This window comes from Jaculus jaculus, chromosome 5 (assembly GCF_020740685.1).
Source record: "Jaculus jaculus isolate mJacJac1 chromosome 5, mJacJac1.mat.Y.cur, whole genome shotgun sequence".
NCBI lineage: Eukaryota > Metazoa > Chordata > Mammalia > Rodentia > Dipodidae > Jaculus > Jaculus jaculus.
In genome coordinates this window covers 26,852,833-26,924,921 of record NC_059106.1, presented here as the reverse complement: position 1 = coordinate 26,924,921, position 72,089 = coordinate 26,852,833, and positions in this window count along the sequence as shown.

The following is a 72,089-nucleotide window of genomic DNA, read 5'->3' as shown; positions in this document are numbered from 1 at the left end:
CAGAGAATATACAAACATGGAAAGAAAGAAGAAAGGGAGCCTGAGATGTAGAGAGAATATCTATAAAATTGAACATTATGGAAAAGAAGCCTTCTCAACACTTTACAACCTGAAATACATAAGAACACAATGTTGGTCTGGCTACTCTTAATGCATTAGTGTGTGTGTGTGTATGTGTGCCTATATGTGTCTGTGTATATGTATGCATGCAGTTGTACATACATATGCCTGATGTGGAGGCCAGAGAACAACTTCCAGGGCCATTCTCTCCACTATCCACCTTTTTGGAGACGTGGTTGTGTGCTCTCCTGGAGCTTACCAGGCTAGACTGGTTTGTTAGCGAACCCCAAGGTGCTGTGTGTGCCCCTTATAGGTGTGCACTGCTACATCCAGACCTTTTCCACATGAGTTCTGGGGAGTAAACTCAGGTCCTCATGATTGTAAGGTAGAGGAATTAACTTGACTGCATGGTATTTTTATGCTTGGATTGTTGGTATTTTAACTCAGAACCAAGAGTTTAACTTTAAGCTTGTGAAAACTCCCCCCTTTGTGTTTTCATCTAAAAAATCTTATGATTTTAGCTCTTAACTTTAATTCCTTGGTCCACTTTGAGTTACTTTTCAATGTGATATGGGTGGGTTTTATTTAATTTATCTCCATGTTAATATTACATGTGTTGTACTACATTTGGTCAGTATTACAGGTGTTTTACTGATCCTTACATCACCTAGATAGTGTTTTTATTTTCTATGAAAGAGTTTGATTGAATTGTATTCTTGTCTTTTAAAAGATTTTTATTATTATTAATTTTTATTTGAGACACAGAGAGAGGGATAGACAGAAAATAAGAGAAAAAAAGAGAGGGAGAATGGGTATGCCAGGGACTCTAGCCAAACAAACTGCAGATGCATGCACCAACTTGTGCATCTGGATATTGTGGATACTAGGGAATCAAACCCGAGTTGTCAGGCTTCATGAGGAAGTGCTCTAACTGCTAAGCCATCTCTCTAGCCCTTGCTTGTCTCTTTATCATGCCATATACTCTGGCAAGAAGAAAGGACAGAATTCTTCATCTTTTAAAGATCCATGTGTTCATCTACATGTTGTTAAAATACATCATAAATAATAAATGTTGAATGAAGGAACAAATGGTCTCATTCATATACCTAGCGACATCATGTTTGACAACTTGATTTTCGTGAATCAAATTATTTTACAGGAAGTCTCCATTGGCCTTATATCATCTGGCATATGTCAGCCTCATCAGGTAAATGTGATTTCAGGTGAACGTATCTGAATTGCAATGATCATTCACTAGAGGATGCAATGTCACGCAAATATTTGGACATTTTAAGCCTTTATTTATTGTCCTGCATAACTCTGACATGACACTTGGGGTGTGAACACCTTCGACCCACACAATGCCTATGTCTGTATTTATTTATTGTACTGTGCATTGTGAGCATGTGTGCTTATGTGTATGTTTGTGTGTGTGTAGCTACATGTGTTGGGGGGATGTGGAGGCTAGAAGACAGCAACAGATTCTATTTTTCATGTACCTAATACCATTAAAAAGCAAAACAAACAAACAAAGAAAAAATAACTAAAGGCTCTCATTACTCAAGGATGTACAAAGTAGCCTTGATTGGCTGTCAAGTAAGATCCAGGGATCCCCTTGTCTTCTCCACCTGAGGACTGAAGCTACAGTACTGCGCCTCCACGTCTGGCTTTGTGCATGTGCTGTGGAGACAAGGCGAACACTTTAACACAAGAGCTATTGCCCTAATGGAGATCCCACGTCTCTAAACGATGCTTTTGATGGACTATTGTTCCTCCTGTTCATGGTGAAAGTACACATATGTATCTCCTAAACATTGTTGATAAGTAAAAATCTTGTGAAATAAGTTTCATGTTCACTGTTATGACAGACATTAAAAACAATTCTATTTTCAAGCTGTTCTTTGTGGAAATGAAAACATTATTTTTAAATTCATGCCTTTTGTAAAACAATTCAGCTACTTTCAAATACTCTGTGATTTTTCTGATGCCCATTATCATAAAAGGAAAGGATAATTTAAAAAAATAAGGACTTCATTGACCCAAGGTAAGCATTTAGTTAATTTAATTATATGCTACTATATTATTGTTTTTTATATATAAAATGAGAACCAACACCCAAATCAATGATAAGAAAACCCTCTAGCATTGTCAGATTTCAATGATAGCCTGACATTTCATGAAATATCTCAACTCATTTAGTATGTTAACAATATTTCAAGTAAATGAGAATGATAATTCTTGAGCTGATTAAAATTCAATTACTCAGAATATTCTTGCTTAAAGCTTTACTTCTGTTTTGTTGTTGAGGTCATGAGGAATAATGAATTACATGTATTTAGTGTCATATAGAATTTCCAAATAACTGAAGGCAATACAACACCAAATGTAATGCATGAAGGTTGTTGAATGATGTGCCTAGATATGGTTAGTATATTTTTATACTTAAGAAATGTTTCCTGCTTAGAAAAGGGGTCCACTGAGATTTCTATACAGTAGTGTTTCTATGATCCTGCCATAAGAAATAAACACTCAAAAGTGAGGCAGAGACTTCATTCTGCACACAGTGTCCCGAGGGGTAAGGGTAACACTGGGAGTGTGCCATACTGTCATCTTACAGGGAAAAGATGGCTGAGATGCTGAGAACCAGACACCAATGTGTTTATTGTTCCCAGTGAAAGATAACAATAAGAGAAACAGGAGCCTCCATGACACAAACCTACCATGCCTGGAAACAGTAAATAAGTGTACAGACTTTCTCTTTACTCCATTCCACTGCTGCTATATGTTCCAATATCTGAACACGTTTTCCAGGTTATCATTAGCGGGGCATCGGATTTTCAAGGTCCCATGAGAATAATGCTACCACCTTTTCTGCTGCAGGCACTATATCATCTATGACAACAGCAGGCTTTAAAAATAGATTAATAAGATGGTGATGGAGGGGAACATCAAGCTGACAGGGAACACCTGCCCACACACTCTGTATCTGGCATCATTCTGAAACTTAGAGTCTACTCAGTTTTCCAAGTTTACATCGATTTCATTAGGCTTAAAACATGATAGTGAATGTCAAATCTAATGCATTATATATGTGCTCAATAAATTTGATATAGTGTCCACTTCTCTATTTTATGTCTTCAAAATAATCTATAAATATGAAATTATTTCTTACATGACAAAAATTATTTAATACATGTCTTTTCTTTTTAATAGAAATCCTGGGGTTGGGACAGTGGATCAGTCAGTAAAGTGCTTGCTATAAGAACATGAAGATCTGAGTTCTAATCCCCGCTGCCACCTAAGTGCTAGCCAGACGACAAGAATGCTTGAAATTCCAACATGGAGTTAGGGACCTTGGGCAAGCTGGCTTGCTATACTATCCAAATCAGTGAGCTCTCATTCCAATCAAGAGATCCTATTCCACAAGCGGCTACATGGGAGATGTCACAGTGGAGTCAATGCCCTTTCTTTTTGTGTGGGCTCCTGTCAGCCTGGACAAGATAGTCTGGTTTCCAGCTGTACTAAGTGAATTGTCTAGACCTCCCAGGAATCACTTAGTTGTGTGTGAAATCATTTATTTCTATTAAATCCATTTTCCCCTAATATAGGCATGTTCCTTTTCTCCTACTCTGCAATTCTACTGAAACTTTGCAGTAAATTTTTAAATAAAAAAAGAGATCCTGTCTTAGTAAATAAGATAGAAAGTGATTGAGAAAAAAAAAATGACTTCAAACTCTTGCCTCAATGTGAAAGTGGGCGAACATTCAAGCACTCAACACATGAAAACTCATGTGCACATCCATATGCCCATCACATGCACAGGCAATAAATAAAATAATCCTTCATTTTAAATTTCATTGCTTCAACTAAGAAAGCTTTTTTAGATGATAGGTAGATAAACAGACATATAATAGGTAGATTATATGTAGAATGATGAGAGATGGCTGAGAAAGAGATCAATGGTTTAAAAAATGGACATGTATTTCACAGAAGCAGAATAATTTATCACATGGTCTATATACATGCCAAATGACTCATGAAATTCCTTTCAATATACCAATGATTTTCTTATAACCTTTTGCTTCTTTTTTAACCATCCCCAAACCCGGACATCAGACAGTCACTGCTTTGGGAAGAAGGGTTTCCTTGCAGTATTATTTAATTAATGAGGCATATTTCAGCATAACATCTCCACCATGCCCAACCAGCTGCCCCAGGCAATACATGTCCCAGAATAGCTATCATTGGAACTAACACATTTGTAGAGGTCAACATCATGTCAGAGTGCCAGAAATATGAGAGCACAACTGTAGAGAGAATTTTTGTTATTATTATTCTCTGACTCACTACAAGAGTAGTAGAACATGGGATGCTCTACAAACTGAGGCTTCTGGGGACATATGTGAATGTTCTGCCCCTGGCAGTGCCCTGGCATTGCACACAACTGAGTCAGAACCCAGTTTTCCACCTGGTGCTGTGTATTGAGGACACAGAAGACTGGCAGCCTGTCTATTAACTAAAGGCTCTGCCTGGGGAAATGGGTCTCCTGTGTCCCCTAACACATATCCCAAAGGAATAATGCCATACTTAATAGTTGAAGATACTTTAAACTTACTAGAGCAGAAAGTTAGCATGAACTTCTGGAAGCTTGAGCAGGAAGCCAGGAAAGACCTGTGCTCCTTCTATCCATGCAGGTCTGGGCCACCTGCTGGCCACAGGTCAAGTAGACTCATCAAGGCCACCATATTTCTTACTGAGTAAATATCAAAAGGCAACACAGGTCAGCTCTTCAGGTATTTTTAAATAGTCAGATTATCTAGACTTACAATTTGCTTACTTCCTAGACTATGAAAAAGAGGCAAAACTTAGTAATTTAAGGCACACGGTCCTCTGTAGCTGTTTGGAGCCACTGCCTTCAAAATGGATTGTCATTAACAAACCTTTCTTAACCTTGTTCATTGGAATTCACAAGTGTTCACAATATTACTAGAACATCAGATGTATTTTTATGAGTGCCATTAGAATTTCCGTCATGAGAGATGCCAGGACACTTCTCATCGGATGTGTGTCAGGACACAGAGAAGGACAAGAGGGTGGAGACTGGAGAAATGTCTTCCTCCCACACCTTTAGTTGTGTCTGAATACTTGGATCTCAACAACCTACTGATCTTCCAAATAAGCTCTATATGAAAGCATTTCATGTATAATAAACTCAGAATAAGATATAACGTATGAAATGACTTTAAAAATTAGGGACTACTGCATATATATATATATGTCTGTCCATATTTCTCTATAAAATGAGAATGATAAAAGTCCCTCAAATTTTTATATGGGAGTTTGATGGATGAAATTAAATAATATGCTTAAAATTGTTTGGAAAATATAAAAAGCCTTCATATAAATTTAAAGGCTATGTACTTGCGTCTGGCTGCTGACTGAGTCGCTAAGTGCTACAACTTGTTGACTTGGGGTTACTTAAATGCTCTCTAATATTTCCTTACTGGAAAAGGTTGGATAAGATCTTTCTACTTCTAAATCTTATGCTTCTTCATTTAGTTGAAGTCACATAGCTAAAACTCTACATATTGATACTCAACTAATGTTATGTGTGTATTTCTAGTGATATTTATATGCAAATGTATAGCCATGTATAGTTTTGTATGTGTACATGTAGGATTTTAATATCACAAAATATTCATTTGTCAGGACATATGAATGAACACTTTTAACTTTATAGAAAAGCTTGTGAAAATTAAAAGTGTTGTAATTAATCCACTAAAAGAGTTAACTTTGGTCACATTATTTGGTCTCATTAATTTTCTTATCAGGCTATATCAAGTATTTCTTACATAATAGAATTGTTCTCAGGGATGGGGAGATAGCTCATTCTGTAGAGCCCTTGCAATGTACATTTAAGGACCTGAGTTTGACTGTTGCACCCATGGAAAGTGGGATGCAGTAATGCATGTTGGTGATAGAGCATTTCTATAGTGAAACAGAAAATGGAGGCTGTGATATCCTGGGAAGCTCATGGGTCTTCTAGCCTGACCTGCAGCTCAGTGAACAAGAGACTCTGTCTCAAACAAGATGGAAGGTGAAGACCAATGCCTGAGGTTGTCCTCTGTATCATGTAATTTCTCACTGCTGTGCAAATACTTGACAAGAAGCCACCTAAGGAAGGAAGGGGTTATATTCTCTTACAGTTCATCATTACAGTCCATCATTTTAGAGAAGGAATTATAGCTGATCACACTACATTCACAATGAAGAATCAGAAAGAGATAGAGATGAATGCTGTTACTCAGCTCTCCACCATTTTCTTTTGTTCAATCCAGAACCCCAGTCCAGGGAATGGTGCTTTTCACAATTAAAGCAAGCCCTACCACTTTGGTTATTCAAGTTGAGAATGGCTCAAAATGATTCCCAGAGATTTTTTTTCCCCATGGTGATTCTAAATCTTGTCAAGTTAACAATTGAAATTGTTCATGACATCCTTTTACTTCCATACAGATTCCATAGAATGCATGTACCCATACTCACACATATACAAAAATTACACATACATTATACAGATACACAGATTCAGAAGAAAAAAAAAGCAAGTGTGTCTTCTTTGAAGAAAAATCCAATGGTGGTGGAACCTAGAACAAAGTAAACAGCCAGACAGTACTCATTAGTGAACCAGAACTCAATGTCAGAAGAGATTACAGCACCTCAGGTTAAATCCATTTACTTGGTAAACATCTTCTAAAAACTTAACACACACTGAGCCATGATACACAGTGACATTGCCTCCTACTCATAAGTGATCGCTAACCCCACAATGCACGATCCATATTCCCCAACAAGGAGGGTCCCTGTGGAGAGGGGAGGTCAGGGAAGAGGCTGATGATGGTACCAACTTGACTGTATTCACTGAGTCCAAAACTGATAAATAAATAAATAGTAGCTATCACCTTGAATAGTATGCACAACTCTGTTTCAATGAATATGTCTTCAGGGAATAAAAAACAATGTCACTATTTAAAAAAATTAACACTGAGTGTTTCTATAACACCATCATATATAATAAGCAAAGCATAAAACTTTAAACACTAGTCTTGCTTTCAAAAAAGGAATGGAGCTACTTTACTCTGCTAACAATCACTTTAATGATTAAATAATATAATGAATACAAAGAAAATTTGAATTATACACTAGACAAATGCAAAGTGCTCATATTAAATTATTCCTAATGTAGTGGCTCATGATGTAGCGTCAGCATTTTCTACTACAATTTTTAGTATTATAAGGCCAGAATTGAAATGATTAATTAAATTATAAAATGCATTTATAATGAAATATATATTTGAATATTTCATTATAGGCATACTTACAAACATCTCAAATAGTATAACTAGAGTGCTGACTAAGGAACTTTTTCAGGGAATGGGTTTCATTCATTAATATCAGAATTTATCTACAGGTGTACTAGTGTACACTATGTTTGAGTTATTCTTTGGGTTTCCATATAATCCTCATTTCTAGTGAGGTTTCATTGAGATAGTTATGGTCACGCTATTAATAAATAACTCCAGCCCAGCAGACATAAAGAGGAACTTGCTCTGATCAAGCCATGCCCTCTGATTTACTTGCTCATAAACAGAAGTTGCTGGAACCCACTTCTGTGTTCCTCCCAAGACTCTAGCTTGCTTCTTAGTCAATGACCTGGTTCACCAACTAGTATTCCTGTGCCTGGCATAGGTAGCATGGAAGTTAGTAACTGGCCTTGAGAATACAGAAATAAATGCTGGAACTAGTGGTAGACAGACAATAGGCAGTATTCAATGTGGAGAGCCAGCTACCTACATGTTCACTGAGTCTAGACTACACTGAATTGCTGTGTGAGTATGAGGAGGTAGAGAACAAATCACTTCAACTGCAGAATCTTGAAATTACACTGTTTCTTCTGCAGGCATCGAAGATAAAACGCACCCAGTGCATCTCTGGGTGTAAGACACGTGTTTTGTGGGAGGTGTATAACCACAGTTTCTCAAGCAAACTTCAGACTGCTCTGGCCACCACAGGCAAGTGCACCCCAGAGCAAGTGAGTACATCAGGTGCGGCATGAGAACATACGACTACATACACCACAAACACCATACAGCTATCACAACACTACGCGCCATGTTATATGTACACATAAGAAAAAAAGTGCAGCTGACAATTGTTGTATCTATAATGGTAGAACAGTTGCTCACTTGTAATTTAAGCTTTAATTAAAAGTATATATTATAGCCGGGCGTGGTGGTGCATGTTTTTAATCCCAGCTTTCGGGAGGCAGAGGTACGAAGATCACTGTGAGTTCAAGGTCACCCTGAAACTACATAAAAAATTCCAGATCAGCCTGAGCTAAAGTGAGACCCTACCACAAAAAAAAGGTATATATTATAAAGAAAGTGGAAATATTTGTAAAATTATTTTAAAATTGTCTTGAAAGTGAATGTTATTGGAACTTTGAAAAATCAAAAGCTTGTTATACTACTAAGACACTTGGCATCAACGGTGCCACTCAGAAATATTTTAGGTATAATGCTCCCAGGTGAAAACTTCTTTACATAATAAGCATGCCTTTCTGCACACGATTAAAATACTTGCAAATAAATGGTTTATTCCCAAATAGATGGTAAATAAAAGATATTTTCCCATATTTTACGGAAAACTTTATTCAAAATAATGAGTGACATAATAGTATATCAGATATTATTGAAAGAACAAAAACCTAAAGTCATTTGAAAAATCAAATCACAACGTATGTAAAGCAATTTATTGCTTAAAATATTATAGCAAATAAATATGGTCCAAACTGCTCTGACTTTTACAGAAACCATAGGAAACAGTTCAGAAATCTATACACGGACACCCAGAAGCAGGTTTCATAAGTGATTTGCAAGGCAAGGAAATTTTATCATACTTGTTCTCTTTGGCCATAAAAAAAAAGCATTAGAGTAAAACAAATCATAAGACTATATTAAAGAAAAGTGTTTTCTTACTAATATTTTTAAGAAGCATAGAAGAAATCAATCTTTTAATGAACTTAAGGTAAATCAATTATAACTATAGGAGGAATGAGTGGGGCATTGTTAGTTTGCTTAGATCTATGCCTTAATTTCCTGAGCAAATTAGCTTAGCTTCATGTGCATGTGTGTTCATAGGTGTGCATGTATTTATGCTTGTGAGACAGTATTCACTATCCTATAATTACAGATAGGCATCACCATGTCCTACTGTACTTTTATTTTTTAAAATTTTTTGTATTTGTTTATTTGAGAGAGACAGAGAGAGAAAGAGGGAGAGAGAGAGAGAGGGGGGGGGGGGCTGTGACTCTGAGAAACTTGGAAACATGAAATGGTTCTTTTCCTTCTTTCTCCTTCCTTACTTTTTGTTTTCCCCTTCCCCTTGCATACTTCTCTCTTACCTTCTTTCCTTCACTAGTTCCTTCCTATGTTCAGAGTCTTGGAATAGTTTGTAAGTGCCAACATGTGATGAGGACTAGAGACTGACAGAGCTCTGGAGTCATGGATAGCTAGTGTAGCTGAATTGGTGAGCTCCAGGACAGCACTTAACATAGACTTCTGTTCAGACACATGCACACACACTAGCACATGCACCTCCACACATGTGTGATTATATATACACACACACACACACACACACACACACACACACACACACACACACACATAAACTAAATGCATCCTACACACATCCATGCAAAATTAGGTGTATTTAAAATATCATAAATGTCATTTCACATGCCCATGTAATATGCAAAAGAAAAGAACAACAGAACTTTATTCTGATTGACACTGAGGGTAGAAATCAATGATACTTTCCCAAGTAGTATTAAATCCATGTTGTCTTTTGAAGGATTACCAAGACATCCACTGGTACTATGGGATGGACCAGGTGGAGATATTTTTCCTAAACAGAAGAACAAAAGGAATAAAGCTTCATAGATTAGACTGTATGGAATGTTCTCCTCATGGCATAGAAAATGAATGCTATTCTGGAAATGAGCCTGTAAGGGCTTTGTACACTATGGTGAAGGCTTCACACAACCACTTACTTTAAACATGATTCAATGCCATAGAAATATTTCTCCTGGATAGCAAACAAAAAGATATAATAATTAATAAGAATGAGGGGGTAATTATCCAGGGAGTAGGGTCCAGGAGGGGGTGGAGGAAGCCTAATCTTAAAATCAGTGCCAGTACTGGTTCCCCAAAATAATTCAGGCAACTACCAAAACACTTGGTTACCTTGCAGAGATAAATAGTAAAAGTCTGAGGGGAACTCGTCAGGTAGGGAAAAGGCTCACAAGAGGGAAATCTTTCCCATGTTGCACCTTTGCCCCATCTACCTCAGCTGCAGGACTAGAATCAAACACCTTCAAGTCTCATCCAATCAGATCTCTCTCTCAAGCATTCACTATACCCAGGTGTGGGTGGGACCCTCCTCTGAGCCTAAACCAACTGGCTTTCACACCTGACACAGGTGTGCCAATCTCTTCTGGAGCCCTGCTCCAAATACCTTAAGGAATAGCTTTCATGTTCTGTTTTTTTGGCTGTTCACATCTTCATTCATAAGTCTCCAGCAGGTAAGACTATGTCCTTCCTATTCTTGCAAGCTGGCTTTGTTACTATTTTTATGACCTTTTGTGTCCAGGACTCATATCTGTTCTCCCACATGGGCTTTCTGACCTTGTGGGTCTATCCATTCATCTTTCTTAAACTCTATTCTCCCTCTACACAGACTTTGTGGATATATCCACTTTCCCTTCCTCAGTTATCCAACCATCCCACTCTGTCATATCCTGATAATTCTGAACAAAATATAATGGTTTATAAATTATCCTTCTCAGTCGTATTTGTCTAAGTCATACACAAAGTCAGGGCTCGGGGTTCAAATATTTTCCCTGAACTCCCATAAATTCAGTTACAACCTTATTGTTGAAGACACTACAGGCCATGGACAGAGGACCTTCAGAGATTATGCTGGACCTTAGGAGGAAGCCGGCCTCTGGCTGGATGGTGCTCACAGTACTTGAAAGTGCTGTGTGAACTCCTGGGAGATAATGGTCACCAACAGTGTAAACAACCAGGGGATCCTGGGAGCTAATTATTAGTTTTTCATACATTTTCCAGGAAATTAGCTTCAGAAAATGTTTTGATTACATGGCACATTCTTTTGGGAATAACATGCTCCTGGTGAATATGGTTCTAGAGTATCATTATTTAATAAAAATACTTACTCAACTCTTACTGCAACAATATGCCAATGATGATGATAGCAGTGAAAATGTCTCTGACTCATTGGTTTTAAACACATCTTAAACACTGCATCTCCTAGTAACTGCTTATTACTGGTGTCTGCATCACATAGACTCTTGGAAGACAATAAGACAGGTGATGAATGGAGCTGATCCATTGCAAGTGATAACTGGCCAGATTTCTTGGTAAAAGCCAAAGCAAAATAAGCTATTCTTTCTTGAAAGGCATAGATGATGTAACAAGACAAAATCAAATACGATGGGAAAGCCATGAACAGGTATATAAATTAGAATACAAAGGTCTTACTGATTGATGTCATGTCCAGAATTGGATTAAAATAATACATTTTAAAACTTCTTAGGGATGGAGAAACGTCTTAGTAATTCAGGTGATTCCTGAAAAGCCTGAGGACCCTGGTTGGTTTGACTCCCTAGAATCTACATAAGCCAGATGCATATAGTGGTGCATACTTGAGGAGTTCATTTGCAGTGGCTAGAGGCCCTCTCCCTCAAATAAATAAAAATAAAATACAAAGAAATCTTAATAGTAAAAGAAAATATAAACTAACCTCTTGCATACAAACATAAATGCATATAAAAATTACTTTAGGCAATAAGTTCAGATGGAAAAAGAAGTGATTTATCTTGTGAAAGTAGACATGTTTTTTTTTTTTTCATTTCAAGTCATCAAAGCAGAAATTCAGAGGATGCTGAGAATTTATCACCAAAGAAGACTTGTAACATGTTTTTGAAGCCTCCGAGAAAATTCCACCTCCAGCGACTTGCAGGTGCAATTATGTCCCTATAGTGAATACCAAATGATGAGGGACCTCAGGGGAATGGGAGCAGGGGAGAGGGAACATAAGAGGATATCCCAATGGAAACATGACCAATATGTACTTCATTAAATTTCCCAAGTTAAAAAAAAAAGTGCATTATTTTTAACAAATAAACCAATACCATTTTTTTTAGAAGTCAAGTGGACAATATAACCTCAATCATGTTTGCTATCAGAACTCTTCCTTCTCTAGGCAAAAAGACCACCAAACCTAAAAGATGAGCTAAAAAGATGGAAAGACATCCCACCGCTGCAGTGCCACTTGGCACATAGCAACAAAAGCCAAAATGGACCAGACATTATTTTCAATGGACTGTGTTGCCTGAGTTCTCTTTTCAACTATCTGTCCCAGGAACCTTGAAATATTTTAACCTGTAAATCTTCATTCTTAGGTCATATCTTCAAACACAAGAGGCAGAGAACACTAGAGCAAGCCAATAAAGCAATTAAAAGAGAGAGAGAGAGAATGACAGTAATGCCTTAGAGAAGAAGCTACTAATTATAAACCCCTAGACAGTCTCAATTTTATAAAGGCTAGTGTTCCAAGAACACTTAGCTCCAAATGTGCTGGTCTAGATGAATGTAAAAGCATTATAAACTTCCTTGTACAGTAATTTCAAAAATACTTTGTGCCTCATAATATTTTATCAGTAAACAATACAGAAAATTGTTAAGAATTTTCTTGAAATATGGAAGTGCTCTGCTAGATTTAAGTAGATTAGCAACAAAAGGCAAGAAAACTTAACAGTGGAATAAAAAAAATTGCTATATTCTGAAGTAAGGTGCTTTATGGAAAGCTAGATACTGTGCAATTCAATTTATGCCTTTAGACTTTCAAAGTCCTAGTAAATATTTTACTGACCATTTTATGTTTTTAGTAAATGAAGTTCACAAAGCACCCAAGAAAGAGAAAAAAAATGTTATTCTATTTCAATTTTACAGCCTCTCTCACATTAGTGGTATATGAGTGTATCTATAATATGTAATGATACAGTACATCGATTCTAATAGGGTGCATTACAATATTCAGAATCCTCAAAGCACAAAGTAATAAAGATGCCTTCCAGTACACCTATAATTCGAATCTCCAAAATATAAACAGGATATAAACATAATGGAAATAAACCTTTGAAAATACTCATATCTGGTGCTTTGATAAGCAAGAAAACTTTTTTATTGTCAGTGGTTGTGGAAAGTATAATTAAGTTTTAATATTAGAACTGAAACACTTTGTTGGTGCAATAGCTGAATCAACATGACTACAGAATAATTCGGGTAAAGCACTGGCCTAGAGCAGGGATATAATCTCTGAATATGCACAGAAGCTAGCACAGAGTTCCCATGAGGATAGATAAACCTTTGTGCAATAACTGCCTATTTCATCATATTTGTTTTACAAGACACTAGGTAGTTATCAATGTTAATATGTCAGCAACAAGGTATGTGACTAATGATGTTATCATTCCCATAAATATCTTACGCAAAGTTTTTCATCAATAATACTATTGCTAAAAGAAAATATGATAGTAAAACCATAGGGGAAAGAATAAGGAAGATAAAATTATGCAGAAAGAAAGAACAGCTGGAAAGGAACCACTGTGGGCTTGTACTGCTGGTCACAATCACAGGCAGTTCTCTTTGTGTATTTGGTGGTACTTGAGGACACAGTGAAACAGTGACAATGCTTACACTCAGTGTCTTCCCATGCTTTCTTTTAATTTAATATCTTCCAAGTTTTGTGCTCTGTTGTTCCTCAAACATGTCTTAATCTTGCCCCGTGCTATGGATACTTAAGTTTTACCAAGCATAACATGAGTTAAACATAAATAATTCATCCCCAAGAATAATTTCTTCACCCCAGGCCATAAGTGGCTCCCCTGGTCATCTCTGCTTCCTGTTTTCCAGCCTTGGCCAGAATCAGCTGGAAGTCCTCTGTGTTTCTGTCTTTCCTTGTGACTTCCTTATGATAGCCAGGCCATACCTCCTATAGATCTACCCAGATAATGCCACCACCTAAGGAACAGACTTTCAAAATATGAGCCTGTGGGAGATATTGCACATTCAAACAATAGAAGGCATGAGACTTTATTTTAATATGTTTCTTTATCCAACAAAATAGATTCTTTCTTATCTGCATTTTAACATAAAATGACACTACCGAGCTGGAGAGATGGCTTAGCGGTTAAGCGCTTGCCTGTGAAGCCTAAGGACCCTGGTTCAAGGCTCGGTTCCCCAGGTCCCACGTTAGCCAGATGCACAAGGGGGCGCATGCATCTGGAGTTCGTTTGCAGAGGCTGGAAGCCCTGGCGTGCCCATTCTCTCTCTCTCCCTCTACCTGTCTTTCTCTCTGTGTCTGTCGCTCTCAAATAAATAAATAAAAATTTAAAAAAAAATGACACTACCATGCTTCTACAGCATCTTTTCTGCAGTGCTGGAAGAAGATTGTATGATTTTCCGGGCCAGGGGCAGTTACAGGCAGAGGAAGAATGAAGACAATGAGAACCCTGGAAGGAAGGCAGATGGCAAGCATGAGATCTGGGGCCAGGGACTAGTTCTGATATTTTCACATGACACATAACTTTAATTGGGTGCCTGAAATGATCCTGAATTTATTCCTCTTAGATGTCTTAGCTTGTTTTTGATGACACATCTGTTGGTTTCATCCTTCAATGAAAAATGAGGCTACGCTACCCTCTGTAGACAGGTCATTTCAATGAATGAAATGTACAGGAAATCTGAGTTTCTTGGTAACATGGGCTTCATTGGAATCCCTCAATCAGTTGAACCCAGAATTCTTCTTATCCCAATATTTATACATTGATTTTTTAAAACGTGGCTTACAAATCACATGGAAGAGACCTAACTCATTATCCTTCACTCTTTCAATATCGGTAGCTTAGATAAGCAACTAGTTTGGAAAACAAGTTAGCATGAATATGCTGTGTCATCTTGACCTCCAAACAAGACAACCAACACATGACAGAAAGGTCAAATACTTCGAGTGTACATATTAATTACTTTGAGGTAACCAGTGTCAATTCTGGATTTATTTTTAATAGTCAAGTGGATCCCTGGTTTTCGATAACCACGACATCATTCTGCAATGGAAAATTATCTGCACTACTTCTCATTTATGAACATTTTCTTCCAGCACCCAAATGATCATCTCACAAAGATTTTCAGCAATGTGTATCTCTCTGTTTTCATGCATGGTCTCCAAAGCTCATTTAAATACTATCTACCCGAAAAATATAATTGCGATAAATGATTCCAAAAAGATTCTACATCAAATAGACTTTAAAGAGGGACTACAAACTTCTTGTGAATCCTGTATAGTAGATAGTAAATCCTGGATTTGAACTTGGTTTCATCTAACCTCCACCTGTGATATGCCAGCTATTTCACAAGATACCAAGATACTCAAAATTAGTTTCATGCGGATCTTCTATCCACAATGCAAATATCCTATCCAAGGTACACATAAGCCCTCTTCATCTTGATTAATTGGGACCTTGTGTTTAATTTACTGACTGAGGAGGGAATAATACAAGGCTTTCCTAAGATGTGAAACAGAAATAAATAAGCCTTGTTGTATATGTAGAGAAGCTTTTACCATGTACAGACCTCAGCATATGTCAAGAGCTTGAGGAGTGGCAGCTGAAGGAAAAATAGGAATAATGGATCATTAAAATATGATGTTAACACTCAGTAAATCAGAGAACAGATAACAGAAGGCAGGTTTGTATGTTGCAGTAAAAGTTTTCAATTTTAAAGTAAGAATCATGGGAAGAAAAGTTTGTCCTTGGCTCATGTTTTAAAACAAACTTGGTGCAGAATGCCAGGTAATAAGCTACTATGCCTTAAAAGTCACTGTTGCAGTCAGGTTCGCATTGCTGGTAGAAATCACCCAACCAAGAGCAGCTTTTGGGGGGAAAAAGTGGTTTATTTTGGCTTACAGACTTGAGGAGAAGTTCCATAATGGCAGGAAAAATGACGACATGAGCGGAGGGTGGGCATCACCCACTGGCCAACATAAGGTGGATCATAGCAACAGGAGAGTGTGCCAAACACTGTCATGGGATAGCTGGCAATAATGCCCACAAGCCTGCCCCCAACAATACACTCCCTCCAGGAGACATTAATTCCCAAATCTCCATCAGCTGGGAACTTGGATTTCAGAACACCTAAGTTTATGGGGGATACCTGAATCAACACACCACATTCACATACTAAGAACCCACCCTCAATAAGACATTTATATATATATATAGGTGGTTCTCAATTTGAAATGAGGGGGTCCACTGAACGCATAATAAATTGAAATATATATCTAATGTACAGTGTGATATGTTAAATACATCAAAACTGTGGAACATCCTATCCTTTGCTCTTTTCTTCTATTTCTGTGGGTGGTAATGCACAGGGCATCAGTATGCAGTCCAGCTTGGTCTGGGACGCATAATCTGCCTACATCAGCATCCCAAATTTTGGCATCACAGGGATAAACTTCCACCCTGGACCTTCACCATCCTAGTTTCCCAGCACAGATAAAAAAAATTCATAGAAAATGGTATACATTTGTTATCACTTCCACAGATCATTCATAGAGAGTAGTATATATTTGCTAACCGTTCCACTGATCTCGCATGAATAATTGGAATCATGGTATGGGCTTCAGGACTTAACTACACACTTGAAGAGCATAAAAGCAACTTATTCATTTACTAAGCATTGTGCAGAATAACTAAGGGAATCCTCACTCTTCTGGTGATTACAAACTTTGTATTAAAATCAATTTTTGACTGCATAGTTATCTGTTTGTTTTCTCCTCTAAGGGGGGGGTAGCCATGTGATACTGAACTATGCTTCTATTTCTTAAAGCTATTAGAAAATTTTCTTGACATATTTAAAGATAAGATTGTAGCATTTTATTTTTAATTTATTTAATGCTATCAGACAAACCAGCCAGTGTAGCCAGCCATTTTTTGTCAGTCATTTGTGAAAATAAGACCATTATAACCTGAAATTAGCTATGTAGGGCATTAATGATAATGGTGAATTACGAGTTCAGTAATTGTCATCTTGACTCCTCTATATGTCTCCATGTTCTGTTGTAAAATAGAACTTAAAATACCCTTCGGTTGACACATAAAATGGAATGGCATGGCTGGAAACTGGAAAAGAGTCAGTCCCCAGATATTCAGCATGTCTAGTGCCAGAAGGTGCAACATTGGTGACTGGGGGAAAATGACCAATATCTGTCCAAGCAACTCATGGTCTAACCTACTTAGCAGCAAATAACCAGTTGTGATGCTCACACTAGTGCAATAGGGAAACACAGCCATGGTGGGAAACCAACCGCTCTTGATTTGGCTAACTGATCCCCTCAGTAGAATGGGACCCAGAGCAAGAGCTGGGAAACAAGTCAGAACCATATCCAAACATAAGCCCGCTCTCCATTATCAAGCTATCACCAATCGTGGGCTACACCTATTAAATTCTGTTTAAAAAAAATAAGAGCTATCCCTTTTGTCTGGTGCTAACTTTATTCTCCATGGAAGAATCTGCTTTTCTTTTTTCAGACAGATGCAGATCTTAAGGTGAGAACCACCCCATCCTACCTCAAAAGAGCCACAGCTGAAACTAAGAATAATTGGCAAAACAAGCAAGGGTGCTGTTTCCTTGGTGAATCAGGTATCAGCACAAGGGTGAAGGAGATCAACACAGAGAACAATCAACTCCTACCAAATAAGATATTGAGAAACACAGAGGCTCCCAACACCAAATCACTGAAGCAGGCACAAAATAAACCCAGCATGGCTCAGGGAAATTTTGCAGAAGAGGGGGCAGAAAGAATGTCAGAGCCACATGTTGGGTCATGATGAGCAGAGACATTTCTCCTACCCATAACTGTAGGCTAACTGCACAATGCATGACCCATATACCTCAACAAAAAGGGGCCAGGAGGAGGAGGTAGGAAATGGACAAGACTAACAATGGTACCAACTTGACTGTATTTACTGAGTACAAAACTATTTAATAAAAATTAATTAATAAATAAAAATATACCATTCAAGAAACCTGAAATTTCTGCCAAATCAAACAGCTATGTCCTAAGGTAGTCTTTGTATACTTTTCTGACTTTTAACTAACAGTTGCAAAGTCTAACTTAAGAGAAGATAAAGCAATAGCTGAATCTTGGCCAGTTGCAGTGACTAAATGCAAGTTTATCATAGGGAGCTATCTCTTCACATCACATTCTAACAAGATAGAAACTAAGAGTGTGAGTCCATCAAAAGTTTTTGTATGTCCCTTCCATTTTCTACTCATAAATACCCTATTCTGGAATCACAAATAAATACCTGTGGGTGGCTATAAACTACATTTTCTGTAATTCCCTCTTTCAACAACCCTGAAACATTTCTGTCACTCTGTCTAACCCAGCATGATTATCTCTTTCCTGTCTGTCTCTGTCAATTTCACTGAAATACCTGTGTTGTTAAAGCCAAGACCAGACTGCTAACCATATATTTGTGGTATTTCTCATGGACTTTACACACTTGTGGAGCCTATCTCTGGCAAGGTATACATTTCTGTAAGACAAAATAAAGAAGTAGAGACAGCCATTTCAAGACAAAGCATGTTTTAAGACGTAACCTAATCATTAGATACTCAGAATCTGCATTTTCATCACACCTTTCACACTTCAATGACCAACACTTGGATCCTTGGATCTTCGTCACCACCATTTCTCTTTCTCTCTCTCACACACACAAAAAAATTAATTAAATGTTTATACTCTATTCCTATTCATTATTTTAATATATGTCCTGGCCTTTCATGCCTCTTTGCCACTTAGTCTACATCAAATATTTTTCTGGGGCTGGAAGATAGCTAAGTCAGTAAAATCCTTCCCACACATGTAGAGGGCCTGAATTTGATTCCAAGATCCCATGTAAAACATCCACTTCTCATAGTGCATGTCTATAAACCCAGCACTGACGATGTGGAACAAGGAGGATCACTGGAATTCTCCAGCCAGCTAGTTTGGCCTAATTGGTGGTTTCAGGCCAATAAGAGACTGGTTTCAAGAAGAGGTGGACAGCATACCTCAGAAACAACAGCTTATTTTGTCCTTTCGCCTCCAAATACATACACACACATGCACCCTCACCACAAACAAAGAGAACAAAAAATAAAATTACACAGCTCCTACCATGGCTGTTTTGTGCACTTCTACTTATCTGTCAATCCTCAGTGCAGACTTCAGATGCCATCTTCTTATCCTCCCATACTGTTGCTCATCTCCAGAACTTATCCGTTCCTTCTTTTTTCTTCATTTGAATAGGTAGCTATCCCACAAGCATTTTTGTAATATTTTAACATTTGTAAATACTTTTGTATTCTGTTATTATGAGACTCCTGAAAAAGCTGACTATAGAAATACCAACAGACCCAGTTATACCATGACTGGGCATCTACCCAAAAACCTTCAAACCAAAAGCCAGAGAGATTTCCTCAACCATGTTTGTAGTGGCTCAATTCGTAATAGCTAAAAGCTGGAATCAACCCAGATGTCCATCATTAGAAGAATGGACAACAAAGATGTGGTATATCTACACAATGGAATTCTATACAGCAGTAAGAAAAAACGACATAAAGAAATTTGAGGAAAAATGGTTGAACCTGGAACAGATCATTCTCAGCGAACTTATCCAATCACAGAAAAAAATCGACACATAGTCTCACTCATCTGCAACACCTAACCTGAATCTGCCCAAGATGCCTTACATACCCAGCAAGCACCTCATGGACTAGACAATAAGATGGATTGGAGGGCGGGGAGGGAATCGAAGGGTGGAAAACAGTAATCCGGACCCAAATGGCAATGGTACCATAACATTCTACTTCCTAAAAGACAGACCAAATGGCTGAACCTTCACTAGACCCTTACAGGAAACACCTGAACCACAAGACACTGGAGAGGGTAGGATCAAGACTGACCTAAATCTCCTACATCTTCCCTCCCTCCCTCTCCCCCTCTCTCCTCTATCTCTCTCCTCTCTAACTCTTGTATATTAGTTATGTTTTTCCTCAGTTTCTTAGAGGACACTGACCTGTAACCCCCACTTCCAGCTTGGGCCTACCATCCACAATGAGCTTTTGATCAGAGAAACCTACAAGGTTTCCCAAAACAATGACAGACTTCTGTCAGAGTACTTGATGACCCACCAAAGGCCAGTGGTAAGACCCTATTGTTGAAGATTCCATATGCAGCTGACGCGTAAAATGGAATGACATGGCTGGAAGCCAGGAGAGAGTCAGTCCCCAGACAGTCAGCGTGTCTAGTGCCAGAAGGTGCTACATAGGCGACTGGGGGAAATGACCAAGTTCTGTCCAAGCAACACATTGTTTAACCTAATTAGCAACAAATAACCAGATGTGATGCCCACAGAAGTGCAATAGTGGTACACAGCCATGGTGAGGAACCAATTGCTCTTGATTTGGCTAACTGATCCACTCAGTGGTACTAGACCCTTAGCTGGAGTTGGGAAACAAGTCAGAACCATACCCAAACACAAGCCCACTCTACAATATCAAGCTACCATCAATCACGGGGTATAAGAGGGCCTACACCAAGTAAGTGGTATTTCAATTTTCCGGGTGCTAACTTACTCTCCATTGGAGAATCTGCTTCTCTTTTCCAGATAGATGCAGATCCTAAGAAGAGAGCTGCCCCAACATACCTCAAAAGGGGTCCAAATGAAACTAAGGACAACTGGCGAAATAAGCAAGGGTGATGTTTTCCTGTGAACCGGATACCAGCACAAAGGGGAAGGAGACCAACACAGAGAAAAATCAACTCCTACCAACTCAGAGAGCCAGAGCCTCAGAGGCCCCCAACACCTCAGCACTGAAGCAGACCAAAAATGAACCCAACATGGCTCAGGGAAATTTTGCAGAAGAGGGGGTGGAAAGAATTTCAGAGTCACATGTTGGGTCGTGATTTGCAGAGACATTTATCATACCAATAACTGGTGACTAACTCCACAATGCACGACCCATTTTCATTAACAAGGAGGGTCTAATGGGAGGGGGTAGATCACAGATGAGCCTAAATAATGGTACCAAACTGCCTGTATTTACTGAAAAGAAAACTAATAAATTAAATTAAAAAAAAAAAAAAATATATATATATATATATATATATATATATATATATATATATTGTGCTCATGAAGTTTACAGTTCCTCTTACATTTCTAACACACACACACACACACACACACACACACACACACACATATATATTTGTGGAAAGAAGATGTATTTGTATTATGTGCAATTGATTAATAAAAATGTTTGGTTGGATTAGTAGGGATTCAGCTAATCAAGAAAGAGTCATAGTGAAATATCCATGTTAGAGTAACTTACAGCTTAAGAACTGCTTTCTTGTTACAAGTAACCTTTGGTACACCCATCACCCAGAGTGAATACAGAAGACTGGTTAAGATACATTCCTGAGGAGGACAACGGGTTTCCAAGAGTATGATATTTGAAATTGTAAACAAAAAAATACACAAGATGATCCATATCCTAAGCAACAGTTTCACAACACAGAAATGGACTTTATTTCCCTAGTGGGAAGCAGAGAGCATGGGAGATATCTCAGATCTGCAGAAACTATAGCACAAACATCTATAATTCATGGATGACTACTGAGAAGAGGTGGGAATCAGAGAGCACCCAGGGACTTCCCAGGTTCACCTGCACGAGGAAGAACTTCTAACTATGATAATGATAATAGCAGCTAATCCTAATTAAAAAGTCCATTTCCACTTGAATGGAACTGGGCATGTGTGTGTGTTTTTAATCTTTTCATTTATCTATGCAGTGATGTATTCCTTGTCTAAAATCTATCATAATATAAAGAAGGGCACAGAAAGATGAAAGACTTATGCTCCTTACCAATCCAAGGTGAGTTTTTTGTTTGTTTTACTCAAAAATTTGACAAAAAATTATTGAGCACCTCTAATGTGTGATACATGATTTCATATGTGTGTTTGTGTGTCTCCTATGAGACCACAAACTAAATACATCATTTTCTAGTTGACATTTATTAAACAAACTTTTCTATGCCTCACATACATTTATAGGGATGTTCTTAGCATGGGACATATGATGAACTTAGGATAGACATAAGGACTGAAGGATTTCTGATATCAACACAAGCCACAAAAAGATAAAATAATTGCCCTCTTGGAAAATATTCTGATGGAGCTGGAGAGGTAGCTCAGTTGGTAAAGTGCTTGCTATAGAAGTATGAATTCAGACCTACAGCACTCATGGCAGTAAATGCCAGGCAGGTTGGTGCATACTTACAGGTGTGCAGGAAGGCCAAAGTAAGGGGAATCCCCAGAACTTGACAACAAGCTGGTATAGCCAAATAGGCAGACTTGAGGTTCAATGAGTAACCCAGTTCCAAAAACAATATGGAAACCACTCAGGAGAAGGAAGTGAGCATCAAGTGATACCCTTGACATGCATGCGCACAAATGTGCAAAACCACAGATTCTCATATTATTGACTGGATAATGAATTCAACCAGTACCTGATTAGGAGTCATTCCTCATCTCCGCCACAGCTTCCTTATGTCACAGGAATCAAGTTGCAGAGAGATAAGTCCCAAGGTCATACTTATTCAATTAAGTTCTACAAATATTTTTAAAATATGGACGTCACAAGCATATACATAAACACACATTCCAACTTAATATGTTTGTAAGTAAATATAAACTTACAAAAACTTATCATCACAATCTATTCTGAGGTTTTATTCTGCTGTAAATATTAGAAAATTATTTAAATTCTCAAAAGAGAAAGCATAGAAGAGCTAGTGTGATTATTTTATCATTGGAAATGAAACTTGAGTCCGTGAAAAAAAAATCTTAATGTTAGCTAATTCTTCTAATTGGTTCAGATGCAAAAACATTAATGACTTTTTAATTACTCCAATCTTCTTTCTTTTGTCTGTTAAAGGTAGTAAAACTTTGCATTTTAATTATTTTGCTTAGAAAATCTTGATTAAATATCTATAATCATCATTCTGATTTCAAGGAAATTTACTATGCTTAATTAATTAATGTTTATGAGTTATGTACCATTGAAGTTTTTGGTTATTTAATATGTGGATGGGTTTTGTATGGTTAATAGCTCAATTTGTAAATGCTCATTAGCTGTTAAATAAATTTCTAAGGAAATTAAACTAAATATGTAAAATGTTAATGTTTCTTCACAGACAAAAGCTCTCAGTCATTAAAGAACTTTAGTAACAGTTAAAATACATTCCTTAAATGTTTTTTATTTATTTGCAAGTGACATTTTTGACTAGGCTGTGGGAGATTAAGAAATATTTTAAGAAGAGTTAAGTCATATATTTTATATGAATGGTAAATAAGAGTCAGAAGAGAGGAGGGGAGAAGACATTTACAGGCTCAGACCCTGAGGTAGGACTTCCAGATCTATCAATTAAGTATGTTGAACTTAGGAAATAAATATAGATCTTGAGATACTAATGGGGCAGCCTTGGTAGCAAGCTGTTTGCTTCATTTGGAAAATTATTTACCATCAAATTAAGTTTAAAATTTATCTGAATAATCTGTTGAAATTGGAGGTAACATTAATACACATTTATAAAGATGAATTTGGGGACACAGGCAGAAATAATTTGAATACAGAGACATCATGGGCAAGAGACCAGACAGAATCTCAGGCCATAATGTGGATCGAAGAACAGTGAAGCTGCAGCGGGCTGGGAAAATCTGTATCAGTAAAGAAGAAACTGGGGACAAAAGCTGCCCTTCTATCTGGAGCCTGGGAAATAGTCAGGCCAAACCCAATGATTTCCAGAGCAGAAAGTCTCCTATTATTCCTCAGAAAGATTTATTCTCACAGCTTGGGACTTAACAATGAGACATGTTTAAAAGCACACAAACATATCACTGTCATTGCATTGTGAACTACTCTGAGAATTTCAGGTACCCCATCATACAGTCAATAGCCAAGTAAAATAAATGTCTCCCTTTAATCTTCAGCTGCACAAGGAGATGTTTATAATGTCAGAGAAAAGTATTTTTTCTCTGGGTCTAGGAGTTCATGTTATGGACAACCATTTCCTATGGTGCTTGAGTGTGATGAACAGTAACCCTGAAAACTGACATTTTAACAAGAAACAACCCAGCAACACTTGCCTGAGGACACATCTACCTCAGTGTCAAAATGTGATGGCTTTGAGCAGCTCCTCAAGATCTGGCTGGAGTCAATTAGAAGATAAAACAAGTTAAAAAAAACAAAACACAATTGATCTGACCTCATACAGTTTCAGAAAGGATGTGTGGTTTTCTTGTTTTCTTTCATGTAGCATTCCCTATCAGCCTGTTGTTGGCCTACTAGCTGGGTTATAGCACCTGGAGCATGTCAAAGTGCTAAATAACACAAGGAATCGTTTAAAAATGCTACCGATATATAAAAACCAGAAAATTCCATAGATGAATTTCCTGTTCCATGTAACACCCCCCCACCCCGCTCGGCCGCCCTGGAGAGTTGGGAACACCAGTCTTTTTACATCTGAGAGCACAAATACAGAACAAAGCTGTTTTGGTGACCCAATGAGTTTACTAGGGTTATCTCCAGAGCAAGAAGAGGGGTCGCGTACAGAAGCATAGATAACTGACTCAAAGACAGCAGCGTAACTGAAAAGCCCACCCAGCACAGGTGGCAACTCATAGAAAGTGGTTGGAGAGGCCTCTGCCCTGTATCAGCCAAAGCACATGTTTACTCTTTATCGAACCGTATAGACTTCTTAATATTCAGGTCTCTCAGTCTTGACCTTGTGGGTGTCCTGAGCCTCCCTCCTTCCTACAGGGGGTAGGATATTTCAGTTGTAAGTCATTTGCTGTACAATATCCTGCTTCTGCTATAAATAATCAAACAAAATCAGGGGATAGGAAGACATAGCACCATTAAGTTTCCTTCCTGGCAACCTTGGATTGGGAGCTGGAATATGTCAGTGGGTGAAATGCTTACCTTGAAAGCATAAGAACTTAAGTTCAGATCCCCAGTACAGAGGTGAAATGCCAGCTTTGGTGGCATATTCTGTAATCCAAGCCTGGGAGGTAGAGATGGGAATTTGCAGTTCTTGCTGGCTAGTGTTTGTTTAGCAAAATCAGTGATTTCTGGGTTCACTGAGAGTCCCTGTCTCAAAAAAATCTAATAAAATTGAAAAAGCAAGGTAGAGAGAGGTTGAGGAAGACCTCTGATATCAACCCCTGGTCTTCACATAAATACAGATGTCCTCACACTCATGAGCACCCACATTCATATGGATAAGCATCACATACAAAATATTTTTTTAAATAAGAGATGTTGCAGCCTAAGGATTCCTTCCTGATGATATCACCAGGAAATTGGTGTTTTAACATCATTTTTCTTGGGGCTGGAGAGGTATCACTCAGTAGAACATTTGCTTCATAAGCAAGAGGACCTGATGTTGATTGCCAGAACATATGTAAAAATGTCATATAGAATGGCACATGCTTATAATCACAGTGTCAGAAAGGAGGAGACAGGAAGGTCCCTGGGCATGATAGCCAGTCTATATAGCCTAACTGGTGAGCTCGAGGCTAATGAGATAGTCTGTTTAAAACAAGTGGATAACATACCTGAGGAATAGGAATGACAGCCAAGGTTTCTCTGTTCTCCACATACTCATTCATGCACATAAGCAAGCACATATGCCTGCAACACATGAATATGCACACATGTGTGCATACCAAATATATTCTTCTTGGTTTTACAAAGTGTACTTGGAAGCATTCTGACTCCTCCATCACCTTCCAATGTCAGGTAGGCTCCCTTATTTTCTGTTGACCCCCATGGTTGAGACTATAACATGGACTATCTCCATCTTGACATTTCATCTGCCCTTGGAAAGTTTTATTTTTTTTCTTTTCCTAACTGTTTTTAAACATGAAAGTATGCATTACATTTTTAATAAAATTCAATAAACTCAAATTAAACATAATTGAGATGCATTTTGTTTTGCTACAATCAAACTAATCCACAGGTCAGCAAACCATGATGCATAGGGTGGTGGACTACTTTTCTTAAGTGTTATTGGGCAGTGCTTCATACATTTCAATATAGTCTCACTTGACATTACATCTGGGATTTGAATAGCTATGACAGAAGCAATGTGGACCTCAAAACTGAAAATGCTACCACTTGACCCTTTAAGAAAAAGTTATACTTCTGTACTAGTCAGTTTTTCTTATAGAATTCAACAACCAAACAATACTTTTAGCACTTGATAAAATGATTGTGAAACTCATTTATCTAGTTTTCAACATGCCCTATGCACTTAGCATCAGTGAGTGGCACACAAAGAAAGGAACACAGGGAACGTTTTTAAAGGAGGCAAAAGGTCACTTCATTTTATTCACCAACCTATCATTTCCTTGACTGCTGAATGGCTTTGAGCTCTGAGTCTCCAACTTTCTTCCATGTGGCAAACTTAAAAATGGAGGTTTCCTGTATTGGCTATTTTCTTTAGATTAGCTTTTTCACAAAGGAAAAAAATTGTGTTTTTTTATTTAGCTATTTATTTAGATAGGTTATGCTATGACTATACTATGTCCATAATCCTATGGTAGGTATTATAGAGAACAAAATTTAATTTACAAGTGTAACAAACAATTATCAGTATTAAAAATGTTGATAAATGCTTGTGGATAAGGTTTTATAGGCAAAGAATTTTCCATACAAGTATGAGGATCTGAATTGCAACCCCTAAAACCCAGATAAATTGTCCACATGGTAATACAAGCCTATAATCCCAGCACTCAGGTAGCAAAACAGGTGGACCCTTGGGGTGAGGTAGCCAACTAGACAAGCCAAATCAGTGAGCTCCAAGCCATTGAGAGTCCCTGTCTCAATAAATAAGGTGGATATAGGATATGAAAGAAGGAGTGATGAACTCATACTATCTCCATAAACACATGCAGGCTCACCCACATATACAGGTAACCATTCACATATGAACATTCATACACACACACACACACACACACACACACACACACCACATACACATGTATACATGTCTACAATCTTTTTAAGATTATGTGAACCCATAGGAAGCAAATCCTATGTTCTCCATCAATTGTCATATTGTATACCACTAATCTGACTGATTAGTACTCATGTGCTATGTGCTCACTCAATTATTAGTCATAATTCTGGTGGAGTATAGTGATTCCCGAGAACATGGGCTTAAGTAAGCCATATATGAGAAAGGGAGACTCCATTGATAGAGCCCCAGCAAATTCTCAATAGAATAAAACAGAAAATGCACCCCTCCAAAAAAAAACAAAAACAGTGCAGCTAGGAAAGAGAGGTTATAAATAAATGTCCTCTGGAAGATAAGGAATTATAGTGTTACCTGGTGTTTAAAAATGCCTGTCCTCTGTCCATAACTTGCACCTCCACTATCTGATCAAATAGGTAAGTACATGAGATGCTTAAGACATAGCTTGCACTATGCATCGTGAGCGCACTTATAAAAAAAAATGCTATTTGTGAGAGACAGAGAGAAAGAATATGCCAGGGCCTCTTGCTGCTGCTACAGTTGCTGTTGCTGCTGCAAACTTCAGATGCCTGAGCCACTTTGTGCAACTGGTTCATAGTGAGTGCTAGGGAGTCAAATGGTTGCAGACTTTGCAAACAAATGCCTTTAGCCACTGAGCTATCTCCCCAGCCCCCATGAGCATGTTTCCTGACACCTATATTAAGCATAGACATTTGCTTACTGGAGGCATTAGGTGTTTTGACTTGGCATTGGGCAACACTGGCATGTTGCTGTAGAAGCAACAACAGCTATCTGGACAAATCAAGGATCTGAATGAACCCAATCTTCCTCCCATGAATCACTGGTCCTGGAGAAACTACAGGCGTGCAGATAATATGCATCTATGATAGCATCATATGTTCATGGTACACCTTCTGTAGTTTCATCTACTCTTGGTGAGCTGCCAACTAAATGGATTAAATAAAAAGTTCTAGAAATAAATAATCCATGTTATTGTTATTATGGTATATTATTTTAGTAGTCCTATTTTGTTATTAAGTATACTTTTTTGAAAGCCTATGTGCCCAATTTACAAACTGAACTTTATCATTAGATTTATGCATAGGAAAATCCAATGAGTAGAAGTTTTATTACTAGCTGTGGTTTCAGGCACCCGCCTGGGGGTCTTAGAATACAGCCTTCATAGACATGCCAGGACTGTTATTCTACTGTTTTTCTTGTGTCCACGCAAAATTGTATGAGATGAATTTTTCTATAAAAACAACCTTGAAATCCACATAGGGCTGTTCTATATCAAAATAGTGATGGAAAAACATGGATCCATTTTTAGGAAGAACTGTTTAAATGTACCATAAATAAAGTGCACACAAACGTATTTTTCAGGGGATATGGTGATGCACAAAGCACATTCTTCTGTAGTAATAGCAACATGATTACAACAATGGCGTATGTAGAAATATGAGAGCTTATAACTAGAAGGATGACCACCTTAGCTAATAGCCAGTCTATTCAATTTTGTTTCTGATGAACTCCAGCTGATTCTGCCTACCACAGTGGCAGGGATGCTCTGAAATGGAAATGTTACAGTCCAACTCATGAAATGCCTCTGTAAAAACTTCCAGTACTTACTTGCAATACAAAAGAGACTCTGTGTGATCTGGCTTCTACCAGCCCCTCTGCCTGCTTACAGGCACACACACACACACACACACACACACACACACACACACACACACACACGACAGCTCTATTGGTCCTTGTCAAAATTCTATAGAGTTCCTCTGCCTTTCTCTCCACAGGCATTTTTTTTTTTAAGATTTTTATTTATTTGAGAGTGACAGAGAGAGAAAGAGGCAGATAGAGAGCGAGAGAGAATGTGCACACCAGGGCTTCCAGCCACTGTAAATGCACTCCAGACACGTGCGCCCCCTTGTGCATCTGGCTAATGTAGGTCTTGGGGAATCAAGCCTCGAACTGGAGTCCTTAGGCTTCACAGGCAAGTGCTTAACCACTACGACGTCTCTCTAGCCCTCCACAGGCATTTTTGAAGGTGTCTCATTTTCACCTTTTTTCAGCCAGTCAATTAGTTCTGAACATCTGAATTCAAGCTTCACTTTATCTACAAGTTTTCATTTGTAGTCCCAGACTACAGAAAATCTTTCATTTGTACCTGTATCTGTGTTGGTACATGTGCACATGTGTAAAAATGCATATGGCCAGAGGTTGTCATTGAGTTTCTTCCTCAATCATTCTCCATTATTTATTGCTTTCTGTTGTGTGGGTATGGTATATGCACATATGTGTGCAAGTCCTGTGGATACATGTGGAGAGGACAGAGGAAGACATGAAGTATCCTTCTAAACCGTTCTTCACCTTACTTTCCTGAAACATAGTTTCTCATTGAACATGGACTTAAGTTAGACTGGCTGACCAGGGAACACCAGAAATCCTGTCTCTGCATCCCTCAATCCTGGGGTTCAGCCATGAATAGCCACATGAAGTATCTTACATTCGTGTTGAGGATCCAACTCAGGTCCTCTTGTTTGTATAAAAAGCACTCTAACTTGCTGAGCCATCTCTTTAACACCCATGCTATTTTTTTTTTGGAATCAAGGTCTCCCTGGATAAAACTGGAGCTCACTGATTCAGTAAGAGTAAGTACACAGCATGCTTCAGGGATCCTCATGTGCCATCACCCCAGTGCTGGGTTTACAGATGTTGCAGTCAGGTTAGCATTTCTGGTAGAAATAGCCCAACCAAGAGAAGATTGTGGGTAAAAAAAAGAGGTTTAATTTTGCTTACGGGAATGAAGTGGAAGCTCCATGATAGCAGGGTAGAATAATGGCATGAGCAGAGAGTGGACATCACCTCCTGGCAAACATAAGGTAGACCATAGCAACAGGAGAGTGTGCTAAACACTGGCAAGGGGAAACAGGCTATAACACCCATAAGCCCACCCCCAACAATTCACTCCCTACAGGAGGCACTAATTCCTAAATCTCCATCATCTGGGAACCCAGCATTCAGAATACCTAAGTTTATGGGGGACACCTGAATAAAGCCACTACATTCCATCCCTGGCCCCCATAAATTGATCTTCATACATGATGTAAAATACAATGCATTCAGTCGAACTTTAAAAGTTCCCAGAGTTTTTATCAATCTCAATGACGTTCATACATCCCCATAGTCCAAGATCTTTTAACAGCCATTATAGCAAAAAAAAAAAAACAAAAAAAAAAATCCCCCCCAAACCCATAATGACCCAGAATAAACATTCACAATGCAGAAGATGGCATTGGGCATAGAAAAAGTCATTCAGCCAATACGTTTAAAACAACCAGGACAAACATCAAACTCTCTAGCTTCAAGTCCAATAACCCAAGTCAATGACAAGCCTTCAAGTCCGATAATTCTAACCAGCAGCAAGTCTCTGGTATTCCAACCCCCCTTCCCCCCCCCCCCACACACACCAGCTAGGATACTGACAGTCATGGAAAACTTCATCAGGCTGGCAGCTTTCCTAGCAGCCATTTTGTGGTTCTGGCATCCCTACTGGGTCTCCACTGCAATCCACAGTTCATGGCTTTATGGGGTCTCCACGCATGCATTCAGCAAACCTGCTTCATACCACCCATGATCATTTCCAAAACACAAGACCACATTGCAAACTAAATGACCTTATCTTTCCTGCATTTCTTATACTCCGTAATACCAAATAGGTTGCCAGTTTGTTAATCCAAGGGGGGATAAAACAGACTTTGAAGAACAGGGCACTCCTTGAGCACTCAGGCCCCTTCAAAAGGGTTCACATTCCACGTCTTCCTGTTGCCCCAGTTCAGGTCTGCTGACCCAATCTCAAAGGTTGTAATCTCTCCATTGTAACTGAGCAGGTTGCAGTTCATTCAAAGATTTTTCTTCCTGTGCCATATTACTCTGCTCACACCAGTTAATTTCTATGCAAAGAAACCCTGGACAACTTCTCAGGACACAGGCAAAACAGCAACCTCCTCATACAAACTGCTAGCCCAATCCAAGCAAAGCTCTTTCTCACCCTCCTAAAATGAATCTCATAGTCCATAATTCTTACTACATTCAGGTCTTTCAATTCTGACCAGAATAGTCCATCAAGCTATACTTACAGCACTGCAAGGCACCCCTTAGGCCAAGGTTACAAATCCTTCCACATTCCTCTTGAAAAACAGCTCCAAAAGGGCAAAGCCACACAGTCAGGTGTCTAGCAGCAATTCCACTCCTTGGTACCACTTTACTGTTGCAGTCAGGTTTGCAGTGCTGGTAAAAATCACCCAGCCAAGAAAAGCTTGTGGGGAAAAAATAAGCTTATTTTGTCTTTCAGCTCCATGATAGCAGAGGCAACTGATGACATGACCAGAGGGTGGATATCATCCCCTGGCCAACATAAGGTGGAGAACAGCAACAGGAGAGTGTGCCAAACACTGGCAAGGGGACACTGGCCATAATACCTATAAGCCCATCCCCAACAGTACAGTCCCTCCACGAGGCTTTAATTCTCAAATCTCCATCAGCTGGGAACCCAGAATTCAGAATAACTGAGTTTATGGGGGACACCTGAATCAAACCACCACAATAGGTGAACACCACTGCAGGCCTGAGCGCTTATGTGGGTACTATGGTTCTTCATGCTTCCCTAACAAACACTACCAAGTCAGCCATCTCCCCAGCCTCTATCTTTTATAGTTGTTACTTTCAACCTTATTTTTTGACAATTTATTTATTTATTCATTTATTCTTTTATTACAGACAGAAGCAAAGAAAGAGAAAGAGTTTGAGAGAGAGAGACAGAGAGAGAGTGAGAGATAAAAGGTGTGCCATGGCCTCTAGCCACTGCAAACAAACTCCAAACTCAATGCACCACTTTTTGGGTATGGGGGAACCTAACTTGGGTCACTGGCTTTGCGGGCAAGCACCTTAAGTGATAAGCTATCTCACCAGTCCTTCATTTTTCTTTTTCTTTCTTTCTTTCTTTCTTTCTTTCTTTCTTTCTTTCTTTTTTTTTATATTTCATTTATTTATTAATTTGATTGAAAGAGAGAAAGAAAGAGAAAGGGCATGCCAGGGCCTCCAGCCACTGCAAACAAACTACATTTGCACATGCCTCCTTGTGCATCTGGCTTACATGGGTCCTGGAGAGTCAAACCTTGATCCTTTGGCTTTACAGGCAAACACCTTAGCTGGTAAGCCATCTTTCCATCCCCCCAATTGTATATTTCATATAGATGTATGATCATTTCAAATATTTATTGGAGATGACCAGATGGTAACCCCAATGAGGAAAGAATCCTTTGATAATTTTGTCTAATACTGTATTGGTCTGCTGATTGAAAGAAATGAATGTTTGTCTCAGCATTAGTGATTCCAAGCCAGTGTTAGCAGGAAGCACACATTTGGTGTCCTGTATTAACTACATAACCTTTGTATTAAATGTTTTTCTCCTCATTGTAACAAAATACCTTATAGAAACAAAATACGGGGAGAAAGGTATTATTTTGGCTTATGTTTTATGAGATTTGAATCCATCCTGATGAGGAAGGTAAGATAGTGGAGCAGAAGGTGATGATGCTTATGGTACAGACTGAAGCAACAATAGCAGGCTTGAAGCAAAGCCTGTCTAACCTTCCACGGCCACAGCCTGGTGACCTGTTACCATCATCCAAGCCCTGCCTACTGAAGGAGACACAACGTCCAGCATAACACCAAACTGGAAGACAGAATATTCAAAGCCTGATCGTGTGGTGCATATCATATTCAATCCCTATCAACCTTGCTGGTGAGTTTACATTTATTGAGTCTGAATCATGGACTCTTCTGTTCTTTGATCCAAATCTTGTGAAAACTGAAGAAAATATTGCTAATTCTTTCTTCTTCAGGATAAAGGAGGTGAGATGGGTATAGAGAAAGCTATGTTTGTTAAATCCCTGGATTAGCCAGTTCGATATAGGTAGAAAAATAACGTCTACCAGAAGTTTCTTTATGCATGGAAGTTTGAAGTATTATCTATGATGTTCTGTTGCCTCTAACACACACACATACACACACACACACACACACACACACACACACACACACACATACATATCTCTTAGAATTTTAGAGTCTTTCTATTTAGCATTAGAAAAACTGTGGAGACCAAGGTAGGTATTTGTGGTTGGCATGAGTTATGCATGTTTAAAGTGATATGAACATGGAAGTAGCACCCAAAACTAGTTTGATATTACATAAATGCATTAACTTCTGAAAATGTGAGCCTTCTTTAATTATAAAAAAGCATCAATATTATGCATAGATTATGAAAAAAACTAAACCAGTGCTTTAAAATATCATTTTCAATTGTTGGCATGTAGCTGGGTTCTAAATATACATTGGAGTTATAGCATGACTGTGTAATGCTATGACATGTTAGATGTCCTGACCCCCAAATTAAGTGTTTCAGAAGGCAAGCATGTCACAGGGTAAATTATTCTAGGGAGATTTATAATTGTTATAAATCTAATGAGCTTCCTCAAGTAGTGTTGAGACCACAGGATTATATTTTCAATGAAATATTCAGTACAAAATGTACAATAGTATTTTTTGCAAGCCTTTGGATAAGAACCTGACCCATTTTAAGTAATTTGGACACTTATGAATCATATTTAAGAATTAATTTCTTCCATTCATTAAGTAATCAAAGAAGGTGTAATAAGAATCCTGTAATTTTGAACAGAGAAAAAGCAAACAATTATTGTCCCAAGAATGGGATCCATTATTTGTCAACCTTTTCATGATATATATAAAATAAATGGATTATTGGATAGGCTTTCAATCCATTTCCTGAGACATCTCCTTGTGCATATTTACAGCTAGCTAAACATAAACTCAAAGAATCTGGAATCATGTAAGTTTAAGGTTAATTAATTTTACCCCCAAAATAATTAGGTTTTTTATTTGCAGAACACTTGGAGAAAAAGCACTTAGAAAACTACTTTTGTTTTCAAGATGTATTCTTACTTTTATAAAGCAAGAATGCTTTATAAAAATAAAGAATACTTTATTAAATAAAGTTTATTTTATTTTGTCATAATGTTTTTAAAGTTAAGAGTTTTCAAAGAGCCAAATTTGATAATGAATTTGCTTTAAAAATCAGGAGCACAAAATGTTAATCTTCTAAATTCATAGGTCATCACAATATCTTCAAAATTCCACAGGTATTTAAGGCTTTGAACCTGCATTCTGCAAGTAATGCTTTATTGTCAGACATTCCTTGGAATTCAGCACTCAGCTTTTCACCGAATAAATTCTGTTTTCTTTAGATGTCCCTACAAGTGTAAGAGACTCAATAACCAAGGAAAATGTGCAAGCATTGTAGCAGGAAGAAGAAAAAGTCTGAAGGAGAACTAATTAAATAATAGAAAACATTTAATGAAGTCCTCATTTTGCATTCATTTAAGAAATAGTACATTTGAAAAATCTGGAGGCTGCTTACAGAAATCTCTGAAAAAATGTTTCATATATTGCAAATGAAAAGCACAAATCTTGGCCATTTTGTGGATAGAAGAGATGAGAATTTAAACTAGTTCTACCTAATAATCTTTCCAATGGTACACATGTGATTAAACAATAGATGCAAGCAATAATTTAAAATAATTCCTCACGGTCATTGTATTCATTCTTTTAAAAATCCATCATTGCTATGATCAATAATCTTGATACAGCTAAATTAAACTACTCGATATACAAGAAAAATACTGGTATTCTGAGTTATTATCAAAGTGAGTAAATAATAAAAATAATATCTGCGGATATGACTGTTTGCTTTTGGTAAAGCTACCAAAAATCCATGGAATGGCAATATTTTATAAACAAACATGGATAGGATTAGAAAGATAAGTAGTCAAATAATTATGTAATGATTTAGCAGTCATGAAGAAACAAGAAATAAAAGGACTGTGAGGCTGTAGTTAAGAAGAAAATTTGAAATTATGAAACCAAAGTAACATTTAGGCTAGAAATAGTTTCTCTCTGCTTTATGTGGAAGCTTCCTCATGTCCCTGCTGTCTTGCCTTCCCCACCAACATGGCCTCTCAACTCGTAAACAGAAATCAACCCATTCTTCCTTGTGTTGCTTCCGGTCAGGCTCACAGCAATGAGGAAAGTAACTACTGCCAAGCATCAAAGAAATCAATAAGTTGTATGCTAAAAAGTTGAAATGTGTATTCTATATTGGCCAGGTAAACCATACAGGTGCTGAAAATATAATTTGGAGACTAGATTCCCTGTAGACATATGGATATATGACATTTGAGAATAAAAATGACAGAATACTATAGATTAATGACAGAATACTGTAAATTAAATGTAAGAGTTGAAATATAAAATAAGACTGACAAGAGAAAATGTATACATGAACAAATTATGTAAATTATGAATCAGCATAGTTCAAAAGAATGTGCTTGTCATGATTTGAAAACAAAGCCGTATAACTACAAAGCAGCTTTGTGTAAGATTAAAAAGTACATATCTGACCCATCCTGTGGCTCTGACATTCCATAACTGTGGGCTAACTCCACAATGCATGACCCATATACCTCAACAAAGAGGGGCCAAGAGGGAGGAGGTAGGTCACGGATGAGCCTAATAATGGTACCAAACTGACTGTATTTGCTGAATACAAAACTAATTAATAAAAAAATAGTAAAAATAAAATAAAATTTTAAAAGTACAGGCTTTGGAGCTAGATAAGTTTGCTCACCTTTGCCTCTTTGGCTAGCCAGTTTTGTGACTAAGCCAGCCTACTAAAACCATAAAATCTCTATGTGTCACACAAAGTAGAGTAGAAAATATTTTGCCATATAGGAAATGAGGGAATTTATTGTCATAAGTTGTATGGCACATGTTCCCAGTGTCACCGTGAAGACTCAACCTGTGTTCATTCCACTACTTGTTCTCAGGAGACAGTAAGCTGCATAACGGAGTCTCCAGAAGCAACATGCTAATTTCAGGAGGAAAGGACCTGTGTGGAAGACATAGGTTGAGGCAAGTTTGGGGAGATGAGGATGTTCCATCAGGTGCCATCCATTGGGAATGTGGAAATCTGTCACAAGTATTGCTCATTCAGACCTCAGACCTGGTTGGTCCTCAGTTCCAGGATCTTGAGCCTCGACTTCTCTTGTTCACTGATGAAGGCTTAAATAGGAAGTATGTGGCTATGACCAAGGCAACACCGTAGCTGAGACAGAGCCTAACCCTAGCAACTTCTGGGGCTGGTACTAGGTATAACTGGCAGCAAGTACTTCTTGAACGGAGATGGGAAACTATATGGCTATGAGATTGAGTAAGCTCTGACTTTTGAAATAGCACATTGAGTCTTAAATCTAATGACAAGAATGATAACAGGTAATGTGGTCAGTACCCCTCTCATACCCTGGCAGCTTGCTGAAATGCTCACATTGCCTGTGCTTCATAGTGAGAGTTTCTGCCACGTCCCCACAGCATAGCTGCCTCAGTACCTGGCACATAAAATTTTATTTTTAAATTAATTGATAATATATAGGACACAAATTCTCTGGGCATTTATGTATAACTGAGAATTACATAGAAAATGATATTTATAGCCTGCATTTGATAAATTCTCATTAAAAAACCTTACAACAATTCAATAAGAACTTAAATCAGTCCAGAAAACCTGAGTTAATCTTTCAAAATACATCATCCAAAATTGCCTCATTAGATATTCATAATAGTTAGAATACCACACAATATGCTCAGCAAATAATAAAATAACCACTACAGAGACAGGAAGAAAAATATATAGCTAGGGGAATTTGGGCAAACTTAAGTTATTGGGAACTTATTTCATAGTATCAGTTTCATATTAAACAAGATAGTCCCAGAAAAACATTACAACAGTTCCTGACACATGTAGTCAGTCAAGGAAAATAAAAATATGTTATGGCTACTCTTATCATATAAATAAAGTAGTGTGTTCTTTGAATCCCAAATGCCAACTACTTGGCTAGTTCCATAGGAGAATGCTGTCTGTTTGTGAGGAGTGACGCATTTCTGAAAGAACATGTGGAACTAGCAATTGCTTTTTGGATTTCCTCTATTGTATTTTCACCGAGGTAATAAGAGTTTCTCAAGTATTTATAAGAAATAGTAGACTTAACCCAGTTCTTTCCAGGAATCATCTACAAAACAATAGTCTGGTTTCCAGAGTGAAGTATTGACATTGACATGATATACTTATATACAGATTTCTCTGATTTTACATGGTAAAGATGTTCTTGGCAAATATTATTTGCCACATGAGATGTAAAGTAGGTAAGAGTAGACCTAGGCCAAACCTGGGTGTGTCTGGAATAAAACTTAAGCTTTTAAGCACTGTGGGAGAAAGCATCTGACCCTTGAACTTTGGCAGTCTTAAAAAGTCATTCTGGCAAGCTCAACATCCATCACTTTTTAAATTTAAGAGATTTTTTTTTTGTAGTACCAATAATAACTAGTTCAAATGTCTCCATTCATTTTCAATTCCCTCAATCACTGCTGTCCATAAATACATCTAACTTATCAATCTTTCTAATAAACACAAGAAACTTAGAGGAAAAAAGCAATGACAACAGCAGTATAACCACTGCTCATGTGCTCACCATGTGCCAATGTAAAAATAACCCCACTCTTCTTGAACTCAAGTACATGTGACAACTCTTCTTTTCAGATACTATTACTCATTTCCCATTGTATGGGTATGCAAGTCAATAGACAATTTTAATAATCAGCAGAGTTTTGATGTTGTTAGGTGATAATTTGAAGTAAAGCAAGACTGAAAGCAAATTTTAAATCTGATAATTTTATCTGTCTCTCTTGCTAGTCCTATTTCTACTACTAGGAAAAAAAACAAATGCATACTAGTAGTAGAATGAAGGAAAAATATGTAAAAATAACCACTTCCCTAATATGCATTTTGATCACCCTGATTCAGAAAAGACCAGAGTTATAATTGATAATTTACTTTTCCCTTTCTTCCTTTTTCCTTCCTGTTTATTTTCTTTCTTTCCCTTTATTTTCCCCTTTTTTCCTTCTTTTCTTCCTTCTTTTTTCTTTCTTCTTCTTTCCCTCCCTTCCTTCCTCCCTTCCTTCCTTCCTTCCTTCCTTTTTTCCTTCCTTCCTTCCTTCCTTCCTTCCTTCCTTCCTTCCTTCTTTCTTTCTTTCTTTCTTTCTTTCTTTCTTTCTTTCTTTCTTTCTTTCTTTCTTTCCATTTGATAGGGTCCAAGTCTGTATTCTAGAGGGCCTATATAACTCACTATGTAGCCTAAGATGTCTTCAGATTTACTCTGTAGCCCAAACTAGCCTCAAATTCATTGACAGCCCCTTGCTTCAGTATCTCAAATTCTGATATGACAAGTGTAAGCTCCTATCCTTAGCAATTTTGATACTTCTTATTAAATGACAGACTTTGCATACTAATTGTATTTTATGAACTTCTCACACATGAAAGACTGAATTTATCCATTCAATTAATTTGAAGTGGAAACTATAGATCTATGCATTTTTTGAAATGTAGTACATTTATTTTCTTCAAATAAAAATGTCAACAAATTTTAATGTGCAATTGAATTCATTGAGCACTGTCTGTGACCATATTAAGAGATTTATCATTTGATACAGAGCAAAGATCACCTCTGTTTTATTGTCAGCACAAATATATTCCTTTTCCCATGGGGGACACATTCCAAGATCCCCAGTAGATACCTGAAACCTTTGATAATACACTACTTTACTCATAAACTGTTTCTACTCCTATGTTCATGACATATGAAAATATTTATTTCATAAATTTTACACAGTAATATATTATTAATAATAATAGACAAAGTATAGCAATATACTGCAATAAAGTTTTCTGAATATATACTTTTTTCAAACCTTCAAAAATAGTGTTTTACATTATATTTTTCAAAGTATGATTGAGCATGGGTACTGGGACATCAAAAGTAAAATGGTTTACAAGGGTGAATGAACACAATATGTTGATTAGAGGATACTGAAGTAACACTCTAGAAATTATTAAGACATCCCAATAGGCTATAATTCCTGTAAGGAAAAGAATATTTTATTTTAATTCGTTTGGACTCTTCAATAAACATTATTTCCTTTAAAAAAAAATGCTCCTGTTATGGCTGAAGAGATGGCTTAGCAGTTAATGTACTTGCCTGCAAAGTTTAAGACCCAGGATCAATTCCCCTAAAACCCACATAAGCCAGATGCATATGGTGATACATGCATCTAGAGTTTGTTTACAGTGGCTAGAGGCCCTGGTATGCCCATTCTCTTTTTCACTTTCTCTTTCTCTCTCTCTAATAAATAATTAAAAATAAATAACTTAATTTAGGGGCTGGAGAGATTGCATAGTGGTAAAGGCACTTGTCTGCAAAGCCTAAGGACCCATGTTCAATTCTGCAGTACCCATATAAGTCAGACACACAAGGTGGTGCATGTATCTGGAGTTCATTTATAGTGCCAAGAACTCCTAGCTTACTCACACTCTCCCCTCTCTCTCTTTGTTCTCTCTGCCTCTCTCTCTCTCTCTCTCTCTCTCTCTCTCACACACACACACACACACACACAAATAAATAAAATATATTTTTACAAAATATGTGTTTTTTTCTATCTTCAAGGTAGGGTCTCAATCTAGCTCAGACTAACCTGGAACTATGTAGTCTCAGGATGGACTTGAACATATAGCAATCTCCTATCTCTGCCTCCCAAGTGCTGGAATTAAAGGCATGCACCACCATGCTGGCAAAAAAATGTATATATATATTTTCAAAATTTGTGTTAAAGAGAAAAAGGTAAGAATAATTAACTATTAAGAGGTTTGTGAATAGTTGAAGAAATCTGCTGAGCAGAGAGGAAAATATTAAAGTTATAGCTCTAGTCAACCTGTGTAATAATATATGCGCATAAAATCACAACATAATGCTAACAACTAACACAGGTGATAGTTCTTCACATAGTACACGTGACATGTTATTTGTAAAGACAGAGTTCCTTCCCTTCTACTGCTTTCACCTTGGCATGCTCTTAGGAACTGAGGTGAGTCTATTCTCATCTTAACACTCACCAGCTCTGACAGGTGAGATCAGAAGAGACAAGGCCATCTCATCCATTGCTGGCTCTCTTGGAACAGCAGGAGTGCCAGACTCATAACTCTCAGCCAAAGTGGGAATGGGAGAGTTCATCCAGCTTGGTGTCAGAGGAAGTGCAATTCAGTGTTCCACACCATCCATCACCTCCATTATCACATGGTTCATTCACCCATCTGTGTCTTGTGAATGGAGCTCTGTCCTCACATGTTGCTAGGCAACCTCTATGTCCCTGGTTATAGCTTCCTAAAGACTTGTACTTTCTTAGCCTTCACATAGTCACACATATAATAGTTTCATTAAATAAAATCATCATAGAATATTCAGTTCTGTGTGTATTTCATTTATGATTTTAACTTTGTATATAGATTCAAGTTCATGCTGAGTCTTTCAATAACACTGCCACCAGCAGAAATATCGCAGTAGTATTACATTAGTTATCATTTATGTGCCTATGGCATAAATGTCCATATAAAAGCACTATTCCAACTTCCATGTAAGGGTCTGTCTATATTTCTTGTCTGTAATCCTACCTGCTTAGGAGAGCACTGCCTCACAAATCCATAAACAACAACTGGCTTTCTTCCATCAGCTCTTTAACCTGTTTCCTTGTCAGAAAGAAGACAGGGTTAGAGTGGCTCATTACTGTAAGTGTGTTCACTTTTAATATCTAGTAATTCCATTCCAAATAGCAGATAAAACTTTGATATCAAATATTTATATTGCATACAGTGGATACCATTCAGTACCCTAAGCTAATGATAGCTTAATTACATCCTAAAATAATATGAAGTAACCAAATATAAACATTCTAATAATTCTCAGATAAAGAATAATGTGAGGCATAAAGTATTGCCAGAGGCATTCACTGAGATTCTTCCACTCAGCTACGAACTTCATGACTCTTTGGGGCTCGGCAGTAATGTTCTCGAAAACACTGAGGACAGAAACTGCTAGCATCACACGTTGAGTTATTAGACCGCTGTTGAGAATACATGCCTCGAATTAGAAATAAAATAGATGTGTTACAGCACCATCCTCTCAGGAGTTTTATAAATGGGCTTGAAAATGACTTTGTCATATTTAATAGTCCATGCTCATTTATTAGGAAAAGAGTTCAGCTGCCCCCAGATCTTTCTCCTTTACTGCCACTCAGTGGTTTGTGGTCAGTTATTTTCTGCTGATTTCATTTGTTCTAGCCTCACAGAAAGAGGAATGAGAGCATTTTCTTAAAAAAAAAAGTAAGTATGATGCATTTTTAAATTATTTATACATGCACTTGTATTTGATCATTTATATAAATATATAATCATCTACAAATAATTGAAAATTTTTACTGTAGGTCTTAAGGAGACCTCAGAAGAATTGCAATCTAAAAAAAAAAAAAAAAAGAAAGAAAGAAACACCAGAACTGCTGTAGGGGCACATACCTTTAATCCCAGCACTCGGGAGGCAGAGGTAGGGGGATCACTGTGAGTTTGAGGATACCCTGAGACTACCTAGTTAATTCCAGGTCAGTCTGGATCAGAGTGTGACCCTACCTTGAGAAAAAAAAAAAAAAAAAAAAACGTAACATAGAAGTGAATGAGATGAGATGCAATATATTTTTAAATGGAACATGGACCAAACTGTCTTAGAGTCTGTTACATGGAAATTACTGGTAGATGACAACATATAAAGAGAAAACCTTACAACTCAGTTCCATCATAATGAAAGAAAAGACTTTTTTCACATTCCCTTCTTTAACCTAAGTGAAAAATAATCAATATGTATTAAGAATCTATAATAATAGCATAAACATAATTCTATTCAATTCATCTTATTTACTAAAGGTAATAAAACAAGACCAGGTTAAATGTGTTATCTCATTTACTCACTACAGTTGGAGGCACAATGTAAGACTAGAGCCCCATCACTTTGCCAGTTCTGACGCATGGATCTAGCTCTGTGATTCCAATAAAACATATTGATCATGCTACTTGTCAGCCACACCTGAACTTATAAGAACAGTCACAGGGATCTGTAGTCAAGGCTGAATCAGCTGGTAATTGGATAGGAATGACTGTGTGATTGGGAATCACTTGGTATACTTGCTGCAATGCTCCCAGGTGATTCCATGCTGCTGACTCAAGGACAGGTTAGGTTACCTGGAGTACGTGTGAATTCTGAGTCATTTCTAGCGGTGTCTGGATCATTTAAGACTTAGTACCTAGGTGATGTTGGGTGTCTCATATGTAAAATGAATTTGATGTTCTGCAGGACCATTGAGTCAATAGAGGCAAATGGCTGTCAAAAGTACATATTTGTAGCAATTACCTTCTTGTTGCTGAGAAAAAAAAAAAAAAAAAAACAACTCTACAGTAGCAGCTTATTTTGGCTTATATTTAGGGTTGCTTATTTTGGCTTATAGTTTTAAGTTGAGAAATTAAATTTCATCATCATTAAGAAAGCATGGAAGATAAGAATAGAATCATAGACCAATGGAGTGGAATGGAAGGCTCAGACCTTAGGTCAGGTTAATACAGCTACCTGATCTTTGACAATGGAGCCAATAATGTAGACTGGTGAAAAGACCACATTTTCAACAAATGGTGTTAGACAAATTGGATGACTATGTGCAGAAAAATTAAACAAGACCCACTCATCTCTCCATACACAAAAATCAAATTCCAATGGATTAAAGACATCAGTACAAGACATGAAACTTCTCATACTGGAAGAAAAAGTAGGAGGAATTCTACATGATATAGAAGTGGAGAAAGACTTCCTAAACAAAACCCCAGTAGCCCAGGAAATAATAAAAAAAAAAAACACTCATCCAATGGGATTGCATGAAGCTAAAAGGTTTTTGCACAAATGCACCATAAGCAAAGCAAGTACATTACCCACTGAATGGGAGAAAATCTTTGCCAGCTATACAGAAGCCCAATGTCTAGAATCTATAAGAACTCAAAAAAAATAAACAAAAAAAAAATCAAATAACCCTCTCCAAAAGTGGGTCAGAGAACTGAATAGGTAGTTTTCAGAAGAAGAATTACAAATGGCTTATACACATTTAAAAAAAAATGTTCCCTGGACTACAGTGAATCTCTACCAAAAAAAAAAAAAAAAAGAAAGAAAGAAAGAAAGAAGAAAGAAAGAAAGAAAGAAAGAAAGAAAGAAAGGAAATGTCCAACAACCCAAACCATTAGGGAAATTCAAGTTAAAACAACCATGAGATTCCACCTTCCTCCAGTAAGGATGACAATCATTACAGAATCTAACAGCAACAAATGTTGGCAAGGATATGGGGAAAGAGGAACTCTCACCTAATGTTGGTGGGAATTTAAACTTGTATAACCACTATGGAAATCAATCTGGAGATTCCTGAAAAGGATGAACATGGGCTTACCAACACACCCAGTTATTCCCTTACTGGGCATTTATCCTAAATGCTCCATTATCAATACAAAGACATTTGTTCAACCATGTTTATAGCTGCTCAATTCATTGTAGCTAATTGTCCATCACTGGATGAACTGATAGCAATGTCATGGTACATTTACACAGTGGAATTCTACTCAGCATTAGTAAAAATTATACAATCAAATTTGTAGAAAAATGGACAGACTTATAAAAGATCACACTCAGCAAACTCACACAATCACCGAAAGACTAATGCCACAAGGTGTCACTCATCTGTGGTTCCTAACCTGTGTCTGCTTGAGTTGCTATTATACCTGGTAAGCAACTCAAAGCCCAGACAATAGGGATGGAAGTGTTTGGGGAGGACAGTAGGGGAAGGCAAAGGGGGGAAACACAAAATTAAACCCCAAGTGAGCTGATATCATTATCCCTGAAGATAGCCTAAAATATTTAACCCTCAAAAGGAGTAAGGAGGGAGCACCTGAAAAGGAGGGTTCTGTTGAGGGTGGGATGAAGCTTAAAAGACTTTCTCCTGTCTATGACCTGTAACTCCCAGTACCAGAGATTGGTTGCTACCCAAATTGAGATGCTGATCAGAAAGACCTACAAGGCCCCCAAATCAAGACAGTTTTCTGTCAATGCACTTGATTTCCTGCCTGAGGCAAAGGTAAGACCCTATTGCTGAAAGAACCACATGCTGCACAGAGAGACCTGGCTGGAGTTCAGAAGAAAGCCAGTCCCCAGACAGTTAACCTGTCTAGTGCTAGAAAGTGCTACATGAGCGACTGTGGGAAACTTGCCAACAACTGTCTGAGCTACCAGACAAAAGCACACACCCTGAAATGATGTACATGCCAGTACAATAGTGGCACAAAGACTCAGTGGGTAACTGATAGCTTTCTGATTGGCTAATTAATCCACTCAGTGTAAAGGAACCCATATCTGGAATTGGAAAACAGATCAGATTCCTGTGGAGACAAAGATGTTCTCCAATGTCAAGCGCTCACTATTCTTTGGCTAAAAAGTGGGCTACATACATGAAGTTCTCCCTAAATTCATAATGTTTATACCATTTAAACTATGATAACTTCACTCACCTTTGGAGGATCTGTTCTTTTTTTTTCAGAAGTTAGCAAGACTGGAGAAGATAAACTAGCCTTTCCACTTCAGCCAAGCCACAGCTGAATCCATAGAGGAATGGGGAGACAAGCAAGAGTGTTGCTTCCATACTGTTCCTGATAATCAGCACCAGGGTGTAGAAGACAGGCCCTGAGGATACTCAACACCTACCAAAGCAGAGATCCAGAGGCTTGTATGAGCTCATCACTGAAGTAGACTTAAAACCCACATACCACGGTGATTCAGGGAACTTTGTGGAAGAGGCAATGGAAAGATTGTAAGAGCCACAGGTTGGGATATCGTGGCCAGAGATATCACGCTCCTCCTCAAAAACAAAACAAAACAAAACAAAACAAAAAAACAAAAAACTACCTACTGCTCCTAAAATGCATAAACTACAACCCTATGGGGACTACCTGCAACCCTACTAAGGAGTGTCCCCAACAGGGACAAGGGAGAAGAGGGTACCAACACAATACACATCCATATGAAACATCTTGATGATAATAATAACAATAATAACCATTTTATAAAAGCATGGCAGAGCAGCTAATCTCAGCATCAGGGATGGAGCTGGCAACAAGAGTGGGCTATATGGCTCTAACACCCAGAGGTTCATCATGATCACAAAAAGCTATGGAGGACATTTTGTATTCAAACTACCGTATTATGATACCCTGTGTTAGTGATATTATTACAACACTAAATGTTGCAATACCATAGCTACTAACAACAGTCATGTTTACCCAATAAACAATTACACCAGATCTCAGGAAGCAAACATGCCACACTTGTGTTGACAAACAGAAAATGAGGAGAGAAAGAGTGATACATCTATGTCTTATCAAATTTAACAAATTATTTAACCAAAGACATAGATGCCTAGTAATGATGAGAAAGAAAGATTTTGTGCCCTGCAAGTTGGTGAGTCAACTTTGGAACACAAGTATATCAGGTGTTTCCTGGGGCAGCATATTTCTTACATGTGCTACTCCAACTTTCCACATGTGATGGGCATGAAGGTGATGCTCATTTTCTTTTTGTATGAATGAGCCCAGAACTTCTTTGGTTCAGGTAAGTGTCTTCCTGAAAGACTCACTTGTTAAAGCTGATGTCATCAAGGATGTGGTAGAACATCTTCAATGTGGGGCCTTGAGGAAGACCTTAGATGATTGGTGGAGGGGTGTTCTTACAGAGGATTTTGGTGCCACAGGTTTTGATTTTCTCCTCCTGGCTCAATTTGTTTGCTTAGCCCTTAAATCATAATGTGCTTTCCTTGTCAGAGGCTCACAGAGATGGACAATCTGATGTGAACTAGAAACTTAAGAATCATGAGGAAAAAAAGATAATCCTTTCCTCTTTGATAAGGTAATTTTGTTAAGAATTTCATAGGAGTAATGGGATGCTAATGTAAGATTTAAAAACTTACTTCATATCAGATTTTACAATTGCATTACATTAGGAAATTGCTTAATAAAGCACATCTACATATATACTTAAATGAAGTAGTGATTTATCCATATTACATATGAAATTCCAGTAACTCAGAAATACTGAGTACCTTGTCTTTCAACAGTGAGCGCTACAGCTAAAATCAGATTCTCTTTCTCCCTCTTTATTCTGAAAATAAATTTTCTAATCACAAGAAGGACATTGGGGTGAAGGCAATTATTCTTTAACTTATTCTGCAGCCATGATGTTTATGATTGTCAATATTGCAAACATATGTTCTTATTTGGGGGGAATTTGTCAACATAGCTCTATTTATTTTGCTAACTGATGTATTGTTTATGAATACCCTGCTGCATAAACTTTTAAAGAGCTCTATAAATCTGAAAAATATATCTCATTATTAATTAAAATGTGGTGAAAGTAGAGAATTATTTTTATTTTATTTTCCTGGCCCTACAAAGAAAATAGAGGATTAGATATCAAAATTTACCAACACACACTGTGGTGATTTGAATGTAAAATGGCCCCCAGTAGTCATAGGTTTTAGTCCTCAGTTGGTGGTGCTTTTCAGGAAGGTTGCAGTAACAAGGAGGCGGATCCTTGTTAGCACAAGTGTGTGATTGGAGTAAGCCTTGAGCTGTGATAGCCCAGCCCTACTTAGGTTCTTTGCGGCTGTACTTCCACTACACCAATGGGGCAATGTAAACTGGCTTCCTGCTCCTTCCCCTGCCATCCTGCCACCCATTCCCCATGTTAAAAGACTTCCCCTAGAAACTGTAAACTGAAACAAACCCTTCCTCCCTTAAAGTGATTTCTGTGAGGTATTTTCTTCCAACAATGAGAACTTGACTAACATAGAAAAATGGTACCAAAAAGTGGAGCCATTGCTGTGATAAACCTGACTATGTAATTCTTAGTCTATTGGACCTGAACTAGGGAAGTCCTATAATGTTGTAATGGGCCATTCTGTTGTATGTGTGTTAATATTACATATTGTTATTAGGGGTTTCTAGAAATTCTGATAAATGAAAAATTGAGAAATATATGACAATTGTTCATAATTTGGATTTTTCTTCTTTTAATTTTAGTTTATAGCATAGATATAGATAAGGTTACTTTTAGGTATTTCTCTTCAGTACATTTCTTTTATCATAAACAGTTAATAAAAATACAGTTTTGCTCTTCCTCAGACTAACTTTGTATCAGTCATTTGGTGATTGAAATTCAAGTATTGTCCATTTGCAGTATTAAATATAGATCTTTTCTCTCTCCATATTATAAACTCAGAACCTATCAATCTCGAATCTATCATTCTTAGGTAATACACCCAGACCTATAATATGCCTGAGCATCGCACACCTTCACCATCATGTATGTGGCCCAGACTTTTAAGTGAACTGGGCATACAGTGTCCTTCATCATTTACAAATCCATCATCATATCGACTTTTATCCAGACCTGTAGTAACATACAGAATCCTCTATCTTCATTTTTGTAACAATCATATCTACCCTTAACCACTGCATTACTTCCTAATTACTAGGACCCACAAAGAGCCAAAGGAAGAAAGGTTTTGTTTGGTTTCTCACTTTATTGTTATAGTCTTCCATGGTGAAGTGATAGAACAGTTTGACCAAATCAGGAATGAATGAGAACCAACCTTTGGCTGTCTTTGATAACTTCACCTTGTATAGCAGGTCAGACTTCTAAATTCAAACTTGATACTTCCCTGTACTTTATTTCCTTGGGCATATCATGGTTAGAATATTAATATCTATATCTACTTATCTAGTTAGCCTTCTGTATGCATACATGAACGCATTGAACTGTGAAGTTATATCACGTCAGCCTTACTACATCACAGCCTCAAGGGGATAGTATCTCCCACATTTCCATGGAGAACATTTTTCTGAGAGCCCAGGAGACGCCTGAGACCATGGAGAGCACAAATCCTTTTTGTGGTAGCTTGAGAGTAAAACATCCTCAAGGGCCTCAAACGTCTATGATCAAGCCTCTCACTCAATTTCCAGATGATGAAACCTTTAGGAAGTGGTGCCTTACTTTAGGAGCTATGCCATTGGGGACAATATTTGAGGTTTAGCCTAGCTTTTAAGAGACATCTTGTACTTGCCCCCATCTCCCAGCCGATGTGAAAGAAATGATACCCAGACTCTCCACTTCCTTTCCTTTTTCTTTTTCTTTTTTTCTTTTTCTTTTTTTTTTTTTTTTTTTTTTTTTTTGATGTAGAGTCTCACTCTAGCCGAGGCTGACCTGGAATTCACCAGTTAGTCTCAGGTGGCCTCAAACTCATGGCAATACTCTTACCTCTGCTTCCTGAGTGTGCCACCACGCCTGGCTCAGACTCTCTACTTTCATGCTTTCCTGCCATGATAAAACTTCCCCTGAAGAATATAAGCCAAAATAAACTCTTTCCTCTACTGAGCTGCTTCTGGTCAGGTGTTTTGTCCCAGAAATAGGAAGGTAACTGTTTGACCTGTGTTTTACTTCCCTGAAATAAATATATGTGATAAATTAATTTCAATCTGTAAATTCTACAGAATTAGAAACGACCAATCACTAATATTAAAACAGAAAAAGACAACACTAAAATAAAAATGAATTAAGCATGCCATGATGGTTAATTCTGATTGTAAATTTAATTGCATTGAAAAGCATCTAGGGAAATAGTAAAAGATACTTCTGATTGTATCTGTGAGGGCATTTCTAGACATCATCAGTTAAGTTGGTGGGACTGCCCTGATTGTGGGTGGACCCATCCCATAATCTGGGGGCCAGATGGAATGCAAGAAGAAATAAAGAAAGCCCATAGTCAAAGGCATTCTCTCTGCTTCCTGCCCAGCATGATGGGAACTGCTCTTCTCAACCATATCCTCACTGCCATGATGAACTAAATCTCCTGATGCCCTGAACCAAAGTAATTATTGCCTTCTTTTGTATTATTTGTGTTTATTATTTTTTGTCAAATGCATGAGAAAAGTAATAGGCATATTGATTATTTCCCCTATAGAGTTTCACATTTAATGTTTTTAGGAAATGTTTGTGGTAGAAAACTGAATCCATAGACGGTAAGATGGCAGATGTGTGGATGGAACTCTGTTCGCATTCTCATGCCTGGCAAGAGACCCAGATAAGCACCACTTTTCCATTCCTAGATAGAATTTTGGATAAGGACCTGATGCCTGGGGTCCAGATCTAGACAGAAGGAGCATTTATGCACCAACACTGTAGACTAAGTCTTGTGAAGCTTGGGGTCCCATTATGTGCACTGTGGCATATCTTTGCTCTCCAGCCTGTGCTTTCCCACTCTCCATGCCTGCAGGGAAGTCTTTCACCGAAGCTTCTCTCTTGGGTCCATTACCTAAAGATTGCTCCTCCTCCCAGCATCTTTTCCTCTCTCTAGTGTACACAGAGCTTTTATAATTCTCCTGTAATTCCTTGTATGATTCCCTCAGGCCCTTGTTAAATGCCTGGGTAATGCAAAGAGCTTTACTCATACTTAGGCAATAATGGTTGATGGTGATAAGCAATTATTCCTCTTGCTTAACTTTCCAATCCTAACAATTATGCCAATGTTTAACATAAAAGAAAACTCAGGGGAGGATATTCAAACTATTAAACCATCAGTATGGTAATATAATTAATGTATAGATCTACATGCAGCTTTAAATCTATTTTTAAAAATATTGCCACATTGTACGAACAAACAATTATAAATTATAAGCATTTAGCAAGTTAAGAAATCTGTAGTGTTACCTGCTGTTTATGTATTAAATCATTCCCTACTTTCTATATCATCTATTGATTTTTATAAGCCTGTATTTAATGTGGCTTTCAATTGATAATGAAGCTTCTGCCTGAACCATGATTTGACAAACCAATATACAGCAAGCAATCCTAACAGCTTCCCTTTTATGAGAGAAGTGTGCAAGGGTTGACCTGGGTGGAAGAGAACTAAGCAGGTCCTTTCCTTTCTCCCTTTTCAGTTTTACCAGCTCCTTCTAGGCCTTTCTTCCTGGGCTTACCACTTGCTGTGACCCTTCAATCATCTTTCAGGATGGTGCTGTTAGAGACTGGATCTGCTAATGGCTGTCAATTCTACTGAACAGTGAAAGATTCAAGGAGGTTGGAATATAGCTAAACCACTGCGGCTCAGCTAGATTTCCATTTCCACTGCAGCATGCATGGGTCAGGAGAGAGAGAGGGAGAACAACAGAACTCACACAACTGTGAATTCATGTTCACACCTTGCTTAATGAAGAGGACATAAGATATATTAAAGTATTTGTCCAGGGACGGGGGAATCACACTGAAGTAGCATTGGTACATGACACTTAAAACCAAGACAGGATGCAAAGGTTATCTAGAGCTCATTCACTTCTGCAGATGAGCCTTTGATATGGGGAAACTTCTCTAGCTCTGTCTGGCAAGACAATCCTTTAAGATCACACCAGATTGCACAGACACAAAACATTTTTGTTAACTGAATATTTGCTTTTTGTATAGGAGGCCACTTTCCTCTATCTACCCAGAGGCTGAGAAGATATTTAATGCCTTTCTCACAAGATAACTTGAACTCACATATGAAAGAGAACACAGGGTGCTTTCTTTCTGAACCTGGGTAACCACACTTAGTATAATTTATTTCAGGTCTGTCTGTCCATTTTGCTGCAATTATCAAATTTTCATTTCTCCTTACTCTAGTATTGCAATAGAATTCTATTGTGTACATATACCACATTTTTATTATCCACTCATCAGTTGATGAATATCTGGACTAATTTCATTTCCTACTTATTGTGAATAGAGTAGCAACAAACATGCATGAGTAAGTATATCTGCAGTAAAACTATTGTTTATGTGTATGCTCAGCAGTAGAATAGCTGGGCCAAATGGTTGATCCGTTTTTAGATTTTTGTGAACCTCCTTACTTTATGGCCCCACAGTTATTACCAATAATACACACTGAAAAGGGACCCCAGTGGTATGGGGATGGAAGAAAGGAGACATATAGCATAACCAGATGAAAATAGGACCAATTTTTAATATGTTCATATACTACTAATGTTCCCAGTAATTTTAAAAGACATCTGTGCCTGATCTTGGAAGTCCAGGTCACTCTGCCTTATACTTATGATTGGTACAATAATAATTAACAACTCATACATGATACTTTAACCCTCTCTGTGGTTAACATCTATGAACTTAACTACCGTTCTGTTAAACCTAGACACATTTTTGTGACACTGCTTGAGTTTGTCCTCTAAAATTTCTATACTAATTTACCCAAATAAAGTAATTTTATTTGTTATGGATTAGGTTGATTTTATTCTCTGTTTACACATTTTAAATTCAATGCTTGTTTCCATTTATACTCTATGACACAGGTCTTTTAACACTGTCTTATTTATGAGGGTAAGCATACATAGTTGCTAAAACAGGATACAATAGATCATGGTGAGACTAAAACCAGTTAAATTCACCCCCTCCCAAAAATGACTGAGGTGGGATATCCAGCATGGTAATAAACCAAGATTATTCCTTCAAACCACAATTATGCACTGAAAGGCTAGCATTCACAGTGATAGCAGTTATACTCATTCCTGCAACTAATAAGGTGTTTTTTGATAAATAAACTACATGTTTTCAACAAGAAAATATAAATAACCCCAAGCCTGGTTACAGATGAAGGACACCTGGTCTGTGCTGGCACCTGCTTGCCAGAGCTCTTTGTCTGCTCCAGAGCCAGAAATACAGAAATAGATAATCATTAATCACTAGGCTTACACAAACAGATGTGATAAGGCTAGTGCACCTGTAGATCTTGAAATAAACAGGATATAATATTTCAGAGGGAATGGATGGATGAATAGCCTTTTATCACCATGTGAAGGAATAATAAGTCCTATTCAACATTCAGTAAAGAATATGTGCCCTCTATTACACAGCCAATGGGAAAAGAGGAGATAGAAGTCTTTGATTTAAGGTTATAAAAATGACCAAGTTTGCCATGTGTGGTGGTACACACCTTTAATCCCTGCACTCTGTGAGGCAGAGACAAGAGGATTTCTGTGAGTTCAAAGATAACCTGAGACTACATAGTAAATTCCAAGTCCTAACTAGAGCAAGACACAAGACGCTATCTCAAAAATAAATAAATAAATAAACAAATAAATAAATAATAAATGGGACCAAGTTGTGCCTAAAGGGTGTGCTATGATTTTCTTTCTGGGCTATGCTTGAATGTGGAAGATTGAAATAAACTTCCCTGTGTTTTTCACTACTTGGAGTCTCAATTTCTTATTAAGAGAGGTGGATATTCCTAAACAATCTCTATCAGAGACTTCTGCTTTTAGGGAGACACTCTTTAAGTCTCCATCTCACCCCATTATTGGGTGGGCCTGCTCTGTGGAACATTTGTCTCTCCCCAGTACTTCAGAAAAGACTCAAGGCAATCTCAAGAGACTGGGAAGCTGACCCAGGTGAAATCAGAGAGCTCTCTGGGAAGGGAGTATTATGGCCTCCTGACCACTGCAACTAGACACTCTTATGCATGAGCCAAGACAGGAAAAATCATATCTAGTATTTCATTGAAAACTGTGGTGTTTTGGGAGGCTAAATATGAGTGACTGAGACATGTCATGGACACAAAACAAGTCAGGCACCCCTATCCATGTTTCCATCAGCCTGTAAGGAATATGGAGGGAGATGGTGGGATCCAGCACAGAAGACTGCAAGCCTCTGTTGTGGGTAACTCTAAAGGGGGCTCCCTAATGTATGAGAAGTCCCTTTGAGGAGGTGACATAATCATAAGACTGTACTTAACTGTGTGGGAGGGACAATTGGAAATGACAATGATCCTCCTGACTGAGGAGGCATAAAAGGAAGCATCCTTGGGGCTGGAGAGATGGCTTAGCAGTTAAGTGCTTGCTTGTGAAGTCTAAGGATCCTGGTTTGAGGATCGAGTCCCCAGGACCTGTGTAAGCCAGATGCACAAGGGGGCACATGCATCTGGGGTTCATTTGCAGTGGCTGGAAGCCCTGGTATGCCCATTCTCTCTCTCTCTCTCTCTCTCTCTCTCTCTCTCTCTCTCTCTCTCTCTCTCTCTCTCTCTCTTGCACTCAAGTGAATAATTAAAAGTAAACAAAACATGTTTAAAAAAGAGATGCATCCTCAGTGTGGGCTAAAGAGGGTCCATGAGGATTACAAACTACACCCATAAATTTTGAATGAAAACAGTCAGGAGAAGGAGTCTATAGAAATCAGTACCCCATCTCATCTGAAGGCAGAAAAAGGTGACTACCAGTAATGGAAAGATGACCCCAAAACAGATTACTAAAGCCCTGCATGCCATCCAATACCTGTATCCTCATAGTCTTGAAATCAGATGGTTCATTTAGGCTAATCAAAGATCTGAAAGCAATTAACCAAACTTTCCTAACCTGCCAACCTGTACTGCCCAACCCTATACAGATTCCTCAGTAAAACTCCCTATGTATACAAATGGTTTGGTGAATTAGATTTAAAAGATGCTATTGACTCTCCTCTTGGCCCCAAAAGCAGAGAACTGTTTGCTATTGAATGGGAAACTTCCACAAATGGGAGGAAACCATAGTTTTCTGTTTTCAGCTAGACTGTGCCAGGCTAGGGATTCAGAATCTGTTTGGATAAACCCTAGAAATAATACTGGAAGGATGTAAATCAACTTCTCTTGGAAGCACAATTGCTACAATATGGTGATGACCTTCCTATATAAGGAAGAATAATAAAAAAAAAAATAATTGGTCAGAATCTACCATCAAGTTATTAACCTCCCTGGAGGAAAAGGGTTAAGAGACTCCAGGACTAAATTACAGTTATAGAAGTGCAGGTCAGATACTTGGGCAACCTACTCAATGAAGAGGGACTACAAAAATTCAGACTAGAAAGAATTTCTCTTATAACGACCTTAACTCTTCTTAAGACCAAGAGAGAACATGGGAAATTTCTGGGGCTGACAGGGTATTGCAGGTTATGTGCTGATTCATATGCCCAGAAGAAAAATCCTTTATATCTCAATTTACTTAAAGGGGAGCCTGGCCTCTGCAATGGCTACCATTAGAAAACCATCTAGTTAAAGAATTAAGTCAAAGAATTCATTTAAAGAATTAAGCTGGAGAGATGGCTTAGCTATGAAGCTGCTTGCCTGAAAAGCCAAATGACCCAGGTTTGATTCCCCAGGACCCAAATAAGCCAGATGCACAAGGGACACATGCATCTGGAGTTCATTTTCAGTGGCTGTAGGCCCTGGCTCACCCATTTTCTCTATCTCCCTCTCTCTCTCTCTCTTATTCAGATAAATGAAAATAAAAATAAAAATTGGCTGAGTGTGGTGATACATACTTTTAATCCCAGCTCTCAGGAGTCAGAGGTAAATCTGTGAGTTTGAGGTGAACCTGAGACTGCATAGTAAATTCCAGGCCAGCCTGGGCTAGAATGAGACCCTAACTCGAAAAACAAAACAAGCAAAAGACAGAATAAAAAGAGGCTAGAATTAAGCTCTCATTGTAGCTGCCATTCTCCATTTTCATCCCCACAAGCCCTTTCATCTGTTTATAAAAATAGAGGGAATTGTGTACTTGTAACCTTGGGATACTTACATGGATATGGGAAGCCTCTAAGCTCCTTGGTCCTCTCTCTCAGGAATGGCCTGAATGTGTATAGGCAGTGGCAGTTACAGTTTTGTTGATATAAGAAAGTAGGAAACTGACCTATGGAGGGGCCCTTGTTGTGAGCATACCACATCAAGTCTGAAACATCTTAAATCAAAAGGCTGGGAAATTCAAGCGATTTTCAGATTCTGAAGTGAAAAATTAGGTCAGACCCTGGAGACAGAAACTGGATACAAACAGTTCAATGTTAGGTAAAGTGGGCTAAATTTAAAGTGCATGTACGTGACAGTATGATGGTTATGCTTGCATAGTAGGATGTCCCTAGACTCAATTTGTACCTTTGCTCTTAGATGGGATACAGACATGGAGAGTTAATTGTATGCTGGACTGATTTCAGGATAAAGATACAGGGGGCAATGAGAATGGTTGAATTTGTTTGCTCCTTTTCCTAGCCACACAGATTTGTTCACTTTAAGTTCTTTCTCAGCGGGCAAAGTGAAGTGCTCTTCATATCTCATGCAACAGGAGCATCAACTTCCCAGTGGGGGACTTTGGAGCTTGTGCTCACACTCTGAATGTCTCAAGTGATGAAAAGTAAGTAGCAGTTACTCTGCACTCAATGTCTCCTTGTGCTAACACATGGTGGTACTATGGACAGGGGAATCCTTATTAAAGCCTACCACCCAACTGGTGTGGTACTTGCATGCTGGTTCAGTTGGCATACATTTCATGCTAGCCTTCATCTATCCCCTTATTAATTCTGGTAACCACTGGACTAAGTGAGTCCTTTGATTTCCATGTTTACATGAACTCAATAAAAATCCCTAGAGGAGTCTCAAGTTAGTTCAAGTCTAGTAACCAAAAATCTACAGGATTTAAGTCAGCTTTATTCTGGTGGTCAACAATAACAAAATACATGCATTGGATTTACTATATCTTCTGTAACTAACAGCGATTTATTAATTACACCAGAAGCACCCTTAAGAGGGCATCTACTCAGCTAGATGCTAAAAGAATAATGACTTGCAAAACCCTCTAGATATCACTGATACAGAAAAGGGAGGAGTTACAGCTGTGCTTGATGGAAAATGTACCTTCATCTCCAACAACACAGGACCAGAGAGAACCATCATCAGAGCTCAGTGATTAACAGCTATGGCTAATGAATTATCAGAGCACCCAGAGGCTGATGATCAAGTCAACAGTTGGATAGAGGGGTGGTGTGGGAGATAGAAATCCCAATGCTCTGAATCCTGACTTTTCTTATTATCATGTCAGAATTTCTACTTGCTGTAGGTACTGAATCATTGTTCCTTATATGAGAGGTCTCACACAACAGCTTATCAATTCTGTAATAAATAAATGTCCCTTGCCTCCCAATAAAACAAATAAATGCTCTTACAATCTAACCCAAGCCTTCTGTCCTGTAATGAAGAAGGCAAACATATGTTATGCCAATTTAAAAAAAATAGGAAAATAGCACCAAAACAGCAGAAAAACAAAAGGAGGGAAATATGAGAAATAAAGTCCAGTCATCCATTGCTGAGAACAGAATATCTAAATCAGCCCCAGCCTGATAAGATCAGATAAGAGACACTGGGCCCAGATAGTACTTGCTTGCCAGTTCCCTTTGTCTGTGGAAGAGCCAGAAATACAGCATAGATAATCTGCACAAACTGTTCTGATAAGGCTCATAAAGCTGGGGGTCTTGGAACAAGTAGAGTACAAGATATTGGGGGGTATGAAGGCATAGCTTTTCTTGCCATATAAAGGAGTAATAAGTCCTAATTCCTAGGTAGTGTTAAGAAAACAATCTAACCCCTCAAGTTCTTGCCTTTAAGGTTAAAAGAATGTCCAAGTTGTGTCTTAAATGACATGCTACTATTCTCTTACTGGACTGTGCCTGCCCAACCTTGCGAGATCAAAAATAAACTGCCTCCTTTCTCACAGCTTATATTTCTAGCATTTTTATTCATTCTAATTTTTTGTGTATATGAGTGCATATATGTGGATGTGGAAACCAGAGGAAATTCTTAAGTGTCTTCCTCAATAACTACTCACCTTATTTTTTGTCGCATTTCTCATTGAAAATGAATCTCATTGATTCAGCTAGACTAGCCAGCAAGTCCTACGGATATTCCCAACATATGATTACAGAACCACTCCCTCATACCTGCCTGTTATATGAATTCTAGTTTCTGAACTCAGGTCCTCATAATTACTCAGCAGACATTTTACCCACTGAGCAAATACCTTGTCTCCCATCCTACTTTTTAATAGATGGATGAGCTTAATATTAATTTTAGGTTTGCTTTTATTTTTTCTTTTCTTGTTTGTAAACTCAGCGTAGATACAAAATTTGTCAATAAGTATTTTTTTCTTTTATTTTTGTCAAATAGGGTTGATATTATCACGAATTTCAATCCATGGTTGTAAAAACAACAACAACAAAAAGACAAACTTCTGTTTACAATAGCAGTGTGCTCAGGGGTATTCAGGGTCCAGGAAAGTCTTTGAACCCCCAAACCTAGGTTCATTTCTAATTTTAATCAATGAATTGAATAAAAATACTGAAAAGGATGATAATTATTATATTAACTGAGGGATATACGGAGCTAAGGAAAGTCAGTCGTGTGACTAGAGATCCCATGAGTATGGCCTGGGAAAACCTTGGAAAGAAAAGAGCCAGCCCAGGACCATCTGAGGAAAAAAAATCTCACCCACAGCTGGAAGTTTCCAAGTGGTCAGAGAGCCTGCCTTGTCCTTGCAAAGGTATTTATAATCTTATAGTTGTGGGTTGACTTCCTGCTCAGGTGAATTAGAGGGACAGCTAGATGATTAGGACTAGGGAATGTTTTACGAGGAGGCTAACCCTGACACCAAGTTTTGGGGGGCTGAACTTGATCTACCACAATGTTTAAAAGCTATGAAAGACCCCTGCTGGGACTGGTTGTTTGTGGAAAAACAAGTTGAGGGAACTAGGCAAGAGATAAGAAGTCAGATCATCTTTGATTTCTAGCAAGTGCCAACTTTCCTGTCAGTTTCTTGCTTCCAGGGGTCCAGTCACTCTAAATGAACCTCCCTTCAGCAGCATAGCCACCCAGCCAAAGTAACATGGGAGAGAAAAAGAGGCAAGGAGCACACAATACATTACTACTTTTTTCTTTTGGAAAAAGTCAAGATCTCTAAGGAACTTACTGATGCAGGTGAGACCCTACAGAGAAGCAGAAAGGAGCTACTGACAACCACTGAGAGTTCCAATCAGCTACTGCTAGGAAGTCCTTCTCCTCTTCCTGACCTACTTGAGCCAGCATGACCCTTAGAACCTAACAGGGAGATACTCTCCCCATTCACACCAGCCCTTAAAAAAATCAAAAGAACCTGAAGGAGAGAACATTGTGACTAGTCTAGGAGCTACAGAAAACCTCCCCAAAATATATCATGGTCTTTCTTCACTCATATGTTAAGCTCTGGATCACAGAAAGCCAAGAGATTTGATTCACCCCTCTCCCGTTCAGCACACAGACCAGTCAATCCAAACTTCTGACTGACCTAGCCAGTTGAGGAAAGGTAAAGAGGAAACTGGCTGCACTAAACAACATAGATATGAAATAACCTGAGATGCAAAAATCCCAATGCAGTGATAAAAACCACAAAAATAAATCAAGACAACATAACTTCTATAAAATCATGAGTCCTACAATAATGACCCCCAGTGAGACTGAATTAGAAAGCATGCCATACAGAATTCAAAAGGATGACTATAGATATGTTTAAAGAGATCAAAGAAGAGTAAAATCTTCTAGAGGAATCCCAAGAGAGCAGAGTATAGCAGCTGAATGAAATAGGGAGGGTGACACAGACAAAAGTGAGGCCACAGAAATACTGAAGAAAAAACGTTCTGAATTACCAGGAATGAAAAACTCCTTTGAAACCTTCACCATTACACTACATCATGGAGAGGACAGATATCTGAGTATGAAGACAAGGTAGAAGATATGGAACATTCCAACAAGGAAAAGGAAATTAATAAGGATACATGAACGAGAATTTCAAGTGATTTAGGAAAGTATGAAGTGAACAAATCTAAGAATTCTAGGCATAGAAGATAAGAATTTTGATCTAAAGGCATAGAAAGTATTTTCAACAAAATCATAGGAGAAAATTCCCCCCAAATTAAGGGAAAAGATGCCAATGCAGATACACAACAAGAACAAGACAAAAAAAAAAAAAAAACTCTCCTTGCCATATTAGAATTCAACTACTAAATAAACAAAAAGCAATATACTGGAAGCAGAAATAGAGAAGTACCTCATCACTTAAAAGGAAAGTACACCAGAATAACAACAGAGTTCTCAATATAAATTTTAAGAGCCAGAAAATGACAATGAAAAAGCAACATAAATCTATGTGATACAATGAGGGCAATCTTGAAAAGGTTATTTAAAGATTTAAGTGCCTATAATAAGAAATTATAATGGTCAAAAATAAATATCATAATTATACACCTCACTAGGGATCTCCAAACTACACAACTGGTTAACCAGTACCCACAAATGCAATAGTGGCACTTGTGGTAGGTAACCAAAAGGTCTCAAATTGGAATTGAAGCCCCTAACACTGGAAGGAATTAATGCCTGAGACTGAAAACCTAGTCAAAAGCCAATGGCTGTGAAGATCATAATTCACAGGGTGGATGCTTCTACTGTTACTTGGTTATACTAATATGTTACACCCTCCAAATTGCCCTCTATATATTGATGTTTATGCCCATATAGTAGTGCTGCCCTTTCCTTTTGTTATAGAAATTCTTTTCAGGGCTGGACAGATGGCTTAGTGGCTAAGTGCTTGCCTGTGAAGCCAAAGGACCCAGGGGTGAGGCTTGATTCCCCAGGACCCACATTAGCCAGATGTACAAGGGGGCCCACGCATCTGGATTTCGTTTGCAGTGCCCATTCCCTCTCTCTCTCTCTCTCTCTCTCTCTCTCTCTCTCTCTCTCTCTCTGTTGCTCTTAAATAAATAAATAAAACAAAAAATAAAATGATAAAATAAAAAGCTTGCTTCAATTTGACCATAATCTGTGGTAGGTGAATTAAAAAAAAAAAAAGTTTTTCAGATGGTGGTGATTACTGGAGAGACTCAAAACACATCAAAGTCCTAAGGGAAGAAAAATGGTAATAAATGAGACATCTCTATTATATATTTCATTGGCTCAGGAGCCATAGTGGAAGAGGTTTTGGAAAACAACAACAACAACAACAGCAACAACATAAGAACGTGTAAACAATGTAAAAACATGGGAACTAATGCTTTGGGTTCCTGTCCTCCAGACACAAAGTGGCCATTGTACTCACAGCTTTACGGTGGCTGCTGATACCTGCACAATAATATTGGACCCACAACAAGTTATCATATGTGATGCAGAAGGGAAAAATAGAAGAGAGAGCAGTAGGAAAGAAGACAGAGGTATTATAGGGTATGAGTAAAGAAAGCAAATGAAGGTAATGAGAAGGGAGGTGATACTTTCAGATAAAGTTTGTACTTTAATAAAAAAGACAAGTTCTCTCTCATTAAAAACAATGGCTATTATCCTTCATTTTTATCATATTGCCCAAATATTTTAGTGTTTATTTTCTAAGCACCTAATTTTTTTCTCAATTTTTATTAACATTTTCCATGATTATAAAAAATATCCCATAGTAATACCTTCCCTCCCCACCCTACTTTCCCCTTTGAAATTCCATTCACCATCATATCCCCTCCCCATCTCAATCATTCTACTTACATATATACAATACCAACCTATTAAGTACCCTCCTCCCTTCCTTTCTCTTCCTTTTATATCTCCTTTTTAACTTACTGGCCTCTGCTACTGAGATTTTTTCTTCTCACGCAGAAGCCCAATCATCTGTAGCTAGGATCCACATATGAGGGAGAACATGTGGTGCTTGGCTTTCTGGGCCTGGGTTCCCTCACTTAGTATAATCCTTTCCAGATCCATCCATTTTTCTGAAAATTTCATAACTTCATTTTTCTTTACCACTGAGTAGAACTCCATTGGATAAATGTGCCATATCTTCATTATCCACTCATCAGTTGAGGGACATCTAGGCTGGTTCCATTTCCCAGCTATTATAAATTGAGCAGCAATAAACATGGTTGAGCATGTACTTCTAAGGAAATGAGATGAGTCCTTAGGATATATGCCTAGGAGTGCTGTAGCTGGGTCATATGGTAGATCAATCTTTATGTTTTTGGAACCTCTACACTGATTTCCACAATGGCTGGACCAGATTGCATTCCCACCAACAGTGTAGAATGGTCCCTCTTTTTCCACATCCCTGCCAGCATTTATGATCATTTGTTTTCATGATGTTAGCCAATCTGACAGGAGTGAAATGGAATCTCAATGTAGTTTTAATCTGCATTTTCCTGATAACTAGTGACGTAGAACATTTTTTAGATGCTTATATGCCATACATATTTCTTCCCTTGAGAAGTCTCTATTTATCTCAATAGCCCATTTTTGATTGGCTTGTTTGATTCCTTATTAGTTAATTTTTTTAAGTTCTTTGTATATCTTAGATATTAATCCTCTATCAGACATATAGCTGGAGAAGTTTTTTTTTCCCATTCTGTAGCTTGCCTCTTTGCTTTATTCACAGTGTCCTTTGTGGTGCAAAATCTTTGTAATCTCATGAGGTCCCAGTGATTAATCTGTGGTTTTATTGCCTGAGCAATTGGGGTTGTATTCAGAAAGTCTTTGCCAAGACCAATATGTTGAAGGGTTTGCCCTGCTTTTTCCTCTAGCAGTTTTAGAGTTTCTCGTCTGGTGTTAAGGTCTTTAATCCATTTGGACTTAATTCTTTTAAGCGCCTAATTATTAGTAGTGAATACATACTTTTTGATATTAGTTCTAAATATATCAGACTTATAAGAACACCAGTATTTTTTTTTCTTTTGGAAAGTATGTCTTTTATACAGTTAGTTGATAAGAGGTTTTTATGAACTTTTAGAAGGTATACTTGGAAAAGTTCTAAGTAACCGGGTGTGGTGGTGCATGCCTTTAATCCCAGCACTCAGGAGGCAAAGGTAGGAAGATGGCCATGAGTTCAAGGCTATCCTGAGACTACATAGTGAATTCCAGGTCAGCCTGGGCTAGAGTGAGACCCTACCTCAAAACAACAACAACAACAACAACAAAGTTCTAAGCAGGGCTATAGGGATAGCTTAGTGTGTAAGGGGTTTGCCTGCAAAGCCAAAGGACCCAGCTTTGATACCCCAGGACCCATTTTACCCAGCTGCACAAGGGGGCACACTAGTCTGGAGTTCGTTTGCAGTGGCTGGAGACCCTTGTGAACCCATTCTTTCTCTCTCTCTCTTTCTCTCCCTCCCCCTTTCTCTGTCAAATAAATAAATACATAATAAATAAAATATTTTAAAGAAGAGTTCTAAGCAGTTTTTGACAAATGTAAATTCATGTGAAGCAAACGCACAATAAGGAAACCAGAATATCATTAAAAAAATATGAGATAACAACAATGCAAATATGTGTTTGTATTTCATTTTCCATGGGTTTATCATACATGGAAATTCATGTATATTCTATTTCCACAGGGCTCTGTCATATTTCAATCTACACTCTACACACTTCATAAATCCTTTATCCTCGTGTTTGTCCATTAGCCCTAACAAACACTACTTGTTATTTATTTTCTGTGGTTTGTCTTCAATTTTAATGTGATGAACTTAAAGAATTATAAACTTTTAAATTTGAATTTTTAATTCAGAATAATTATTTTGAGATTCCTACACATTGACAATGAGTGGATCCAAAGTCTACCTTTTATTGTTGACTGATATTCTATTATGTTGATGGATCACAATATATTATTTATTTCTTGAAAGATAACTAGATGTATTTTCAGCCACTGACTTGTATTAAGATTCCATTAACCTTCAAGTACAGATTTTTGTATAAACATGGGTGTTTATAATTTAAGAATGTGCCCTAAAAGATAAGTTCAGGGCTATATAATGCTTACATTTGCAGTTTTAGGAAAAATTTCCATTCAGTTTTCCAGAGTGGTACACCATATTAATCCCACCATAGTGTGAATGGTTCCATCTTAAACATCAAAGTTTGGCTAGGCATAGTGGCAAATGCCTTTAATCCCAGCACTTGGGAGGCAGAGGCAGGAGGATCTCTTTGAGTTTGAGACCAGTCTGAGCCTACATAGTGAATTGCAGGTCAATCTAAGCTAGAACAAAGCCCTACCTCAAAAACAACACACACACACACAAAATCTACGTATGGAGCCATTTTTATGTAATTCAGACTCACTTCTATGTAATGATGATATGATATCATATGATTGTGTAAAATCTATCTTAATTCTTTTTGTAAATATTTGGTACAATATTCTAGAGCCCACATTGACTTGGAAATTTAGTAGTAACACTGAATTATCAATTACTCTTCATTTTGGTGTTAGTTAGAAAATGTAGGAACTTATCTACTGAGCTACATTCCAAGTTGTGAATTAACTTTAAATTGTTAAAGGATGCTTTTTCTTCTCTACTTAATCCTGGTTCCATTTGAGAGGTGAATTGTTCAACAATTGGTCTATTCATTTTAAACTGCCCCACTTGTGAGTGTGTGTTTGCATGCGATGTGCAGGTATACTTTTAATGACCCCTAGACCCTGCATGATTTCTTTTTTATTATTGATGTTGATGATTTGTTTTCTTTCTTATTTTGGCCACTTTTGCTAGAGCTTCATCAATTTTATTGATTTTTTTTGCAAAGCCAACTATATTGCTTAACTGACATTCACTATTTTCCTAAGTATTAAATTATTTTGGTTTATAATTTTGAGAATATTATTTTATTTCTTCTCTTTGCTTTGCCTTTAACTTGTGTGATTATTATTATTATTATTTTTAGCTCTTGAGGGAAGATGTCAAGTTATTGATTTGAAATCATTCTGCACTTCTGAAGAATTTCAAATATTTTCTAGTGTAAATGCAACTTTCAGCATTCTTTTATCAACATAACATTTTTCAGTATGTTTCATCTTTGTTTTCATTTGGTTCTAAGTATGTTTTAAAATATTCATTGAAGAATTCATTCATGCATAAATTATTTGGAAGGAAATGTTTAATTTCTAAATATTTAGCAGTTTTCCCACTGTTTTTCATTTTTGATGGCATTATAGTTATATAACACCTTCAGAATAACACCACTTAAATATGGGGTGTTGTATGATACAGGATATGGGCCATTTGGGTTAATGTCATCTGTGGCTGTATTCAATACTCTAGATACTGTTTCATTGATGGCGTTCAGACCTGTATATCCATATGTTGAAAGCAAATGTTGAAGTCCTCAGTTTTATTTGAAGCTGTCCATGTTTCTTAAATCATTTATATCAGTTTTGAGTCATTTATTTTGAAGCTTCATCTTTTAGTGTGGATGTGTTTAAGACTATGGTATATTGTTATTGGATTGATGTTTTTACATTTGTGTGTGTGGTATGTTTGTGTACCCATATGTGTGTAGGCACATGTGTACATGTATTTTTGTGCTTACCTGTGGAATCCAAAATCCATTGTCAGGTGTCTTCTTCCTTATCTCTGAAGACAAGCTCTATCAGTGAACCTAGAGCTCACCCAATTGGATAACCTTGCTATCCAGCAAGCCCTAAAGATCCCCTTCCTGTCTCTACATCCACAGAGCTGAGATTACAGGCACTTGCTGCCTGCATCTTGCTTTTACATAGATTCTGGAGATTTGAACTCAGGTCATCATGCTTGTATAGCAATGACTTTAGTGACAGAGCCATCTCTGTTGTATACCTGAATTGATTCTTTATTTCTCTCTAAGAGTACTCTTGGGACTTAGATTTTCTTTTTCTTTTCACTGGGCAATGTACCTTATAACATGGTATCTGTTGGGGAGGGTGGTTAATTTTTGGCATCACTACTATTTTGTGAACTGTTATACTAATGTGTATTTGGTACAACATTTTGTGTCATTTTAAATGCAAAGCTACCTAAACCACTGAACTATACAGAACTTTTTTAAATTGCATGGAGCTGAGCCCTGCTGTTCCATGTGCTCTGAAGTCTCTATATTGTGCTTTGTGTATTTAGGAAATTATACTTAATATCACATGATAACTTGTATTGCCACTTGAGTGTTTTCCTTTTGTTTGTTGTTTTTGGTAGTAAGGTTATTTGGAGACCATTTTCTATTTATTTATTTATTTATTGGAGAGTGACAGACAGAGAAAGAGGCAGAGAGAGAGAGAGAATGGGCTCTCCAGGGCCTCCAGCCACTGCAATGAATTCCAGATGCGTGTGCCCCTTGTGCACTGGCTAACATGGGTCCTAGGGAATCCAGCCTCAAGCCAGGGTCCTTAAGTCTCACAGGCAAGCGCTTAGCAACTAAGCCATCTATCCAGCCCTAGGCTACTATTTTTGAAAAGGCTTAATTTGTTTATTCATTATTTGTTTTCTTTTGTTTTTTAGATTTTATTTATTTATTTATTCATTTATTTATTTGAAACAGAGGGAGAGAGAAAGAAAGAGAGAGAGTATGGGCAAGTCAGAAACTCTAGCCACTGCAAACAAACTCCAGATGCATGTGCTACCTTGTGCATCTGGCTTACATGGGACCTGGAGAGTTGAACCTGTGTCCTTAGGTTTCATGGGCAACCACCTTAACCACTAAGCCATCAGCAGCCCTTGTTTTAATTTTTAGATGCTGTTGATGCATTAAATATTGTTTTAATCATTTTACCTTTTTGCATATTTATTGCTCTCACAAGCCAGATAGATGATCAGACTAATCTTTAGGTTATTTGAAAGCTTCAAAGAATTATGAATAAAATTACAAGCATAGTGTTTTCCCTGTTTCCAGAAACTTTCCAAAACTATACAAAGCAACAATGAAGCAGTGTTGAGTTTCCTATACTTCTCTCTGCAAGGTGAAGTGGTAAATAACAGAAATTTTTGAGACTGTGTTATATAGCTCTTTGGTAAGACTCTTCGGAGTAACCCAAGCTCTTTTTTCACTATTGTTTTTATTTTTATCTAAGATGGAATATATAATACCATAAGCACAAATTTATTTATGTTTAATTGGTTATTTTAAAAATCTTTTTCTGTTTTCATATTTTCATGCATGTATTATAATGCATTTTAATCTTAATACCCAAATACTTTCTCTTTTCACTGTTCCATTCTTCTTTTAATTTTCCATTGATTCCCTTCTTACTTTCATGTCTTTTTTAAGCCATTGGAATAAATTACAGTTGCATGCCTGATCACTTTTGAATACTGATCATATTCAGATTTCTATACTGTTGGTACATGTGCATATGAAGATGCACATGTAGGTGTACATAATTAGATGTATATATAACTGCATTTATATGTGTATGTGAGACTGTGAGAAAGAGAGAGCTAAAGACAGATGTACCTTCATCTACTAAAAAAGGAAAAAAAAATTATACCAGTACTAAAATTAAGATAGAATATGTACTAGGAATAGTAAGAAGAGTGAACAAAAATTCATCATGCATTTTTCACTGCAGATTTTTGTAGCAACAGAAAGATCACAGTGCTTCTTTGGAATTTGGTTTTGTAACATATTGGCATAAACATTTATAATTCCATATATCTATAACATATATATTTTTGACTACATGAAGCCAGATATATACTCTCGGTGAAAATAGCCTTATACTCCATGGAAAGACCTTGGGTGTCTGAAAGAGTTCATCTCACTATTAGTTCCCAGTGGAAGAGTCCTTGTGCATTTGTTTTCTAGACTAATCAATGGTGTCTGCTCTTTACTACCTGATCTCTTTGAATGAGATGCTGGAAGAGCTTCTGCTGGGAATGATTATAGTAAAGATTGGAAAGTCCAAAGGTGCTTTGATATTCCTCCTTCAGCCCTCAGAGTGTTGGGATTATATGTGTGAATCACCACAAATCATACAACTTTCCAAAGCAAGAAGGTTCTCCATATATATCCTGGAACATAATGAATAAAAATATAGTTCTAACTTAGATTATTTTTAATTATCCTTTGGCCTTTTATGTGTTGATACTTATCTGATACAAGAAAATAATATGGTCATCTCTCCTACTTTTAGCAAATAGGCTATGCAAATGTTCTGACATGTTCTTTTTAATCTCATAGATGTAAATAGAAATAGCTATTGTCTTTCATGGGCTTGGAGTTTAAAAAAAATGTTCAAGAGTTAATCTATCAGGCATTCCGAGTCACAGATCTAGTTAGTTATTGTTGAACAACCAGTCTTCTGATGACAACATTACAATTGTTCTACCATACCACAGCCTGAAAACATGTTCTGGTATAAGACATGTATTGATAATTCTTCCTTAAGTTAAGAGGAGAGAGGAAAATTTTTTACATATAGCTCTATAACTATCATAGAAAGAAATCAATCTTATGGTCCAATGTAATATTTTTTTTATGATGGGTTCCAACTGAGAATGTAATTTCAGAGCTATTTAAAGAAAATTTAGATTTTATTTGATTATCAGTCGTAATAGTAGAAAAACAGGAGAAATAACTATGGATGAAATATTGGTAACAGGATGGAGAGATTGTTCAGTGGTTAAAAACACTTGTTTGAGAGCCCAGGTTTGATTTCCTAGTATGCATGTAAAACCAGATGCACAATGAACGTGTTGCAATCTGGAGTTCATTTGCAGTGGCAAGAGACCCTTGCATGCCCAATGCCCATTCTCATTGTCTCACTTTCTCTTTCACCTTTTCTGCTTGCAAATAAATAAAAATAGTTTCTAAAAATGTAGTGACCACACTACCACTAGCATTGTCTACCAATAGGTAGGTATATATGCTGTTATTATTATGTTATTATTATTCTCCCTTTTCAGTCAACCAATCTATAAACAATCTGTCACCTATCTATCTAGCATAGGTCTATTGTCTCATTATCTTTCATCTATCTGTATTTCTGATTTTTAATGCCCTCAAGCAGATAGTCACTCTGTCATATGCCAATAGGAAAACCAGGGGATGGGATGTAGCTGAGCAGAAGTTTTTACTATACATGCACAAGGTCCTGGGTTTCATTCCTACCACTGCACAATAAACAAGACAAGAAATGGCAACATTACACAAGTTAATGCTATGCAAACTTCCTCCTTAGATTTCAGGATGTTTTGAGGTTGAGCACTTCAAAGTAAGCTTCTGAACCACTGACTATTATTATTCAGGCATTTTATGTTCTGAATCTTTATAACAATATGACTAAAACCTTAAAGAGGGGCAGCAGAGATGGTATAGTCATTAAAGGCTCTTGCTTACAAACCTGAAGACCCAGGTTTGATTCCCCAGTGCCCATGTAAAGTCAATGTCACAAAGTGGCACAAGAGTCTGGAGTCCATTTGCAGAAACAGGAGGCCCTCGCCATTTTCTCTCTCCTCCTCTCTTTTGCTCATAAAGCAATAAATATTAAAATTATTAACAAAACAAAAACTTAAGATATTGTTTAAAAACACCATTATCCTGTTTTATAACTGATGTATATATAAAATGAGTGTGTGTGTATATGTGTATGTGTGGGGGGGACTTGATAAAAACGTTTTAGTACTAAAATTAAGATTAAATATATAGTTAAATATCATTGCTCCTATCATATTATTCAGTATAGTCAAATCCAGCTTATTTTAGATTGAAGGGATATTTTTCTAATACATTATCAATATTAAAAGAATAGCATATCTTGGCTCATGAAAATTGTAATATATTTAAGATTTAGTCTCTATAAATAAAGATTTGTTGAAATGCAACCACCTGCATATATTTTTGTGTGGCCCTTAGATGCTTCAAGGCACAACAGAAGAACTTCATGGATTTGCAAAATAAAGTCAAATATATTTGTTATCACTTCCTTAAAAAACAAAAAACAAAAAAACTGCCCATTATGTAATACAAAGAGCTGGGTTTTGAGAATATCATCAAGACCACTAAGAATTTGGTAAGGCTTGCCAATCTGAATCTAGGTCATATGTTTTTAGCAAATGCAGAGCAAATTATTTTCATTTCTTTTCAGAATGATATTTTTCCACAATATTCATTTTCATATGAAAGAGAATGCCTTAGACATCTTTGGCAATAGGAACAATGTTTTAATCACAGAAAATTAATTAATGCATATGTTTAAACACACTTATCACATTGCAATTAATGAAGTGATAAAATATTTATAAAAAGGAGAACACAATTAAAAAGCAAGTACATTACAGACCGGATACATTACACTGATGATTATTTAAAATCTTACCAATACACATACACATATATAACTTACATTCTGGTTTGTTAATTTTATTTAATTAAAACATTTGCTATTTAGAGAGGAAGTGTTGTTTTCAATTATTGACTTTGACCTTTATGTGAAATTAGTAGGTTGGGAAGCAATTAACATTTACTATTTTATTGGGTTTTGAAGATTTAATACACTTTACAAATGAAAACAGTACAATTGTAAATCTTGGGGGAGAAATAAAAAATTGATTTATGTTTACTATCTTTACACAGAGTCCTTCATGCTACAATATTGAATATATGAATATGTACACATGTAAATGCAAAATAAGCACACATTTTAAAAGCAAAACTACAAGGAGATAAATATTCAGTATTGCATTTATAGAATGATAGAATTTGATTTGTTCCCAATTTCAACCACACAGTTCTTTTTCAATTTAATTTTACTTTTTCATATATCAGGATTATATTCTTTAAACAAATTCTGACTGAACTTGTGAAGAAAAAATATCCATGCCAAAGCAAATGATACCATGAATGAAATAAAGGAAGCAATATTTTCTTTAAAATTAGCATGTGTCTTCAATGTGAAGAGGTAGATACTTTTTATTTAATTTTTAAATCTAGTTGGTCAGTATTTTATCCATTTTCCTAAGGGATATTCAAGCTACCATGGTGGTGTATGCCTTTAATCTCAGCACTTGGAATGCAGAGGTAGGAGGATTGCCATTAGTACAAGACCACCCTGAGACTCCACAGTAAATTCCAGGTCAGCCTGCGTTAGAGGGAACCATTATCCCCCCCCCAAAAAAAAGACAAATGACAATGATAATAAAAAAGATATCATGGGAATTATCAAAGTCGAAGTTTGTAAAGGAAGAATGAAGCAATGGTCCTTGGTAAAGGAGGAGTTACTGACCACACGACTAACACAGAGGGAGGAGCCTTCACTGGACTGTTGAATGTACAAAGAACTTACAAGAAATGTAACCCAGCTATGCCACTGTTGGAACTGAGCACATCACAACTGTCACTAGAATCCAGCTCCAGAGCTCCTATATCTTGCAAAGTTCTGCACTACATTTTGCCCTGGACAAAGTGTATTTTCTGATACCATAGCAGACTGTGCCAGACTGACTCACTTATAAAGCAAACAGCTTTATTTGGCTTATGGTTCAAAACACTTGTAAGAATATTATATCTCTAATGGGAACTGTCTAAAGAGTCCCAAAGTGACACAGGGCAACACATGGGAAGTGGGACTGTACCCATAGTTCATTTCTCTCTGTGTCTAACAAAACCTCACACCTTTTGTATGAAGATTCATCCCCATGGTCACATTTAATTTTAATCACCTCTGGAACAGGGGGAGACAGCTCAGTGGCTAAAGTGCTTGCAATTATGAAAATTTGAGCTTAATAGCCAGCACCCACATAAAAATGCTGAAGCAGTATTGCATACCTATGATGGCAGTACTGGGAAAGCAAAGACAACAAGATCTCTGGTGTTCTTCACTGGCCAGTCTGTCAAGTCCAATTGGTGAGTTCCAGGGAAATGAGAAATCCCTTCTCAAAGGAGGTGGACAACTTCCCTTATAAGATAACCAAGGTTGTCCTTGGACTCTACGTAAACACACACACACACACATATGCACACACATGAAGATGTGCCTATGCATATTAAAAATGTTCAAGAATGAAAGGATAGGGAGCGAGTAAGGGAAAGAGAGAGTATTTGTGTGCATGCACATGCATGTGAGAGAAAGGAAGAGAGGGGGACAGTTTAAAAGAAAACCTGGTTTTCGACATTGATATAAAAAGTTCCCCACACAGCTTATTGCAGGCTCCATAGTGCCCTCCCTGATGGTGGACTCTTCAAGGGAGCAGTGTTCTTATGGCGTCCTGGGAGCCTCTTCAGTTGCATTGACCATACTTCATGAGCACATTCTGTATGACAGTCCATTACCATTTCACTTCACCCCTTTCAGCCTTGCTCTGATTGTCTTTAAGAACAAAAGATTAACCAAAAAAGACAAGAAAAAAGAAAATGGCAAAAATCATTGTTACTTGTTTAAGGTCACATCACAAATGTTTGGTATATGGTATTAACTTCTACTTGCAGCACATTATATCAATGGCAAAATTTTCCATTGAGAAGGTACCCACTGAATTAACTATGTATCTAGCTGTACAATGTCCATCCATTTTTGTTTCTATGTCCAAGGTTCAGCAGTGACCAAGACCACAGAGACGACTCTGAGGCAAAGATGGAAGCTTGTATTGGGGAAAAACATGAGCTGCCAGGACTTACTCTCAAGAGCAGAGCAGTCAATTTAGAGATTTCAGATAGTGAGCTATATAGAGCTCTTCAGTTGGGGGAAGGTGAGGAAGGGAAGGTATTCCTTTGTTCTTTACATTAGCCAGAGTGTGTGAGACCAGAAGTGAACAGGTGGGACATAAGGAGGCAGGAAACCAGGAACTGGTGCATTGTTAGGCAAGGAAGGGGGGTAATGGCTGGGTGGTTCCTTGAGGAATGTGGATGACCCACTTCCTTATGTATCTGTTCCCTCCTGCTATAACTCCATTGTG